Source organism: Cervus canadensis, chromosome 11 (genome assembly GCF_019320065.1).
Source record: "Cervus canadensis isolate Bull #8, Minnesota chromosome 11, ASM1932006v1, whole genome shotgun sequence".
Taxonomy (NCBI): domain Eukaryota; kingdom Metazoa; phylum Chordata; class Mammalia; order Artiodactyla; family Cervidae; genus Cervus; species Cervus canadensis.
In genome coordinates this window covers 41956837-42028925 of record NC_057396.1, presented here as the reverse complement: position 1 = coordinate 42028925, position 72089 = coordinate 41956837, and the positions used below count along the sequence as shown (strand labels likewise).

The following is a 72089-nucleotide window of genomic DNA, read 5'->3' as shown; positions in this document are numbered from 1 at the left end:
ATATAGGTTTTTATATATTAGTAACCCTGGAGAAGGGAACAGCTACCCACTCCAGTATTCTGGCCTTGAGAAATGCATGGGGTCACAAAGAGCCAGACACAACTGAGTGATTTTCACTTTCACTTTCAAATAAATAGTAAGAAAATATACCAAATAGTTAAATTGCATCCACAAATAAAATTTCAAAATGTATGAAGTAACAATTATCATAAGTTCAAGGAGATATATACACCATTGATGGTAATTATGGATATTAATGCACTCCTCTCAGAAAATGATAGATCAAGCAAAACCAAACTCAACAATATAAAGACTAGACAGTACAATTAATAAGCTAGTTATTTTTATCTGTGTTGAACTCTTTACTTCTGAAACACTAAAAACACATTTTCATGCACCTACAATACTATTACAAGATTGGCCATGTAGTGGTCCATTAAAGAAATCTAAATAAACTCCAAAGGATTAATATAATGCAAAATACATTCTTTACATAGAATGTAATAAAATTAGGAACTATTAACAATAAAAAACCAAGAATAGCCCTTAAACTTAAAAGGAAAATATAATGATAAGAAAAATTTGAATTTAATAATAATAATTACATATCAAACTTTTCAAGATCCAAATAAAAAAGTACTTAAAGGAAATAAGAATGGCTGCATATAATCAACCTAAGCATTCAACTCAGAAACTTAGAAAACAGAAACCCTCCTGCTTTAAAAAAAATAAACAAACTTCAGAAACTGAGAATAAAGCTGAGAGTCAAAGGTGCAATAAACAGATGGTGAGAAAATGCATAAAGTCAAAAGATACTCTTAAAAATTTAAGAAGTCAGTTCTCTTTGTCTGTTTCTCCACTGCTGCCTTGCTTTGTTACGGACATGGGGAGGGGAGGAGAGGGTGAGATGTATGGAGAGAGTAACATGGAAACTTACATCACCACATGTAAAATAGATAGCCAAAGGGGATTTGCTGTCTGGCTCTGGGAACTCAAACAGGGGCTCTGTATCAACCTAGAGGGGTGGGATGGTGGGGAGATGGGGGGAGGTTCACAAGGGAGGGGACATATGTATACCTATGGCTGATTCATGCTGAGGTTTGACAGAAAACAACAAAATTCTGTAAAGCAATTATCCTTCAATTAAATAAATTTTTAAAAACTTAAGAAGTCAGATCTCTGCAAGTCTGATTTTCTTAAAAAGATGATTACAGACAAAATATAAGACAAAATGAGGAAATAACCACAGATATAAGTTTTTAAATAAGACAAGGGCATTATGAACTGTCTACAAATACACTTGAACATCTATATAAAAGGACAAATTCCTAGTAAAGTACACAATGCCAATATAAAATGCCAAAATAGATTTTAAGAGTAATATAAAATTATAGACCAGTAAGTATTAAGGAAACTGAAATGGCAGCCAAGGTTCTTTCTCTCGTCCCCAAAATCACAGGCCCAAAGAGTTTTATAGTTGAGTTCTAGCAAATGTTTAAATAAACATTTGATCAAATATACGAAAGTATATTATAGCATGATGAAATGGTGGCTCATTCCAAAAAAGCAAAGGAAAGCTCATAAGAGGAAATCTGTTAGTTATAAGCCATAATGTCAAATAAGAAAAGCCATATAATTATTTAAATCAATGTCCAAAAGGTATCTCTTAAAGTTCAACATTGGTCCTTCATTTAAACCTACAAACAAAGCAAGTTACCAAAACAAAGACATGCAAAAACAGTTCAAATCCAAAGGTAAAACAATAAAGGCATTCCCATTAAAATTTGAAACAAATTCACTATTTTACAGCCATTAATATGAAAGCATTTGCTAGTGCAAGCAGATTATCTGTAGAGGGTGTGCTTGTTTTTTCTGGGAAGTCCAAGAAAATCAACTGAAAATTATGAGCAATTATAAGGGAGTTCAACATCCCAGAAATTCCACTACAAGGTTTGTAGCCTAAAGAAGCTTACATATGAATACCAGAGGATATGTGTAAGATCATTTAGAGTATGACTGCTATAGTAGCAAAAACACTGGAAATAATCCAGAAGGCACAATTTATGTTGGATAAATAAGCTGTTTTTTATACTGTGAAATAGTACACAGCAGTGAAAATAAATTACAGCTACATGAATCAACATGATTGCACTGTAAAAATCTAACGTTATGCTAAAGTAGCCATTCACAAAATATATACAGTGATTCCATTTAATGTTAAAAATAGGCAAAACTAAACAATTTTGTTTAGCGATACAGACATAGGTAGTTAAAACTACAGACACACACAAAAGCTAGGGAATGCCAAACACAGCATTTAAGGTATCAGTTGCCTCTCTAGGAGAAGGAAGAGTGAAGTTGCGGGCTTATCAAGGGGCTTTTAAAAGTATTTGCTGGTCTATATGGTGGGTACCCATGCTATCACTGTATTTTAAATTGCACATATATGTTTCCATATATTCTTTGTATTTTTTTCTCACACAAAAATAAATACCTGATAGGTTAAGAGTTAAATTTTAAAAATACTTGAAACCATAAGAAATAATTGAGGAAAATAAAAGTAATTATGTATGAGACTTGGGATGAAGAACTTTCAAAGCATAAAATTATACATATAAATAAAAAGAAATAAGATTCACTTTATGCAAATTTAAATTATATAAACAAAGTCCTTACAAGTAAAAGACAAATGATAACTTAGAGTAACGCTTATAGCATACAACAAATGGTTGCTGTATTTTACATACAAAGTATACCTTTTATCATATGGGAAAAAAAAATAGGAAAAAAGGTAATGTATGTCCAGTCATTTTATCAAAGAAGGAATGCAAATGATCACGAAGTATATGTTTAAAATGATCAATCTTAATAAAGACTGAAAAGATGCAATTCAAGGCTAAAATTTAAAAATAATATTCAATGCTGATAAAGGTTCAGCAACACAAGATCTTTCATTATATGGTTGTACCAGTTAGTTTATGCAATATTTCTAAAAACGAACTTAAGTTTTTCAAAAGCCTAAAACATGTTTGTATTCTTTGACTCTATTATCTTATGTCCTAGAACATATCTTGAGGAAATAGAAATATACTTAATAAATTATAAGAATATTTATTAGAAGTTGCTTATAATATCAAAATATTGAGAAATACTTAAGTTTTTCCCAATAAAAGAAAATTTAAATAAAGCATGGTATATGCTTGGAATGAAAGATTATATAGCCATTAAAACTCATGCTACCAAGACATACTTGGAAAAATGTCCACTTCATATGTTAAATGAAAAAATGAAACATATAACAGCCATTCACATATTCAACAGCTATTCATTGAGTGCTTACTATATGCCAGGCATTGTTCTAGATACTGGGAACATTCTCTGCCCTCATGGAGCCTATCTATCATGATTCGAATTTTTGTATATATACTAATCTTTCCGTGTGTGTGTGCTAAGTTGCTTCAGCTGTGTCTATTTGTGACCCTGTGGACTGAGCCCGCCAAACTCCTCTGTCCATGGGATTCTCCTGGCAAGAATACTGGAAAAGTTTGCCATTTACCCCTCCAGGGGATCATCCTGACCCAGGGATCAAAACTGCGGTTCCTGCAACTCCTGCATTTCAGGTGGATTCTTTACCGCTGAGCCACCAGGGAAGCCCCTCATATTCTGCCGGAGACTAAATGATGGTCTTCCTGCTGGAATGATATCTTCCAATTCATAATAATAATTCAAATTTGAGTACCTGCTCCTGTCTTTTACTTAAAATTGCCACTCATTGCAGCACTGTTTAACATACGGTAACTTTAGAAATTCTTGTTAACCTCATGTGATTTATTTGCCCAAGGTTAAGGAAATACATTCTGACATTTATTTATCTCAGTGTATCAAAGACAGTATGTATTATATAGTAGACTTGAATGACTGGTTGGCTGAATGAGTAAATGTCAAGAAAAGACCCTGGGCGGGAAGCAGGGGCTTGCTGCATAGGAGGCTTGAAAGCTTCCCAGGCAAATGAGGAACATGTTCTATTCAGTCTGGTCCATCCATCCCTGTTGCCACTTCTACTACTCCTGCTATCCATGAAGAAGTCAGGGGCATTTTGTAAATAAGAGACGATAATCCTACTCACCCAGGATCAGACTGTGAGGGAAAGAGTGACCATTCTTTCCTCCTTTGTGCTCCTTTTTTAGGGAAGGGTGGAGTGTTGAGAAGGCTGAGCTGAGAGAGAAGAGAGGAGGAATGAAAGACTGGCATGACTTGAAATTCCCAAACTCACTACAATCCCCATGCACTAAGATTTGAGTGTGACCCCCCAAAACTCCCAGAAAGATGTCAGAAAGAGCCCAAGAACATTTCTGTGCCCTTTCAAAGACCAGAAAGGAGACTTACATGAATTTGCACTCAGGACCTCATTTCTGAACATCTAGAAAAGTACAGTTCTAGCCTGGGCATGAAAACATAGAACTTGATCTCAAAGTTTAGTCTCTCCAGGAATACAGATGCTTTCCATGTAATTTAACCTCTCTGAGCATCAAAATTTTCCTAGTTTATAATTAACAAGAAAAATAAAAACAATTGGAATAACAGCAACACACTTAAAAAGCTTCTTTCTAAAAGCATTTTTTAAATTTTGTTCAGTCAGTAAAGTAGAAAGGTTAATTCCATCACCCTCTCCCACCCCACTTCTTACAACATAAATACTGGATTTATTATTAGATCAGAGTACAGAATCTTAGCAGAAGATCCCAGATCTAGGGTTTCCACTACGTGATCATAATCCCACCAACCACTTGTAGAACTCTGAAAAAGACCAAACTTCTAGACCTCCTAGGACCTCACTTTCCTCACCTGTAAAATGGGGGCATTAGTCTTTGCCACTCTGGTCCTCCCTTGCTGATCACAGGTCCCTGGAGAAAATGATAAACAATTAAGAGCCCTCTTTCTCTAGAAAGAAAACGGATTCATGGTGTTCCAGGAGCAGGACAGGTTTGCACTGCCCCCTACACACCAAGGGCCGCCAGAGTTTGTAAATCTGAAGCTCCGGGTTCAGACGTACAAAACTGTTCTCTCAGAGCAGGATCCATAGGGCCTCTGCTCCTGCGGCGGAGACACAGGCGGCCTCTGTTCCGCATCCAGACCTCCGTCCCAGCACCTCCCAGCCCCGAGCACCGCGGCCCGAGGATCCAAGTCGCCTCCGCCTCCTCTTTCCGTCCCCTTCAGTTTTAACGTGGGGAAGGCGGTTGGGAAGGACTCACCTACACTGGAGTCCGAGATTTCTAAGCCTGAGCGGCTTCTCGACACCTGGCCCTCTCTTCTGCCACAGCTCTTCTCGTCCTTGTCTGCTTCTGGTTTGGTGCTCCCGAGAGTCCGCGTCACTTACGGAGCCTCTGGAGAGGAACAGGGACCAACTCAAACACTCCGTCCAAACAACGTCTGCCACCCTGCTTGACCAAAACCAAAGCCTCAGGCCTCGGACAGGACACTCAGAGCGTTCCCATGGAGACGGGAGGGGGCGGGGCAGGAAAGGAGCGCGCCGGAGGACGTGGCTCCTGATTGGCCAGAAAGATCGGGGGTGGGGGGAGGCCTGGTCTTAAACCACCAGTGTTCTAGGGCGGGAGGACCGAGCACTACTGAATGAACTTTGAACCGAGGATGCGCTTGAGCCATCTAAGATATTACTAACGTTAATGGACAATTCTAGGTTTTTTTAGGACCCTTGGGAAGGGTGCTGGGCTGGGGATTCTGGGAAACAGTCACCCTGGAGGGCGAGGGGGTGGTAGCGCTTGCTGTCCGCGCATTCAGCGAAATGGGCACCCCACTAGCTCTGGCTGTAGCATCCTCCCCAAATTCGAGTCACAGAGCCGCGAAGAGGGCTTTTCAATTTTCGGTTTGTGGTTGCCGGGACCCCCTTCTTTCCTGTTAACTCGTTGGTCGGGTTGGGCTTTTCTCCCTCTTCTCTTCCTGCTGTCTTAGGCTTCTCTGGATTCATCGTGTTCTCTCACCTGGATTCAGTCATTTTAGTCCCTCAGTCGTGTCCGATTCTTTCCGACCCCATGGACTCCAGCACGCCAGGCTTCCCTGTCCATCACCAACTCCTGGAACCTGTTCAGACTCATGTCCTTCGACTCGGTGATGCCATCCATTCAACCATATCATCCTCTGTCCTCCGTTTTCCCTCCTGCCTTCAATCTTTCTCAGCATCATGGTCTTGTCCAGTGAGTCAGTTTTTTGCATCAGGTGGCCAAAGTATTGTAATTTCAGCTTCAGCATCAGTCCTTCCAATGAATATTCAGGACTGATTTCCTTTAGGATTGACTGGTTTGACCTCCTTGCATCCAAGGAACTCTCAAGAGTCTTCTCCAACAGTGTCGAGATTCCTTTAAAAACTGGAAATAGAACTGCCATAGGCCCCAGCAATCCCCCTGCTGGGCATACACACCGAGGAAACCAGAATTGAAAGAGACAGGTGTACCCCAATGTTCACTGCAGCACTGTTTACAATAGCTAAGAAATGGAAGCAACCTATTGGCAGATGAATGGATAAGAAAGCTGTGGTACATATACACAGTGGAATATTATTCAGCTATTAAAAAGAATGCATTTGAATCAGTTCTAATGAGGTGGATGAAACTGGAGCCTATCATACAGAGTGAAGTAAGTCAGAAAGAAAAACACCAATACAGTATATTAATGCATATATATGGAATTTAGAAAGATGGTAATGATGACCCTATATGCAAGACAGCAAAAGAGACACAGATACAAAGAACAGACTGTTGGACTCTGTGGACGAAGGCGAGGGTGGGATGATTTGAGAGAATAGCACTGAAACACGTTTATTACCATATGTGAAATAGATCACCAATCCATGATCAATGCATGAGTCAGGATGCTCAGGGCCAGTGTTCTGGGATGACCCTGAGGAATGGGATAGGAAGGGAGGTGGGAGGGGGGTTCAGGATGGGGGACACATGTACACCTGTGGCTGATTCGTGTCAGTATATGGCTAAAATCACTATAATATTGTAAAGTAATTAGCCTCCAATTAAAATAAATTAATAACTTAAAAAAAAAAAGAGTCTTCTCCAACACCACAGGTCAAAAGTATCAATTCCTTGGTGCTCAGCTTTCATTGCAGTCCAACTCTCACATCCATACATGACTACTGGAAAAACCATAGCTTTGACTAGACGGACTTTTGTTGGCAAAGTAATGTATCTGCTTTTTAATATGCTGTCTAGGTTGGTCATAACTTTTCTTCCAAGGAGCAAGTGTCTTTTAATTTCATGGCTGCAGTCACCATCTGCAGTGATTTTGGAGCCCCAAAAAATAAAGTATCTTGCTGTTTCCATTGTTTCCCCATTTATTTGCCATGAAGTGATGGAACTGGATGCCATGATCTTAGTTTTTATTGAATGTTGAGTTTTAAGCCAACTTTTTCACGCTCCTCTCTCACTTTCATCAAAAGCCTCTTTAGTTCTTCTTCACTTCCTGCCATAATGGTGGTGTTATCTGCATATCTGAGGTTATTGATATTTCTTGTGGCAATCTTGATTCCAGCTTGTGCTTCATCCAGTCCAGCATTTCTCATGATATACTCTGCATAGAAGTTAAATAAGCAGGGTGACAATATACAGCCTTGACATACTCCTTTCCCAATTTGGAACCAGTCTGTTGTTCCATGTCCAGTTTGAACTGTTGCTACTTGACCTGCATACAGATTTCTCAGGAGGCTGGTCAGGTGGTCTGGTATTCCCATCTCTTGACAAATTTTCCGCGGTTTGTTGTGATCCACACAGTCAAAGGCTTTGGCATAATCAATAAAGCAGAAGTAGATGTTTTTCTGGAACTCTCTTGCTTTTTCGAGGATCCAGCAGACATTGGCAATTTGATCTCTGGTTCCTCTGCCTTTTCCAAATCCAGCTTGACCATCTGGAAGTTCACAGTTCACATATTGTTGAAGCCTGGCTTGGAGAATTTTGAGCATTACTTTGCTAGTGTGTGAGATGAGTGCAATTGTGCATTCTTTGACATTGCCTTTCTTTGGGATTGGAATGAAAATTGACCTTTTCCAGTCCTGTGGCCACTGCTGAGTTTTCCAAATTACTGTGGGCAAGAATCCCTTAGAAGAAATGGAGTAGCCATCATAGTAAAAAAAAAAAAAAAAAAAAAAAATCTGAAATGCAGTACTTGGATGCAATCTCAAAAATGGCAGAATGATATCTGTTCTTTTCCAAGGCAAACCATTCAATATCACAGTAATCCAAGTCTATGTCCCAGCCAGTAATGCTGAAGAGCTGAAGTTGAACAGTTCTATAAATACCTACAAGAACTTCTAGAACTAACACCCAAAAAAGATGTCCTTTTCATTATAGGGGACTGGAATGCAAAAGTAGGAAGTCAAGAAATACCTGGAATAACAGGAAAATTTGGCCTTGGAGTACAGAATGAAGCAGGGCAAAGGCTAAGAGTTTTGCCAAGAGAATGCACTGGTCATAGCAAACACCTCTTCCAACAACACAAGAGAAGACTCTACACGTGGACATCACCAGATGGTCAACACCGAAATCTGATTGATTATACTCTTTGCAGTCAAAGATGGAGAAGCTCTATACAGTCAGCAAAAACAAAACTGGGAGCTGACTGTGGCTTAGATTATGAACTCCTTATTGCCAAATTCAGACTTAAACTGAAGAAAGTAGGGAAAACCACTAGACCTTCAGATATGACCTAAATCAAATCCCTTACGATTATACAGTGGAAGTGACAAATAGGTTCAAGGGATTAGATCTGATAGAGTGTCTGAAGAACTATGGATGGAGGTTTGTGATATTGTACAGGAGGCTGTGATCAAAACCATGCCCAAGAAAAAGAAATGCAAAAAGGCAAAATGTTTGTCTGAGGAGGTCTTACAAATAGCTGAGAAAAGAAGAGAAGAGAAAAGCAAAGGAGAAAACTAAAGATATACCCATTTGAATGCAGAGTTCCAGAGAATATCAAGGAGAAATAAGAAAGCCTTCCTCAGCAATCAATGCAAAGAAATAGAGGAAAACAACAGAATGGGAAAGGCTAGTGATTTCTTCAAGAAAGTTAAGAGATACCAACGGAACATTTCATGCAAAGATGGGCACAATAAAGGACAGAAATGGTATGGACCTAACAGAAGCAGAAGATATTAAGAAGAGGTGGCAAGAATACACAGAGGAACTATACAAAAAAGATCTTCATGACCCAGATAATTGCGATGGTGTGATCACTCACCTACAGCCAGGCATAAAGCTTGTGCATATATGTAAAATCAAATATGGCCAGATATTTGTAAATTAAGTAAAAATGCAGATGTCTAATTCATTTGTACTAATGTACAGTTCTGGGACCCTCAGTTTCTAAAACTTTGTTTCTTCAACAATTTCCTTTTTAAATTTTTCATGAAATAAATATTCTATTTCATTTTATGAGCATGTTAGAAATGGTTTCAGAACCAAAACTTCTAACATACATAGCTTCTCTTAAGATGTATGGACTTGCAAATATAATATTTAGCACATTACTTGGATAACTTTTATATAGCCAATACATATAGTAAGCTGGAGTCAAACCAAGAGAGTGTACTTTGTTTTCTCTCACCCTCACACTATTGGTTATCCTTTTGAATTAATTTTTATATGAATCTTTACAATCTAGGACTCTAATTTCTGAATGTGATTGAGTTTGTTGGATCCATCTTGCTAACCAGCATGGCTGAACCCTTAGTATCAATTGCCTAGAGTGTATATTTACTTAATGACAATGAATGCTGGCTCCTACTTTGCCAATAAGGTTTAAAACTCTCCATGCAGATTCCAGCTGGAGAAATACTACCTTAAATGAGGTTATGGACAATTCTAGAATCTCCCAAATCTTGCTGCTGTGTCAACCAGAAAAGGTCTTTAGAATAGTTAATCCTGAGAAAAAGGAAGCCATCCTAAAGGGACACACATTTGCCCTTTTGATCCAAGAATTAGACGATTCTAATTCCTGAAGCTGCTAGATTTATTAGGGTGGAAGTCAACTTTGAAGGACCAAGGCCATATTCATACAAGAGCAGTTCTAGTCATGTGGGATTTGGATGAAATTGCACTATCTATATATCAACATGGAGTCATGGTGACCATGATGTTTGATTTAACTCAAATGTTCCTCGTATCTATCAGCCAGGCTCTTCCTGGAGGGGCTCCCTAGCTGCTCCATCACCAGCATATCTTATCTGCATGGCCCATGCCCTCTCTGCAAACGTTACCTTAGTAGAGTGTCTTCCCTTTCTACCCTAAGAGAAATAGGACCCTCACTATCCACCCCCACCAGCACTAGGTCCCTTACCTCACTGTTTTTCTCCTTAGCAAAGACTACATATGATATATTACAATCCTGATATATCTCTACTTCTTCAATAGACTAAGCTCCATGGGAGGGGTGGGAGTCAGGGGGATGGGAGCAAAATTTGGATATTTTATTCCCCTCAAGAGAAGGACAAGAAAACTATGAGGCAGGAAACAGATGCTCAAAAATTACATGAATTATTGGATGGATGAATAAAGGGACGTGGTTTATTAGGAATCCGCCAGTCTAGGAAAGGTCAGATGAACTAGGGCCCAACTCCCAGACTCTCTCTTCCCCAGGTTATTGACTATCTGGAAGGAAAGGAGGCTGTGTATTCCAAGGTGTGCTGCACACAGAGGATCCTATAATGAACAATGTCTCTTTTCCTAGCAGCAGTGTGTGGTGAAGCTGTTCGGAGACTCAGGCGGGGAGCGGGAGGATGCGAGCAGCCCCTTGCTCAGCGAACTAATGCGAAGACTCTCTGGGCCGGCCTCGAGGGTCCAGCCGCCCCGGGCGGTCCACGCTGCCCTTCGGGCGCTTTTGCAACACTCGCAGCTCCGGAGGGAGTTTTAGTGTAAGGATCTAAGAATGAGTTTCCCTTTCGCATTAGAGGGTACTCGTTCTCTTTTTCCTTTCTCTCTTTGGTTCGCGGTTTTCAGCGCTGGAATTGAATCTTCGCCTCCAATATCCGCCGTGTGACGCAAGGTTATAGAATGATCCTCCTCTTCTCTGCGTGTGTTTTGCCCGCTCTAAAATACAAAGTTACATCCGTGAGAGTCTTGCCAGAACCCGCATTCTGTGCGGAAGACAAGGAAGGGCAGGCCGGCCCCAGCCCGAGGCCCAGGAGGGGAGCTGCTAGGACCCCCAGGGTGGAGAACGCAGCCGGCTGGAGGGCGCGGGAGACGGACGACCCGGCGGGAGAGGCCACTTCCCAGGTTCCAGTCCGCCGCACCTGGGGAGGCGGGGAGCCCGGGACCGGCGCGCACGTGGGTAAGGAGTCCAGTTCGGTCGAAGACGTAGTGTGGCCTTTAACTCGAGTGCAACGCCCGCTTCTTACCGCTCCTGAAGTCAGGTGGTATGGTTTTCCCCGCTTTCGTGCATCCTAATGGATTCAGGCACTCCTCTCGCCTCTCTGCCCCCGCAGGTGTTTATCCTTTAATCCCAGATTCTTCCCTCCACCTGGGCTCCGCCTTTATTCCTCCACCCCGTGCAGCCTCCCCCGACCCGCTCTCACCGCACTGAAGACAGAACTGTCAGCTCTGCAGTCTCTGGGCTCCTCGCTGAAGTTCTTTTCCCCCCGTAAGTAGCAAAGTTCTAAAAAGAACAGCGCGTATTTGCTCACTGCATCAGTCACCCGCTACCCCCATAGTACTGAGACGTTATCACTCGCACTCCTCCCCCAGCGGAGACCTAAAATTGCTTTCTTCACAGAGGTTTTCCTTGAACTCCCACTCGCCAAATTCAAGTACAGGTATTCATTTCTTTGTCTTTTTTAGCATTTGACAAATTGATATTTCCTCTCACCGTTTTTTTTTTTTTTTCACTTATTGAAGTAATGTAATCGGATTAAAGAAAGTTGTCACAAATTGTCCTAAGCCTAAAACACAACCGTGGTTGATACTTTGGTGTATTTGGTTTTTTTTTAATGCAGGGGTTTCAGTTCTTTGGTTGTAATCTTTATACTCCTACCATTTGCTTTTAACCATGCACGTGTTGCATATTGCTGTATGAAGAGATCATTTTCATAGCTGAAAAGGTGTTTCATTTTTTATGCATTCATTTCATTAATCATCTTTAAATTTTAATTAGTTGACAATTATTTATGTTGCATAGAATGCAACAGAAAATTGCACAGAAATTGCACAGAAAAATGCACAGAAAATTATTCTGTTATGCCCAGAACCTTCTTTTCTGTATTTGTAGCTCTTCTCATTGGTTAATTTCCCAGAGAAAGGTTACTGATTGAAAAGTCATGCATGTTTTTGAAGTTCTGCATAGTTGTTAAACATGCGGCTTTACAAGAGTGTAGCAAATAACATTCACACTAACAATGTTCCATCCCGTTCTCATTGTCAATTCGGTGTCGTTTTTAAATTTTATATTTGCCATTTTAATAAGTATGTAGTGGTATCACCTGGTTTGTATTAGTTTGGTATCTGCTTAAGTTTGACAATTTTCTGAAATATTTATTATCCATTTTCCCCTCTGTCTGAAGCAGTTATTTGCAATAATTTTATTTCAATTCTTTTCAAATATATTTGTCTTACTTCTTGTCATAAGAACTAAAATCACTATTTTAGAGGAGACTATAACTCATATAGAAGACAGTATTCAACATAAATGTGCATTTAGTGAGTGATAACTGAATGATTACCCATGTAAGCCATCACCAGATTAAGGAATAGAACATTACTATTACTATACTATACTATATTAACTTATTACCATTACTATAGAGTGTCCAAGAGCCCAGGGGATCTTTCCTGATTACAAATTCCTCCCTCCCTGCAGAGGTAACAATAAATCAGTTTTTACGGGGTAGCTACTTCCTTACCACTAGCCCATTTTTTAAATGTGGCTTTAACACTTATACATGTATCTGTAAACAGTATACCCGTTTAGTTTTTTTTTACTTTTTTAGTTATGATATTTTTTATAAGTTGAATTATATGGTATATAATCTTTTGGGATTTGACTTCTTTCATGGGTTGTGTTTGTGTGATTCATCCTAATGGCATGTAGCTACAGGTCATATATTTTCATTGCTGTCTAGGATTTTGTTGTATGAATTTATTGCAGTTTATTTATTGGTTCTTCTTATATGTTTAAAGGAAGGTTAAAAGATACTCGGGATCTTTTCCAGTGCTTAAGAATTGGCAAACAATGCTGATGTGGCTATTTTTTAATGTCTCTTGGCATATACTTGCACACACACATTTCTGTTAGGTATATTCTGAGGACCGTAATTGCTAAGCCATAGGGTATACATAAATCCAACTAAAAATAACCATTTTGTTTTAGAATAGTTTTAGATTTACAGAAAGAGTTTTCATGCACCCATCACCCCATTTCCCCTATTTTTAACATCCTGTATTACCATAGTATATTTGTAACAGCAAAGATATGAACTGAAACTATTAATTCACACTTAGTTCAGATTTCACTTTATTTTTCCTGGTACTCTTTCTGCTCTTGAATCCTTTCCAAGACACCATATTGCCTTTAGGCTTCTTGTCTCCTTAGTCTTCTCTGGTCTGTAACAGTTTCTCAGTCTTTCCTTTTTTTTTTTTTTAATTTTTGTGGATTTATTTTTTTGGGGGGGGGAGTACAAGTTACTTAATAAGGGTCTTTGTAAGAAGTTCAGAACACTACTTGGTGAGGATAAATTCCATTTGTGAGAGCAAACACAGAGTCAGGGTAGCCCTGGAGCTAAGGAACAGCTTTGATCCTTTGCAGAATTTGTGAGTCCACACCCTTTCTGATCAGCCTTGTGCTGCTCTGTAGTCTTATTTTTCTCTCTCTGTGGGTCAGAGATCTCACCTTCCTGTTGCCTAGGCTTACACAGCTTCTTCTTGAAGTAAGCATCAGTGAGATGTTCTGGGATTTTTCATTCCACTGATATCAATATTAGAGGAGGTGGTAATGACAAATTTCTGGTATGTTCTATGCAAAGTAACTTGATTGAGGGACAGAGGCCCAGTCACAAGTAACAAGCTACTGCTCGGCCTGCTTCAGGAAAGTGACCCTCTTGCCTCTGTGGCGCCCCGTGAGGATGGTCTTATGGCCCCTGGAGTGATGCTAGTGCCCTGCTTTCTCACAGGCTTACTGAAGGGTTTTCTGCCGTGACTCAGCAGCTTTCCAGGCACCTCTTCAGTACGATAATACCTAAGCATTTGCGCAGTTTGACCACTCAGGTACCATCATTTTTGTCACCACCAACTGGTTTTGTGACAGTAGCAAGAACCTGCATCTTCTTTTTCTTTTCAACCTTGGATTTAGCCACTGAGTACTTCCTCTTGTACAAGGCCTTTCTGTAACACGTAGCCGATTAGGAATATCTACCAATTCCTCTGATCTGGACAGGGTTTCAGCTGCAGTAGGGTTTCAGCTGCAGTGGGGTTTCCCCTTCTTAACCTTCTTCACTTTTTAAATTTTGTCACCAGCATCAGCCTTCTTGGCTTTAGGTTTTTTACCCTTAATATCTGGCTTCTCAGCCTTTTCACCTACCATCTTGCGAGATATTTTTGATCTCGATAGTTTTGAGAAGTACTGACCAGGTATTTTGTAGCATTTCATTTAAATTTGTCTAATGTTTTCCTCATGGTTAGACTGGGATTACAGATTTAGGAGAAGCATATCAAAGTGGTTATAAGCCTTTCTCATCAATCACATCAGTGGTACATACTGTCAGTGATGACTTATGGTTGATGATATTAACCTTAAACACCAGTGTTTTTCAGGTTTCTTCACTGTTCACACTCCTAGGTGGTAGTGGGCTGGGGGTGGGATCTACCTCCTGGAGGAGGAAACTGCTACATAAAGTATTTGGAATTCTTCTGTAAGAGTTGTCTCTCCCCACCCCATCCCCTTTAATTTATTTGGACTTATAGACATTTGTTTTATCCTTTAGGTTATAATCCAGTACAATGTTATTTACTTTTGCCACTGGGAGCTCTTTTAGGTTGGTTCTTGTGTATTTCTGATGTACCTAATCCTTTTCCTTTCTTTACTTTTTGACATAACAGGAAGCTCTAGACTCAGCTCATATATTCCCAGCCCTAGCTCTAGAATCAGCAGTTTCTCCAGGGAGCCCTCATTAGTAGTTAATGCCAACAGTTCTAAAGTGGTTTTACTAATTTAAACTTCAGCCCTTTATTTGTCAAATTTCCTATAAACATTAGCTGTTTTCAGTTTACTTTTTGCATTTGAATTCCTATGGACAAGAAGTTTTATTTTCAACATATTTGACAATGTATCTCCTGATAGTTATCCTGATTCTTGATCATTTCCCTTAAGTTGCCCAAGCTGGTAAGTTCCTGCTCTCCTGAGGTGTAATGAATATGCTCTGCTTTATCCCAGTCTGCTTTGAAGTGTTAACAATGGACTGATTTATGTATCTGAGATTTATTATGTGAGGATAATAATTTTTGTCTGAAGGATTTACAAGCTGTCCTAATAATCTTCACTGAATGAATGTTTCCCTTGCCAGTTATATTTCTTGTCTTATATGCTGCCTTTTCCTGAGCTGTCTACTCTGTTTGTTTGATTTATTATGATAATGACATGGAGAAGGGTTGATGAGTTGTATATATAGCAGTAGAGGTTGAGGCTTTGAAATTGGTTTCAAGTGGGGAAATATGTTCCCCTGGGGACATCTGGCAATGTCTGAAGACATATTGTCACAGCTGTGGGAGATTGAGGTTCTAATGGCACGTGGTGGGCAGAGTCCAGGAAGGTCACTGAACATCATATAGTGCATTTACAGTGTCCCCCAAATAAAAATCATCTGGTAAAAGATGTTAATGGTGGTGAGGTTGAGAAACCGTTATAGGAGATTCCAGTGGCCCTATATAGGAAGTCAGGCAGAAACACATGAAAAGGGTAGGAATATCCTTTTCTTAGATAGAATGCAACTTTTCCAAGACTTTGTCATCTCTACCCTCTTTGGAAAAGAATCCCTCCTTCCTTATGTTCTGCCATTATATATTTAGAGGTCTTACCTTTCCCCTAGCCCAGTGTTGAGCAAAAGTCAGGTATCAGAGTATAGTCACACAGATTTCATTAAACCAGAATTCCCAGTGCCTGAAAAATAAAGTAAAATTAAAGGCAAGTGGTTCATAGTAGAAAGAAAATGAGCTTTGTAGCCTGACAAGTTCCTTGTCAACTCTGTAACCTGGGCAAACTTGTTAAGTTCTGAGTCCATGGATCTGTAAAATGTAGATAAAACCAAGCTTTGGGGACTAGAGAACATTTTCATAAAGAAACTATCTCAGTAGGTTCTCAAGAAATATGATAATTATTAATACATGCTGAGAGAATAACTTATTTTGAGCAAATATTCTTTAATTATCATAGGTGGTAAAAATTTCCATCAATAAATTTGCAAATTGAAATAGATGCTCTTAGGCCATGGGTTCCCATTTTAGTTCAGAACATTTTGGAATTTATGAATGCCTCCTCAGAAAAGGAGTCACACCAAACAACATCTGCTTTTCTCTTCCCAAAAATATAAGCAAAGGAATATCACAAAAACAAAACAGGAAAAAAAAAAGCCCTTAAAGAACAACATAAAATCTTTGGAAAGGAGGCCAAGGCACATTGTACTCGATCAGAGTTGTAGATATCATTTTGTAGAAACCCAAGGGATTCAGAAGTTAACAAATCTTGGCTCAAAGGAACACCTAGAAAGATAGGAGGAAGATGAAGGAAGTATGAGGTATTATAAGAGCCAAAGAGAAAGAACATCAAGAATTAAGACTCTGTTAAAATTGTAATATTATATATATGGGACCCTATAAATTAGGGGCATGCATTATCTTCTAATCCTTGCAGAGGTAGGTACTGTTATTTTTCCTACTTAAAAATACAAAAATTGAATCCCCCAAATGCCTGCCTATTGGGTTTTACAACAGTGATCATTGGTATCAGTTTTCCCAGTGAAACTGGAGTAGCAAAAGTTAGATTACAATGAGGTAAAGTATAGAAGACTGAGGATGTTTTAAGATGAAGGAGATGTGGAGTAAAGGAAATATTTGTAAAAGACTAAGGTGAACTTGGGCATGTTTAAATGCTGGTGAGAAGGACCTAGAGGACAGGGAGAAGTTGAGGCTTGAGAAGGAAAGAGATTTTTGATGGACTAAGTCCCTTAATTCCTGATGCTGATGAGATTCAGATCACAGGTGAAGGAATGAGCTATGGAAAAGGAGCTAGCACTCACATCTTTTGTTACAGGAAAAGAAGGAACAGATAAGCCCCCGTGCAGTGATAACTGTACATTTCTGGGCAGGAAGTTGAGGGTGTGGTATTCTATATCACATTTTCTTTCACCTACCATATTTTGTATGTTCTGGAGAAATTTTAGTGTTCCTTTGAAGTTACCTCAAATTGACTCCTTTTTGCTTCTTTTAAAAAATTATTGAACCTGTTTTGGTTGGATTCTATCTATAATGTAGAGTATTTCTGCAGTGCCATTAAAGCAAACAAAAACAATCCTGAAACAGCTGATAACTCACCAATTACTATATAAGAAAGTCCTAATTTACCTTGTAATTTTGAGATAATTCACCTTCTGTTTAAGAAGTAAAATTTCCCTCTGTACATTTATTTCTTCCCCCATTCATCTTTTCCAGTCTCATTGGCAAGAGTAGCAGGTGGCATATGAAAGGCTGGAAAGGAGAGGAGGGCTTGAAGAAAGATCTAAGGTGAGTTCTAGGTGTATCACTTACTAGCTCTGTCTCTTTAGGCAAATCACTGAAGAGGTGATGGGGAACTTGAAGATAAAGTTCCTGTGCTAAATAAGAAATTGAATAAGGCTCTTAAGATGGCTAATAAATAAGGAAAACATAGGGCTGAAAAGACTAAGATTTAATAGCATTTGAAGAACTGTCATGGGAGTGAGTGGATGAAACTGTTCAGTTAACTAGAAAGTATTAGTTTAAGAGTTGAAAAGATTCTACAGAGTTTGAGTAGTTGTTGATGATGAAGTCTGAGTGAGAACATTGGAGTGAAGTGCTGGAGTGGAATGAAGCCATGAGAGTCGAGGTCAGGGATGGCCGAGAATGCTCTTTTGGAAGGGCTTTGCCTTTGAGCTCATCTATAGTAATTTTGGCATTGAATAGATGTGAAAGGCCCTTGTGAGCTAGGGAACACAGATCATCAGGAACTGGTATGGATTTGTGACTGGAGTTGACATGACCAGACTAGGAAAAAGGTGACATATGCCAATTGCATGCCCTGCTTTACGAGTAATGGTGGAGGTACAATAATAACATTTTATAGTTTGAGATGTATGTTGGGTGTTGGTAGGGGAGAGAGTGAATGAAGAAATTGGCCAGTACTTAGTAGGAGCCTGTTCTGAGCCAGGTGATACATGAACTCTACCTCATTTAATCCAGACCATAGTCCTCTGAGATTGGTTTTGATGTTCTCGCTTTGCAGAAGAGTAATGAGAGGTGGATTGCCTTCCTTGATTTCTTACAGCTCATTAACATGGGGCTGGGAGCAACTCTGGGGAAGGTGGAAGAAACATAATTAGAGAAATGCTTGTATGATAGAAAATATATTATAGTGGACAGGAGGTTAATACTGAGCCTGAAACAGTGGGCTTCAATAAGTTTGTTGAATTAGTCTGTGTTTTTAGAGGTATTTCATTCTCTAATCTTACTTTTCCACAGGTCCCAGTTATCCCATGTTCTTTGGATTATCTTTCCCCACTGAAGCTTGAATATTAATCCATAGACAAGATGACCCATTTGTCGTCTTCCTCCTTCTTTTCTGATTTTGGGCTGCTATTGTATTTAGAGGAGCTAAACAGAGAGGAATTAATTAGATTCAAGTCACTTTTAAAGAATGAGACCCTGCAACCCAGGTCCGGCAGGATACCCTGGTCTGAAGTGAAGAAGGCCAAGCGGAAGGATTTGGCTGACTTGATGAGCAAGTATTATCCAGGAGAGCAAGCCTGGGAGGTGGCTCTCAGTATCTTTGGCAAGATGAACCTAAAGGATCTGTGTGAGAGAGCAAAAGCAGAGATCAACTGTGAGTGATACCGGAGACATACCTGGGGGTGGGGAGAAGGTGGTGCTTCCTGAAGCCCATTGATTCTGTGAAAGAGACTTGGGAATGAAGTCCAGACCATTCTCTGGTACACAAGTTCCATGGTGCTCAGGTATATATGGGAGTTTGTGGGATCATTTGAGGAACACTAAAAGGCTAAAGAGTTTTGAGTACTGTTGTTCAGTATGGCTCCTTAGGATATGCTAATGCTAAGTCGCTTTAGTCGTGTCCAACTCTGTCAATCCCATGGACTGTAGCCTGCCAGGCTCCCCTGTCCATGGGGTTCTCCAGGCAAGAATTCTGGAGTGGGTTGCCATGCCCTTCTCCAGAGTATGGCTCCTTAATTGGCAGTAATTCGTCCATCTGGTACCGATTAGAATGATTAAAAGAACAGAGTGATTAGAAAGAATTGCCCCATCTAGTGTTCCTTTGCCTAAACTACAAATAAAGTAATTCAGTTCAGTTCATTTCAGTCGCTCAGTCACATCCGACTCTTTGCAACCCCAGGAATCGCAGCACGCCAGGCCTCCTCCATCACCAACTCCCGGAGTTTACTCAAACTCATGTCCATCGAGTCGGTGATGCCATACAGCCACCTCATCCTCTTCTCCTCCTGCCGCCAATCCCTCCTAGCATCAGGGTCTTTTCCAATGAATCAACTCTTCACATGAGGTGGCCAAAGTATTGGAGTTTCAGCTTCAGCATCAGTCCTTCCAATGAATACCCAGGACTGATCTCCTTTAGGATGAACTGGTTGGATCTCCTTGCAGTCCAAGGGACTCTCAAGAGTCTTCTCCAACACCGCAGTTCAAAAGCATCAATTCTTTGGTGCTCAGCTTTCTTTATAGTCCAACTCTCACATCCATACATGACCACTAGGTTAGCCTAAATTTTAAGATGGAGAAGGCAATGGCACCCCACTCCAGTACTCTTGCCTGGAAAATCCCATGGATGGAGGAACCTGGTAGGCTGCAGTCCATGGGGTCGCTAAGAGTCAGACACGATTGAGCTACTTCACTTTCACTTTTCACTTTCAAGCATTGGAGAAGGAAATGGCAACCCACTCCAGTGTTCTTGCCTGGAGAATCCCAGGAATGGGGGAGCCTGGTGGGCTGCCGTCTATGGTCGCACAGAGTCAGACACGACTGAAGCGAATATTCAAATATGACCTTAAATCTTTGCTGAAATATGAGGAATGGGCAAAAAAAAAATATTAAGGGACATAAAAACTATTTTTTGTCATTCCCAGGTGTGAAATACTGTAGACATCTAAAATTCCTTGCTCACATTTAAGGCTTTACAGCTCCAAAATGTATGTCCATTATTTCTTTTGAGCCTCACCACATCCCTATAAGGTCAGTACAGACAAGGAAACAGGCTTAGACTAGACCACTTGCCTCAGAGTGACAGGGTGGGAGGCATGTCAAGAAGTGTCCTGCTTCAGTGTTCACAGCACATCACTTTTCCGTCAGCTAAGCTGGTAGAGTCTGGGGCTCTGTTGGTTCTAGTATTTTAAATCCAGATGATCACAGAATTGGACCACTGAGGGAAATTCTGGCCCCTGTGTGGCCATCAGCAAATTCTTTTTTTTTGTAAATCTTATGTTCCTTTTGGAACCTGTTGCAGGGACAACCCAGACCGTGAGACCAGAGGACACCAAGGCCAGCGAGGTACAGGGTGATCAGGAAGCAGTGCTGGGTAAGTAGGTGAACTCTTTGTCGGATTTGGGAGGTTTGAGCTTTTGAAGCATAATGGGGGAAGATTATCTCTCAGGGGACTTTTGTTCAACTCTTGCTAATTTCTTACAATATACTACCTGCTCAGTGATTATCATTCAGAAAGAATTGACAAAACTAGCTCTCTGGACAAAATCAGACACTGGACCATGTTAATTCAGAGTCTCTAGAAATGACCTTGTCACAATTGATAGTCTGATGAACAAAGGTAGCTTAATATCTTGTTTTAAGCACTGAACAGTTCATAAGAGTTGGCAGGGACAATTTGGCTTGTTGCATCTCTTCTCTTCTGTTCAAAATGATGCTGTAATTGAGTTCCAGGATGGTGACCAACTAATCTACATAAAATATAATTTCAAGGACCAGGTTTTCTTAGTCCGAATTCAATATCACTTCCAGCCTCCCTGCTTTGTTTTGAATTCTATGTAAACTGAATCCCAGTTTCTATAAATTGAAGTATATTACAGAGAAAATGGGACCATCTGAGAAGCCTTTGTTCTTAACTCAGCTATGCTGCTTTTTAATGGGCTACATTATTTCATTCAAAAATAATTGAAAGCCTACTTTGTTCCAAGAACTAATAAATAAAAATTTCCTATTGTATTAAATGATTCTGAAGATAAGTTCCTGCTTGGGCTGTGATTTCTTATACAATATAAAGAAGTTTATTTTTGTGGTATAACGAGCTGTAAATTTAGGAAACCAAGATTCTACCTCCATAGATATTTACTTTTTAAAATTTGGAAGATAGATAAAGTATTACAAAGAAAGTAGATTATCCTTGTAACCCTGATTTTTAAAAAGTGCAGCAGTGTCTGAGAGGTTATACCATAAAAAGTATCTGACTTCTAATACCATACCTTCCCTTGAGGGAGAAATAAGGATAATTTAGTGGGATCTGAACTTTGTTAGATGTTTGTAGTGAAGACCTTAGTAGAACAAAGAAAAGAATGATATACTTTAAAAAATTAAAGTAATTCCAGCTTGAGATATGTGCTGTGAATGAGAAATATACTATGTTCTGAGAGAATGTATGGAGGAAGAAATCCCATTAGTATTCAGATTGAGATTGCATTGAATCTGTAGGTTGCCTTGGGTGATATAGTCATCTTCACTTTCTGGAGAGTTTTTATCCTAAATGGATATGAATTTTGTCAGAAGCTTTTTCGGCATCTATTTAAATGATTGTATGATTTTTATGATTTGTTAATGCAGTGTCTCACACTTATTGATTTGCAGATACTGATCTCTCCTTGGGGATAAATCCCACTTGATCATGGTGTATGATCCTTTTAATGTGTTGTTGAATTTGGATTGCTAGTGTTTTGTTGAGGGTTTTTACATCTATGCTCAATGGTGATATTGGCCTGTAATTTTCTGTGGGATCTTTGTCTGATTTTGGTATCAAGGTAATGGTGGCCTCATAGAATGAGTTTGGAAGTATTACTTCCTCTGAAATTTTTTGGAATTGTTTCAGAAGGGTGGATGTTAAGTCTTCTCTAAATGTTTGATGGAATTTACCTGTGAAGCCACGGTCCTGGACTTTTGTTATGATCCACAGTTTCAATTTCAGTACTTGTGATTGGTCTGTTCATGTTTTTTATTTATTCCTGGTTCAATCTTGAGAGATTGTTTCTTTCTAAGAATTTGTTCATTTCTTCCACATTGTCCATTTTATTGGTATGTAGTTTCTTGTGGTAGTCTCTTATTACCCTTTCTATTTCTGTGGTGTCCCTTGTAATTTCTTCTTTTTCATTTCTAATTTGATTTGAGCTCGCTCCCTTTTTTTTCTTGGCGAGTCTGTCTAAATGTTTATCAATTTTGTGTAATCTTTTCAAAGAGCCAGCTTTTAGTTTCACTGATCTTTGCTATAGTTTTCTTTATCTCTGTTTCGTTTATTTCTGCTCTAATCGTTATGATTTATTTCCTTCTTCTATTTTTAGACTTGTTTGTTTTTCTTTCTCTAGCTTTAGGTGTAAGGTTAGGTTGTTTATTTGTGATTTTTCTTGTTTCCTGAGGTAAGATTTTATTGCTGTCAACTTCCCTCTTAGAACTGCTTTTGCTGTAGCCCGTAGGATTTGGATCATTGTGGTTTCATTTTCATTTATTTCTAGGTATTTTTCGATTTCCTCTTTGATTTCTTCAGTGATCCATTGGTTGTTTAGTAGAACATTGTCTAGCCCCCTGTGTTTGTATCTGTTTCTATGTATTAGGTAGGTCTGTCCTACGAGGCCCAGCAGCACACCTCCCCCTGGTCAGCAGAGCCATATGCTCTGGGGGTGGCCCCTGTGTGGGTCCCATGGGCCCTTCTGTTGTGGCAGGGCTGGCTACTGTGGACACACTGGTAGGCACGGCTGGCCCCTGATCCAGTTGGTTGCTAGGCCCTGCCTAGTGCAGAGGCTACTGGCTGCTGGTGGAACTGATCTCAGAGGAGCTGGCTGCATGGCCTGGGGAATCCCTGTCCGGGTGCTGTCCCACTGGTGAGTGGGGCTGGGTTCAGGCCCAGGTTTGCCAGAGCTGATTGTTGACCTGCCATTGTGTGGGGTTGGGGCATGTTGTGACTGGTTACACAGTCTGGGATGACCTGGTGGTGGGTAGGGCCAGATCACCAGTGCCTGGCTTTGGGAGTACAGGGGTGCCAGGACTGGCTGGTCTGTTGTTGGGTGGAGCCAGATCCAGAGGTGACCAGCTGTGGAGCTCTGGGGGGTTCCAGGGCTAGTGCTGACCCACTGATGGGCAGATCCAGGTTTGGCTGTGGCCTGGGGGTCCTACAGCTGGTAGATGAGGCCAGATTCCAGGGCCACTGCTGGCCCACTGGTGGTTGGGCTGGATTCCGGGGAAGCTGACTGAGGAGCCTAAGATATCTTGGAGCTGGTGTCTCCCTGCTGGTAGGTAGGGCCCCAGGGACTAGTGCTGACTAGCTGGTGGACATGGCTGGGTCCTGGTGCTAATGAACTAGGGGAAGGATTCCAAAATGGCTCTTGACAGCACCCGTGTTTTCCTGGTAGAATCAACTCCCAAAGTGGCTGCTGTCAGTGTTGTGAGGATAAGTCCCAGGTGCCTTCTGCCTCTCTGGGAAGCTCTCCAAGATCAGCTACTTACTCAAGTTCCTTTCATATTACTGCTTCTACTCTGGGTCTCAACATGTGAGATTTTGTGTGTGCCCTTTAAGAGCAGAGTCTGTGTTTCTCACAGCCTTCCTGGCTCTCCTGAAAGTAAACCCTGCTGTCTTCAAAGCCAAATGTTCCATGGGCTCATGTTCCTAGGGCAGGATCCCAGGGCTGAGAAGCTCGGTGTGGGCCTCAACCCTCCTGCTCCTTGAGAAACATGTTTGCAACTGTTCATGCCCATTAATGTTTTATCTGTATAAAGCAGATCACTTTGATCTGTAGATTCAGGTCTGTCTTCAGATCCTCTCTGGCTGTTATTGTTAATTGTTGCCTATGTTCTCTTTTTATGTGGAGAATGGCTCTGTTCTCCATACATACCATTTTTTTTTCCCCTTGATAGAAGTACAAAGAAGAAAAAGTGCTTCTGGAATGAACCTAATTTTTATTTTCCATCATAAATTTCTGCATTGTCAATTCTTTTTTTTTTTTCACAATTTATAATGTGAGTTTTAAACCCACAGGAATATTTTTGTTTTATTTACATTCCTTTCTCATCTAAACCAGCTGTGCTTTGATTTCAGCCTATATCACTCCTACTCTATGTCCAATATTCTTAACATTGCAAATCATAGAATTAATTTTGATCATGTGTATCTTTTTTTTTTTTTTCAATCTCCCTTCTAACTGACTTAGGTGATGGAGCAGAATACAGAATTCAAATAAGGGAAAAATTTCGCATCATGTTAGATAAGAACCATTTGCTTGGGAAATGTGAAAATTTCTGTCATGAAATTGCTCAGGAAGGCCGAGAATTGTTGGAACGTTTGTTTGATGAAGATGTTGGAACTGAAGAGCAGCCACAGACGGTGGTCCTTCAAGGGGCTGCTGGAATAGGCAAAACAACTTTGGTGAGAATGATGATGTTAGATTGGGCACAGGGCAACCTCTACCAGCAGAAATTTACCTATGTTTTTTATCTCAATGCGAGAGAAATTAACCAGTTGAGAGAGAGAAGCTTTGTTCAGTTGCTGTCAAAGGACTGGCCCAGCACAGAAGGTCCCATTGAAAGGATTATGTCCCAGCCAAGTAGTCTTCTTTTTATTATTGATAGTTTTGATGAACTGAACTTTGCCTTTGAGGAACCTGAGTTTGTGCTGTGTGCAGACTGGACCCAAGTGCACCCTGTGTCCTTCCTCATGAGTAGTTTGCTGAGAAAAGTGATGCTCCCTGAGTCGTCCTTGTTGGTGACGACAAAACTCACAGCTTGGAAGAAACTAAAGCCTTTGTTGAAGAATCAGCATTCTATACAGTTACTAGGTATGTCTGAGGATGCAAGACAGGAATATATTTACCAGTTTTTTGAAGACCAGAGTTGGGCCTTGCAAGTATTCAGTTCCCTACGGAACAATGTGATGCTTTTTAACATGTGCAAAGTCCCTGCAGTGTGCTGGGTCGTTTGTAATTGTCTGGAGCAGCAAATGGAAAAGGGTGGTGATATCACGCTGACTTGCAAGACAACCACTTCTCTGTTTGCCTGCTATATCTCTAACTTGTTGACACAAGTAGATAGAAGCTTTCCTGGTTTGCCCAGCCAAACCCAACTGAGGAGCCTGTGCCACTTGGCTGCCAAAGGAGTATGGACTATGACATATGTATTTTACAAGGAAAATCTCAGAAGACATGGGCTAGTGAAATCTGATGTTTCAATTTTCCTAGACACAAATATTCTTCAAAAGGACACAGAGTATGAAAACTGCTATGTGTTCACCCACCTACACATTCAGGAGTTTTTTGCAGCAATGTTCTATATGTTGCCAGGCAGTTGGAACACCAGGGACGATTCCCTTCAGTCTTTTGACAATTTGGAGCTGGTGCTTGAAAGCAGCAGTTATAAAGATCCCCATTTGCTACAGATGAAATGCTTTTTGTTTGGCCTTTTGAATGAAGATCGAATGAAACAACTGGAGGAAACTTTTAACTGTACAATGTCACTGGAGGTGAAATGGGCAATACTTCAGTGGATGGAAACACTGGGAAACAGTGAACAGCTTCCATCACACTTGGTTTTTCTGGAGTTGTTTTTCCACTTGTATGAGACTCAAGATGATGTATTTGTAAGCCAGGCAATGAAATATTTCCAAAAGGTTGTCATTAATATTTATGAGGAAATCCATTTGCCTTTATCTTCATTCTGCCTGAAGCACTGCCAGTGTTTACGGACCATGAAGCTGATGGTAACTGAGGTATTTGAGAAGAAGATGTTAAACTCAAGCTTCCCACCTGAAACTTGGTAAGTGGGTTAGGTCAGTTCCCTGGAAGTGCCCTGCAAGGGAGTGAAGGACGTAGATGTTGTCAGAGGGAGGGGATGAGTTGTTTAACTGAGGTCCCAGAGCCAGGATAACCTTTCAGCATTGTCCCACCTTGAGACAAGGAGGCCAGGCACTGAAACCCCCTGTTGACCAGTCACAGCTACTGGTGAGGAATGGGCAAAAATGCGCCTGCAGTTGCTATCTTGGCCTGAGGGCGATCCCCAGAGAAGCACTGGGCTGAAAGCTCCCAGCAACTAGGGAATGAGTGTTTCAGTTCTCAGGGAGGCAGCACAGTGCTAATGTCCATCCACTGTAATATATTCTTTTTTAAAAAATAGGGACCAGGAATTTCTTGCTGAACCCACAGTACATAGGTCATTTGTCTGGGCTGTTTCACTTTACTGACCTCATTCACCTTCCCTATTACCTTGATATAGTTTGGCCTTTGCATGAAAGATTTAGACCTTTAACACCCATAACACTATAAGAAATAGTAGGTGCTGAAGGAATGTTTTGAAAGACTAAATGCACCTTTAGCATTTTATGCATATTATTTTACCCTCTCTCCTTTCTCAAGTTACTTTTTCTAACTCTCTTCAACTATGGTTGCAGTTCCAGATTTAATTGTTTGAGGGCTTACTATGTGATACACAGCTATATAATCACAGAATATTTAACATGTTGTCCAGGTTAATGCTGGTCAAAAACATATCTCAAATTATTTTTAAGATTATAAAACTGAGATTCAGAGAAGTTCACCCAGAAAGTTAGAGTACAGTTATCAGTTATTCAAGCGCAGATCAAATAATAGCTAACATTTGCTTAACACATACCCAATATGCCTCTAAGTCCCAGTCATTTAGTCTCCAACAATCCTACATAGATGCTATTATTTCCGTTTTACTTGTAAAAAACTAAGGTACCAAGAAGGAACATAACTTGATTGAGGTTACACATCTGATTATAAGTACTTGGTTTTCCAACTTTACCCAAGTTTTCTCGTTGCCATTACATACAAATGTATTCCTCTTATTAGAACATGCATTTCATTTCTCTTGGAACTGTGGGAGTAGGAATTGTAGGCTGGGATGCTATGGCCTTCCCTGTCCTTAGGGAGTTGTGAGTAATCACCTGCAGTCAGTTTTCTTAATGCTGACTTCATAGTTTTACTTATAGAAGACATGATTGAACCCAGAACATCAGAATGTATTTTATGCCTAATAATAAGTATTAGGAAGGAATTTTAGAAACTGTGTTGCTAGTCTTTGTGCTACTTTCCCCTCATCTATGTTATAGTGTTATCTGATTCTAGAGTTGCCACTGCTGTGAAAATAAGAGACGGAGAATCCCGTGTTTTTTTAAGAGACATTACAGATGACCTCAGCCTATTTTATGACATAACTACATTGTAAAGCGCACAAGAGTGGGATCTCTGTCTTGTTCACCATTTTATACATAGTATCCAGTAAGCACTTGAATGTCTGAATGAAGGATTTACCACCTCAATCTCAGTTTTAAGTTTTCTCAAATATAAGACCCCGAGTGATGTAGAGACCACCCCTCTGCGATGTCATTGATCCCAATTTAAGCAAGGCCTGGGGAAACCAATATTTATTGAGTAGTGAAGTGGATCACTGTATTGCATTTCCAAATATGCAGTTTTTACATAGGAATTATTTTGAATTGAAGGCATTTGAGTTCCCAGAATTCCTTACTTGCTTAAAAGCAGAGCCTTCCAAAAGATCTCAGCTTTTTAAATTAGCTTTTTAAATCCCCTCCCCAGAGTAACTCTAATCTTGTATTTGTGAAAACAGCAGTTGGAACCACACTCAGACATTATTATCACCATCATGTCTTCAGTCTCTCCTCCAAGGGGCCCATTTACCTTACCAAAAAGTCATTTGTTTTCCTATAAGTGCCCTTTCTCCCTCTGCCTTTCCTCTAGTAATTGAGGTATATAGACTCCACATTCCAACCACTCCTTTGAGTTACTCATAACTGAGTAGCAAAGGATGCTTGCTTTGACTCAGTACCATCTTCTGAGAGTTGCCTGAGCTGAAACAGATTTGTTGGTCTTTTCTTTTTCTAATCATTTAGGCAAAGGGCTGGCAGTCATGTTTTTCATTGGTGGCAAGACCTCTGTTCTGTGCTTCATACAAATGAACACTTGAGAGAAGTGATCTTGTGTCACAGCAACCTTGATGAATTAGCAATGAGGATTTTTAATCAAGAACTAAGACACCCAAACTGTAAACTACAAAAACTACTGTAAGTCTGGTGTGAGAAAATGTAATGGAGTTATTCTACTTTCTTTCTTTATCCCACCTCCCACTCCTACTTATTAGAGGGAACTAGTAGTAAACAGAAATTAAAATCTACTGCATAAAATACTCTAAGAACACCAACTATGGAAACATCTGGAGTTGTGGGAGCATAAGTAACTTTTTCTGGGGAAAACTGCACAGAGCGTAGAAGTGGTTGACCTGGGTTTTTGAGGCTTGATTAGGAATTTTCTAGATAAAGAGGAATATAGAACTAAGGCATTCTAGGCAGGTCAACAAAGCATTTTCAAAGACAAGTTCCAGAACGTACTATTTTTTCCCCATTCAGTATAACGCACAGATGTTAAGTGTTCAGTTCATTAGGTTTTGACAGTTGCATATGCCTTTGTAACAAATACCCAAAACAAGATAGAGTATAATTCCCTCACCTCGTGAAGTTTCCATGTAGTCTTTTCTCTATTTCTCTCACTCTGTCCTGTCCTAAAGGCAACCACTTTCTGACCTCTATGACTGTATATTAGCTTTGTCTGTTCTTGGAACTCATTTTAGATTGACTCATACAGTATGTGTTTCTTGTGTTCATCTTATTTTGTTCAACAAAATGTTTTTTGAAATTCATGTTATTGCATGTTTCAATCATTCATTTCTTTTAATTACTGATTAGCATTCCCTTGTAATGATATACTACAACTTGCTTACTCATTTTCTTGTTAATGGATCTCTGGATTGTTTCCAGTTTATGGCTGTTATGAATAAGGCTTCTATGAATATTTTGTATTAACCTTTTTTATGACATGTTCTTACCTCTTGGGCTAATACCTAGGGATGGAATTGTTAGCTCATAGATATATATTTAACTTTTTAAAAAATTCCCAGGTAGTTCTTCAAAGTGGTTTTACCATTTTATAATCTTGCCTACATCATGTATGCGTTCCAGCTGCTCCTCATCCTTGCTAACATTTGCTATTTGCTTTTCAAAATTTTTACATCTTCATTTGATTTTAGATACCTTACCACTTTTTTACATTTGCTTGTTCACATCTCACTCTCTTGTCTGTTGGCTCCACAGGAGCTGGAACTGATCCTATTTTTTTCTGTATTCAATGCCCATCAACGTGCCCAAGGCCTGATTGGTGCTCAGTAATATGTAGTGAATGCTGAACAAATAATTGAGACTTGTTGTTTCCATTAGCACTGGAGATAAGTTTTCTTTTTTCGGGAAACAGGCTTCCCTCTAAATATTTCCCTTAGAATCTTAAGTAAGTAGATGAAGTCTGGTCTTGCATATATTTATAAATGTTGTTGACATTTGCCCATATGTGATGATAGAGTAGTTTAGCCCTTTTCACTTACCTGCCCTCATCTCCCCCACAGTGTCCCTTCACTGGATGCCACCAACACAAATCTCAACATCAGCTAATACTGGGGCTTCCCAGTTGGTGCCAGTGGTAAAGAACCTGCCTGCCAAAGCAGGAGATATAAGAGCCCTGGGTTTGATCCCTGGGTCGGGAAGATCCCGTGAAGGAGGGCATGACAACCCATTCCAGTATTCTTGCCTGGAGAATCCCATGGACAGGGGAGCCTGCTAGGCTTCAGTCCAAGGGGTCGCAAAGAGTCAGACACAACTGAGGCAACACAGCATGCAATGTCTTCTCTGGGATTAAATGGCTTCCTCTTTTAGAATGTGAGAGTCTCTTACGGTGGACACCACCATGAAGACGGCTCTCAGTCTTTCTCACCTTAGTGTCATCTTACTTACTCAAATCCCTTTTTCCTGACAAGGGGATTATACTTTCAACTTACGTTTAATGAGTGCATTGGGCACCTTTACTATATGATGATACCTAGCACTCTAAATGGGTATAAAGCTTTATTCTTTTGGTGTGCTTGGCTGGATGGGGGGTGAGGGCGAAGGGTGAGTTATCTGCAAAAGGGAAGGGAGATGATATCACAGAGGTTTCTGAACGGTTAGTGAGAAGTGTGACCATACTGGGTATTTGGGGCCAGCAGTGGCACTAGAGGACCCAGTCTGAAGTCTCTGACAAAGTTAGGAGATGGAAATTTAAAAACTGGCTGATTTAACTTACTTCATATTTTGCTTTCAGCTGTCTCTCTTTCTACACCTAACAAAGCCCATGGGATGACAGGAAATATTTTGAAAAACTGTGTTTTGCTAATTATGCATATCAAAAAGTTGATATTAACTGTGAACTCACATTGGCTTATTTAAAGGATTAATGTTGTGAGTTAATGTTGTAACTGCAATATTTGGAATAGCCCCAATAATATTTGATCATTGTTCCTGAGACTAAAGAGTTAAAAAAAAAACAAAAAAACCCTCTTCTGCTTTCCTTAGGTTACACCTTCTTTTCCTTCAAGGTTAAAAAAAAATTGAGAGTATTGGTTGTCAGGATAGAATGGACATCTAAGTCATAACCTGGTGTTTTTCCTAGGCAGCATGCTGAATCCTGGGTGGATGATCTTGACCTGGAATATGAGAAACCTGGTGTCAGATAAGAGATGGCAGAAATAGTTAGACAGTACCTAAGAGCTGGGCTTGAAAAGAAAAGGATGTTGTAATCAGGGACAGAGATGATGATGTAATCTCTCCTGTGTATTTTTTCCTCTGAAGGTTGAGATTTACTTCTTTCCCTGACGTCTGTCAGGGTATCGCTAGTTCTTTGACTCACAATCAGAATCTGATACATCTTGACCTGAAGGGGAGTGATATAGGGGATAATGGAGCGAAGTCATTATGTGACGCCTTGAAACACCCAGACTGTAAACTACAGAATCTAAGGTAAGTCATGAGTTGTGTGTGTGTGTGTGTGTGTTTATAATTGAGACTTTTGTCTGTCCAAATAGACTCTTAACAGCTTGGACTTGCTATTCTTTGGGCTAACTTAAATTTACTTTCCTGATACGAAATAGCAGGGATTAACAGATTCAGGCTTCTTTCCTCCTGACAGGACTTACAACTCCTCCCACCTCCCCCACAGAAGAACTCCCTCATTGTATAGTTCTCTGTGTCTCCATCTTCTAAGTCTGGGGGGAAAAAAAAATGGGAGCAGACCCAGAATTTGTAAGTTTTTCGTATTTAAATGCAGGCATGCTCACTGTATCTTTGAACTCTCGCAGAAAAGAATGCACCAACAGTGGGGTGGGGTGTGCAATGCTGTGGTGGACTAAATTTTTTTAACTTAATTTTGGATAGTGAACCCCCCTTACCTTATAATTGCAACACCAGGTCAGAAAGTTGAGGAAGAACAGTGGAGCAGCTGTCAAGGTACTTGCTAGCTTTCACACACTACTGACAGGCCTGATTGCCTTTCTTTACAAAAGTGAGAAGGTTAGCAGTCATACTTGGTCTCCACATTGTGTAACACATTTCAAGAAAGATCTTATTTTCCAAGGAAAGGCACTTAAATCAACTTCTGACAAAGTAAAAACAACCAAAAAAGAAAAACAAAAAATCATTACAGTAAGTTTTACCTTAGAAGTTTTTGAAATCCCTAGGTTCAGTTCAGGGGAGCAAGACTGAACCTTGATACATGAGGGGCCAAGGTAAGGCTGTATTTGTGGGAAGCAAATTATAATCTCTATGTGGAAAAAAACAAGTGAAATCTGAAACAAGACCTTCTTTTTGACAACAGGCAAAAATATCATTGGGATTTTTTAAAGTCTCACCAGTTTTTACGGGATGAAATTCACAGGATATCTGGAAAGTTGTTGGTTAATTCTTGATCATGTATAGAGTTCAGCTGTCAGCAGGTCAGTAGGGTATTGGTTTTACCAACTACAAGGACATTTTAGGTCATTTTGAGGAAATTTCTCCTCTATCCAAGCATAAAACATATTAGCAGCAAAGAGTTGTTAAATGGAGAGAAAGATGTTTTCTTGTAGTGGGAGCCATGGATCCATGAAAAAGGCCTTGGCACTTGACAGATCAGCAGGACTTGATAAGATTCCTTTCATCAGTTGAGATTTGAATAAGGCATTCCACTGATTAACCTTGATGTAGGCCAATTACTAGACTTTCAAATAGAAAACCATTTCTTCAAGTCAACTATTATAGGGCTTTTGCACCAGTGCATAGAATGTTTGGAGGCAGAAGTCATCAGAGCTTTGTAAATTGTCTAACACTATATTCTGTAGGACTGGATGTTCTCCCAGTGTGGGTGGCCATTGGGGAGTAATCAGTCTCATAAACCTCCTAGGAGTTTCTAGGAACAACTCCAGTTCTGTGTTTGCTTTAGGCCTCCTGTTATGAGAGTTAGAAACAGCTTGAGTGGCCACGATTGTCTAGTTTAGGCATATATCATGCCGAGCTTAACATTTTAGAATTGCATTTTGATGTTTTACTCTGCCTGCTGAACGTAGATGATGTGGGCATCGAAAGTGTTGATAAATTAGTGGGTCTTTGCCAGTCTGTTTCACTAAATATGATCCCCAGATGCTACAGGGACTTAGCAAATTTAGAAATAGAGCGTTTTAAAACGATTTAAATTGTAAAGAGACTCATATCAGCCCTTGCAAATGAACATATTGGAAAGGTACACACAATCACTAATCTTCATGTGAATATTTCACTCTGATATTTGCCAAAGGTTTTCCCCCACAAGAGGAGAAAGATCTAGTCTCCTTGTCTTATTAACTTTTTCCACATTGTGATAACAGGGTAGCTCTTAAAATATGTTGAACACATGGGAGGGGGGATCTTGGACATGCATTAACTGCCTAATTGTGCCCAGAATCCTGTCTTAGTTTGCCTCTACTCTGCTGTTGTGGTTACAAGCAAGGTTAAGGGAGCAATCGTTGGTTCCACCAAACAGCCCCCTGAAGAATGCCAAAATGGCATAAATGCAAAACACCCCTTAGATCCTCAAAGGTTTTGAGTTAGTGGACTAACATTCTAGAAAGGGAGCATCTAAAATGGTTGCTGGAAGAAACTGACTAGTTGCCAAATATAAACAGAAGGTACTTGAGTCACATATCCACAGTCTTGGCTCTATTATTAAGTAGAATAGAATACTTTATAATATTAATAGGTAGAATGCATATGGTCCAGTAGAAATGTTTGCTTTTCCAGGATTGAGGAACTTGCAATTTATTACAATTGTTTACAGTCATTAAGTGCTCAAAGCATAATGAGTCATGATAAACATGCACAGACTTTGGCCAAGTGAGAGAATACACTTTAAAACTAGAAGTTCTGCCACCACTAGGTGATACAGCAGGCAGAGACTTGAAAACTGAACTACCGATCCTCTCTTCTCTCTTAGAAAAATCTCTTTCATTCATCAGTTTTAATAAACCTTCATACGTATGTTTATACAGCTTCATAATCACCCCAAATAAGGTTTAAATGAAGTATCATTTAAACATTTAAGCCCTAACTTTTAAAATGCAAATGAAATGGGATATAAAACAATTCATTGATCTGGGGGAATTATTTGATCTATAAGGGAACTGTAAGATTTTGCTACTATAATTTGAGTAATATGAACAAGAAATGGTAACAGATTATTGTAAGAGTGTAATTTATTTTCTGTCTTTGAAGTTTAATTTCTGTATATGTCTTTAGATAAGCACACATTACTAATTCTTAAAATGTTACACTACTCTGAGCCTCCAAAATCAATGAGTAGGTTTAGAAAATATATTTAATGTTAAGGATAGTATAATCACTGTTAGTAACTACAAATTTAGCAAAACAGTTTTATATCTCAAAGCTTGACCCAGATATCATGTTTATAATATTATCTGATTCCAAGATTTATAAAATTATAATTTATAAATATGTCATTTATTTAACTCATTTAAATTATACACACAGATTTGCATTTATATTCTTTTAAATATTAGCATAATAATTTGATCTGTAAGAGAACTGTAAGAGATTTAAGTTCTTTAATTTAGATTTATTGTTAAAGAAATGGAAAACCTTATGTGATCCAAAAAACCACGTGTGCATTTTTATTTTTCACTTTAGTAAAATCAGGGAGAAGTCCCATAGACATTTTAAGTCTCAAACTTTGGACCAGATTAACTTATCCCATGATTTACCTTGCTTTAGAACAGGCCCATGAAGCCTATCCCACTAATGTAAAGGTCCTTGTGAGCATCATTTCCCTGGCACCTGTGGTACATTCAGCCCCTATGTGGGTAACAGACAACTTCTGCAACCATTCTGCTTTAGCAACAACTCCATTCTGCTGTACCTTAATTTCTAGTTCATATCAGAAAACTCATCTCACACTCAGCAACAACAAGAAATAACCTGCAAATTAAACAACATGCATTTTTAGAAAAGAAAAATACACTCAGACAGCTGTTCTGAGCTCCCCAAGAGTTCACGCTCTAGGACAGCAGGTCCTCCTCACTGTGGAATGGTGGCTTTCTTGGGTGATGCCTTTCGAGTGGCAGTTTTCTTACCGTAATCCCATAGCACAGGAGAGCTTAACTCCACTGGGCCTCAACTCATGAATGAAGATGTAGCAGCTTCCATCAGATAAAATTCTACCCTGACTACCTCTTGAACTGAGACACTTATTCTAGGAGCGTGGATTCCTTCCTCTCAGTCCCATTGCCTAAGGACCACTTTATGGACCAGTGCCCCATGACAACTCAAAAGAGCCACAGACAGCAATCAATAAGAACAGCAAAAGAATAAAAATTATAATGTGCCTACTTTAAAGGGGCTTTGGAAGTTTTCAGCCAAGGGTCTCATTTTAGTGGCAACATTAAGAGACTGGTTCTCCAGCAAGACCTAAAAGTAAGTTAGTGCATCTTCCCTGTTTTTCTGGTTCATTATTTAGGGGTTAAATATGGAGTCACAAACCTCAGCTCTCACCTTCCCTTTTGAGTCACTGGTGATTGATATTACATATTAATAAGACAGGGCCTTCAAACTCTAGAAAAAATTATGTATTTTTGTTATCATACTGTGAGATGAGAGTACTGATAAATCTTTTTTCTGATTTAACAAAATTCTTTCAATAATTGTAACATTTAGGAATTCCAAAATATCAATTTGAGTATTGAAAGAAAGATACATTATTAAACAGGGCAATCAAAATTACAGACTGAAAAGCACTCAATGGTTGTTCTCACAAGACACAGCAACAATGTGTAAGGTCCAGGTACCCTATAAGATTCCCTTGTTATGATAAAACAATAAAACACAGCAAAAATGTTCTTACAAAATATTTTCTGATTTATGATACCATCTGCTTTTCTTTGCGGATGCAAGAGAAAGAGGGATCATTTTCTTTTTATGAGGCTGATATTTCATTCATCAAGCATTAGGTGGTCCATAGCTGAAATTCTATTAATTGGCACAAATAAAAAAGTTCAAGAAACTCAAACTTACAATATGGAAAAGATAAGAGCAAAATAGGTTATGAACAAAGGGACTCTGGGGCATGTACTGTTTATATATCTCCAGTCAGAAGCATTTTTTTTTTAACATTTCAGTACCACTTCTATTTCTTGATTCATAAATGAGCTACATTTTGTCTCATGTCCAGCAAGTTATAGTGTCTGTTTTTAACTGGTAATTATTAGTTATTACTCTTCAGGGTTCCCCCTCATATGTATGCTTGATCAAATTCAACAGGATTACAGCATTCAAAATACCCTATGTAAAGCAGTACAGTTAGTAACCTCTGTCATATAATTTCCAGTATGTTCATTTAATCCAGGATTACAAGGGCTAGATATTTTACCTTTTGAACTCTTCTAAAACTTTCTATCATGGCAACACACATGACTGCAGCAATTATTTAGACTTAATTCTATACATTTAGTTTTTAACCAGTGTGTACTGCCAGTTTTTTGGGTTTGTTTTCTTAAACTCACCTTTCTCACTGTATAAAATTTTAATTTTGATTCATTGCACCATTGGCTAGTACAATTTTAAACTAATGTTTTCATGCAGTGTGTGTGAACATTTGCCGACTTCCTTTATATCCTTGGATGGCCTTCATAGATGAATGACAGCATGTCTGGGTCTGAGGCCTCCACTCTATTCTGCACACTTTGACTTAGCTACATTACTTTCTAACATCTAGGTTTCTAAACAGAAGTCTGAGAATAATCTGCCACTTCAGCTGCACCTTCCCAGACTTTCTCACTAGTGGTCTCAGAATTTTTTAAAACTGGTTTTACATTTTGTTACTTTCGACCCTGATGCTAGGAAAGATTGAAGGCAGGAAGCGAAGGGGACGACAGTGGATGAGATGGTTGGATGGCATCACTGACTCAATGGACATGAGTTTGAGCAGGCTCCAGGAGTTGGTGATGGACAGGCAAGCCTGGCATGCTTTAGTCCATAGGGTTCTCAAAGAGTCGGTCACAACGGAGCGACTGAGCAACTGAACTGAACTTTTGAACTGCTGGAAATGTTTGTTTTTTCCCTGTCAGAAATTATTTCTTTAAATTAGTTTTTTAAAATGACTTCAGGGCTCACTCTGTTGTATGTGCTGTCTCTGTGTCTCCTTTTTCAGAGCATCTGATAGTCAATGGTTGTAGCTTTCTTCCTATATAATTCTTACTTTTGTAAGAATTACTTTTGTCCTCATAATCTTTTAACCTCTTCCTTCTAGGGGAGTTTCTTAGATTTATTTATGTTGATTTTGCTCTATTGTGTCAAATATAGATTTCAGTTCTCTGTTGTTTTTGTTTTTCCTTTGTTTTTGTTTTTTTTTTTTGGTTGATTGAACCCATGTGAAGCATTCTCACTTCTGATGTGCTATTCTTGTTTCACAGAATCTGCATTGTCCTATACATTTAAAATGTAAAAGAAGTCTTTCTAAACATTTTCTTCTGTTTCCTACTTTTGTTTTTTATACATGTGCTTATTTTCTGTCCCTTAGTATAATGTATCTTTTTCTGTTGAGCTTTAATATTTTATTCACAGATCCCATAATATTGGACTATCTTTTCTGTCTGGAAGAGCTCTATCCATACATAGTTTATAAGATTTCCCTTGTTTCCCTAACTGCCTGGTTGGCTGCTGATATAATATCTTTTTGCATTAATCTACTCAGGATCCCATAATAAAGTACCCAATATAGCACAGACTGGCGAGCTTAGAAAACACAAATTTATTTATTACAGTTCTGGAAGCTGGGAGGTCGAGATCAAATGCTGGCAGAGTTGGTTTCTGGTGAGGCCTCTCTCCCTTGCTTACAGATGGCTGCCTTCTTGTTTTGTCTTCACATGGCCTTTCTGGACATGTACTCACTCCTGGTGTCTCTTCCTCCTTTTATGAGGACACCGGTTCTATTGAATTAGCAAGTCTACTCCTATGACCTCATTAACCTTAATTACCTCCTTAGAGGCCCCATCACCAAATACTGTCACACTGGACAAGGAACATACAAATTTGGGGAGTGCAATTCAGTCCATAACAACTTTTCAGAACAAGCTGAGGTTTTTCAGCTTTAGGTCATGTTCTAGGTCATCCACTAAGGACTAATTCTTGACTGAGGGAGGGAGCTTCTCCTGTTCCTAACTTTCTGTACCCTGATTTTGATGTAGAGACCCAATTCTCAAGGGACTCAAGTTGATAAGTCCTTGATTAAAGGGAATAAGTGGAACAAGTTCAAGTTCCAGGAATGCTACTGCCTGACTCTGCTTACAAATAGCTGATATTACTCTCAGGCATGTTTAAAGCCCAAGTGGTATCTAAACATGAGTCTTTAAAAATAAGTGCTCTACATGCACTTCTTATTTTGTTATTATTTCCCTTCCTCTTTTATTTTAAGAAATACTTAATTTTATTTCTAATTTACTTCTTGTTTTAACTGTTAAGGACAGAGTTACTCAGAAAACACAGGTTGGCTACCATGAATAAATGAAATCTTGACAGTAGTTTATGGTTGTTTCAGCTTTCGCCCCTGGTTTCCTGCCCATCTCAGTTCTGTTTCAAAGGTCAAAGCGTGCAAGGATGCAACCATCCTTCAGTCCACCTTCTTAATGTTGTTGTTAAAAGAAATTCCTCCCAGATTAAAAAAAAAAAACAGATTATTATTTAAAAACACTTTTTTGAATGTTTTCATACATATTTTGTAGGGAATTGGGGAGGTAGGGATGGGAGAGACATACTTCCTACCCTCCCCTTCCCAACTGTCTGTCAGAGCCCTGTGCTTTAGATAAATCACTCATTCTGTGTAGGGAAGCTGGGTTTTCAGAACAAGTCCCAAAGACCGGTAAACCACACCTGAGTGAATTGGGATTATAATTCTTTTCTAAGGAGTGGTCATTTCTATTTTTCTGTATCGTTTTCCAGCTTGGAATCCTGCGACCTAACTACGGTTTGTTGTCTGAATATCTCTAAGGCTCTCGTGAGAAGCCAGAGCCTGTTATCTCTGAATCTGTCAACTAATAATCTATTGGATGATGGAGTGAAGCTGTTGTGCGAGGGCTTAATGCATCCAAACTGTAACCTGGAGAAACTGTCGTGAGTCTTTCTGTACTGTTTTCTACAGAGACATTTTGTTCAGTTTTTTTTGTAACTTATAATTATGAACTGAGTCGGAAAACTGGGTCTTGACATTAATTGGCTCATTTGTCAATCCTGGATGACCTCTTCTTCTACCTCCTTCCACCTTTCACTTTTAGACATTTGTTTATGATAGACATCTTATTTTCATTCTTTTTCAGGCTTCTTCTCTGTCCTCTTGTATTTTGTTTCATCATACCTTGTCCATGGCTGCAATGGAATTCATGATTTAAATCGATTTGATGAGGTTGCTTCTATAGTAGAGATGTAGGGGTTGTTAGTACCAGCTAACTTCTCTCTGAAAGGGGAGAGCAGCATGCACTTGGGGACTTGACTGACCCCTCCTCATCTGTGTTTCTGCTTCAGCTTAGAAAGCTGTGGCCTCACAGTAGCTGGTTGTGAGGATCTGTCTTTGGTTCTCATCAGCAACAAAAGGCTGACACATTTATGCTTGGCGGACAACATCTTGGGAGATGGTGGAGTAAAGCTTATGAGTGAGGCCTTGAAACATCCACAGTGCATTCTACAGAGCCTAGTGTAAGTGTCTACTAGTTTTAAAAATATATATATATTTATTGTTATTTACTTGGCCGTGCTGGGTCTTAGTTGTGACATTCAGGATCTTCGATCCTCTTTGCAGCATATGAACTCTTAGTTGCAGCTTGTGGGATCTAGTTCCCTGACCAGGGATCAAACCCAGGCTCCCTGCATTGGGAGTGCAGAGTCTTAGCCACTGGACCACTAGGGAAGTCCTACTGTCTACTAGTTTTCATCATTCCCATGTAATATACATTTTGAAATATATTTAAACTAGGAAAATATTATGGACATATTATGTCCCTTGCTTTTTCCCTGTTGTCTACAATGATGAAGATGATGAGGGTGATGATATTAATAATTGCCATTTATTGTGACCCTACTCTGTGCTGAGCCCTGTGCAAAATTTGTTTAACCTGCCCAGAAGTACCCGTTGGTGTCAAATTGGTCACCTGAGTTCTAAGTGCCTCACTGAATAGTGAGGATTGTGAGGCTTAGAAAGGTTATGCAACTTGCATAATGCTTACAAGAAAATGATGTATTTATAATTAAAGTCCACCCATCCAGCTCTATATTCTGGGCTCCAAACAGTTAAATATCTATCACTACCATTAAACAAAGACAGTATTCCATGGTATGGCTGGGTTATGATGTGACTATACTGTTCATTGCTGTTAGGTAATGTGAGAAGTATGTGAGTTCGTGTTGTTGCATAGGATGAGAAGACAACATTTCAAAACAATGATTTTGTTTGATTTTTGGTCAGCTCACAAGGCACCCACTTATCGAGCTTTTTCACCTTTCCAATTTGCTTCAAATGCTGCATGACCATAGAATGGTCGACATTGAGTTCTTGGGCAACTTCTCATGTAGTTGTAAGAGGATCAGCTTTGATGATTGCCAGCCACTATGCTCCTCATCTTCAAAGCTCTTGTCGCCTTTGCACAAACTTCTTGAACCACCACTGCACTGTACATTCATTAGCAGTTCCTGGACCAAAATGTGTTGTTGATGTTGTGAGTTGTCCCCATTGCTTTATGATCCATTTTGAACTTAAATAAGAAAATTGCTCGAATTTACTTTTTGTCTAACATCAATTCCATATTCTAAAATAAATATAAAATAACCAGCAATTAATAAGTCATTAGCAAAAAAACATAAAGTGAGAAATGCACATTAAAATGATGTGTAACATAATCACATTTATTTAAGAACATATTCCAATATCAAATGGCAAATTTCAACAATGCAAAACCCGCAATTACTTTTGCACCAACCTATACAAGATTCTTTATCAATATTAATTAGTTGAAAATAACTTTAAAAATGATTTGTGTTGAACATCTTTTCAAATTTTTTGGTTTTTACTATTCTAGAAATTTCCTCTTCCTAGGCTCAGCTTTCCCCTGATTTTTTTGTTATATTTATTATGGTTATTAATGTCACATATACATTATCACTATTATTTTTATATATTATAAATAACTTACCTGTTGTATTTCTAACTTTCTTTATGGTTATTTTTAGAATATAGAAGTTTAAAACTTTCGTGAAGTTGAATTATCTTCCCCTTCATGACTTAATAGAATTGTTTAATACATTAAAAAATAAACCACTTCTGTCATCTTTTTCATACTCATTATGGCTTGTGAAAGTCAGCCTGCCAGGCTCCTCTGTCCATGGAATTCTTCAGGCCAAAATGCTGGAGTGGGTAGCCATTCTCTTCGGGGAATCTTCCCAACCCAAGGATCGAACACAGGTCTCCCACATTGCAGGTGGATTCTTTACCATTTGAGCCACCATGGCTTAATTTTTAACATTTATTCCAAATTAATTTTGTCATAAGATTTAAATTTACTTTGCCTTACATATTAAGGGACATTAAATGTCCCCTACATAAAGTAAAGGACATTAAGTGTCCCTGAATCATTTATGGCATAATGTATCTTTTCCCTTCTGATTGGAAATGCCACATTTAATATGTACAGAAAGTCCTCATTTAATTATGATTCCTCCCATCTACTCCGTTTGCCTGCTCCTCTGCTCCACAGAGCTACTTCTGCAATAGGATACTATATTTATGCACAATGTAGGGAAGTTGGCATGGTCTTTTTAGTAAGAAAAATTCTGAAGAACAAGAATCCAGTTTGAAGCCAAATTTGCACAGACCTAAGGATCCCAAGTGAGACAGCCAAAGAGGCAATGAGGAAGGAGGGTATTTGATCTGAGATAGATGGAGGGTTGGCAAGAAGATAGGGGATTAGAAACCTCTTCAAAGATGTACAAATCTAAGCAGTAGAGAGCAGTGATTCCATCGTTCCTCACACTGTCCTTCCCGCAGGCTGAGGCGCTGCCATTTCACTTCACTCAGCAGTGAATCTCTCTCAACCTCTCTCCTGCACAACAAGAGCCTGACGCATCTGGATCTGGGGTCAAACTGCCTACAAGATGATGGAGTAAAGCTTCTGTGTGACGCCTTTCGGCATCCGAGTTGCAATCTTCAGAACCTGGAGTAGGTGTTCTGTGAGCTTACTTTTGTGTAGCTTTAAGTACTGTGAGGGCAGGGGAGATGGAAAAAGAAAGTCTGAGAGCAGAGTATCTGTCAGAGAAGAATGCACAGCTAATTCTCTCTCATTCTGCATGAGAAAAGCTGGGGGAGTCTCTTCATCAGATTTTTGTTAAACAATTACTGCAGTAATTACAGTCAACTTCCCTCATTCCCTCGGTTAAGGAGGGTCAGAGACATCAGGTTGAACTGCATGTAGCCATTTCATTTTTGCCTTGGTTGTGCTTCAGGGAGCCTGTTGTATGTCTCCTACCTAAATCCAGGAAGCTGAATTGTGCTTTACTAGATTTTCTTTCTTAAACTCGGGTTTATACTTAGGTCAACTTTGAAAGAAACTGGGAATGAAGTTTTTAAGAATATCCAAGAATCCAATCATTCTTAAGCAGCAACCATTTTTAATTCCATTATAGTCTGTCTTACTCTGGGAGTGGGTACACAAACATTTGCGTTGTATGTGTATGTATAATTGTGATTACATGACTTTGAGGTTGCCTTTTTACATGATAGTATTTCAGATAAATGTAGTATTTCATTTAAATACCTACATATAATTATCTATTTATTTTAATGGCTACATAATACATAGTATTTCATTAGGTAAATATTGTGGCTCAAGTGAAGCAAGATAAGAGATGTCACTTAGAAATCTCACTTTCCCACTAGGGCCTCCCATGGGACTAGTAGCCTGGGTGAGTCATTAAGGGTCTAAGCCCAACACTGTTTTCCTAGAACTATAAACTGAAGATCGATGGTATACCTAGAAGTGTTTGGCCAGATCGGATTGACTTATGATAACCAAATTTTCAAATGAGTTTAATAGTTAATTGTTATTTCTATAAACCCTGAGGTGATTGAACTCTTGGATTCAATAAGTACCTGTACTTGCTCTGAGAAAATGTATATGATATGGGTTACAGTGTGATTTTCTGGTTTCTTTGATTATTATTCACCTGGAAGACAGAAATTTACTTCATGGAGTTTATCATTAAATCCAGTGCCTTCATTTCAGCTACAGAGATATAATTTCTATGTGGCCTAGGCACACAAGATGTTTGCTTAGCCTGCTTTTTCTCCTAACATTGCTGGAAACACATGGACAAATTTGTGCCTTCTTAGCCACTTTCAAAGCCTCTGCAGGCATTCTTATTCTGTCAAGCAATATTTACAACAGATATGAGCTAGATGCTCAGGGAACTAAAGGCTATCTCTAAGGTTATGCTCTTGTCCTAAGGTAACTTACAAAGTGCTGACAGCAGGGAAATAAATATAAAGCCAACTATAATAGATTCCATATGTTGTTATAAGGATGTGGCAAAAGTCCCAAGGAGCAAGGAGTGGGACAGAGGAAACTTATTTAATTTAGGCTTGAAAGATAAAGAGGATTTTGTTATGTGCATATATTCTATGCAGAGAGAAAAGATGGGGAATGCAGATAGATGTGATATATTTGGGGTAGGGTAAATGGATGTGTATGGTTGGAAAATAGGGTTGGGACAAAATATGGAAAGAGAAAGGCCAGATTGTGAATGCTCTTGAATGTCCTACAAAGGACTTGAAGGAAATACCTTTTTGTATGTAGCTCGCTTCTTTCTTCTTTGGAAACAGTACTTTTAGATTCCTGAACCGCATTTTAATTTCAAAAATATATTAGAAACTGAAGGCATAGAGATCTGTGGATTCCTCAGGAAAGTTATATCCGATCCTTTTTTTTTTTGGCAGAGGTAGAAATAAGTGTTTATACCCTTGACTTGGGAAACTAGAAAACAACCTATTTGTGGGAGAAAGCAGTTTTACCTGTTGGTTTTTTCTTGCTTATTAAGCAATCCCATCTGCTTTTAGTGGTTTAACATTAGACCTTTCTGTGTGCATCCTAGGTTATAAATAGAAAAGGCTTAGGAAAAAAAGGCTCAACTACCTGGGCATCCCTTCCAGGAATAAACTAATAAAGCCTCACAACTGAAAATCTCACTTCTCTTTTTTATTTCTCACAGATTGATGGGCTGTGTCCTTACTAGTGCATGTTGCCTGGATCTGGCTTCTGCTATTGTGAACAACCCACACTTGCAGAGCCTGGACCTCGGGAACAATGACTTGCAGGATGATGGAGTGAAATTTCTGTTTGAGGCTTTGAGACATCCAAACTGCAATATTCAGAGGCTTGGGTGAGTTCTGTTTTCCTTAGGAAAATGGTACCTATTTGGTGGCTTGTATAACCTAGAAGAAATTTAGTATATGCAGAGAAGATGAAAAATTAATGGGGCTAGAGGTAAATTCTTCTCAAAAATGAAAGTCTGAATTTCATATATACAAATTGGTGTATTACATGTTATTAGTATAGAAGCCACACTTCACATTTCTTTCTGTCCCCCTTAGTGCTTTGGACATGGTATATATTAGGTAAATAATGCTTAATTTAGGTCTTCTATGTTCTATCATCCTTCAGATATTCCATGTGCCCTTGAATTAATTTTTCTTAGTAAATCAAAGGTTTTACTAATCATTTTCTACCTGGAAAAATGCTGTCTGTGGTCTCAAGGAGCTTGCAATCTAACAAAATCTCATCCTATGTTCTGAGTACTTTTTATGTTGAACAATGTTTAAATTTTTATTTTCTTTAAATCTTGAACAGATTGGTATTGGCTAGCACATTTTTACTTATACAGCATAAATTATTGTCCTCTGGGTCAAGAAATTAGCTCTACATGTGGAAAGCCTAGACACTATGATATATCTTCTTGGCTCTTCTAAGACAGTGTTGCTTTTTCTATGTTTCCACTGACAATTTACAAATATATATATATACATATATATATACACACACACACAAATACATATATATTATATATATATATTTCACAATAATTATGATATTACTTTTGGGTCTGACTTTTATTCTGCCTGTTTTAGCCAGTTACTGTTTAATGCATCCTGCCAGGAGAGTGGGATTCTATCAGAGACAGAGGACTTGATTACTCAGAGGATAGTCACATAAGCATTGGGCATGTTTGTTGGCAGTTTCCCTTGTGTCCCAGATCTCACAGGGTCAGTGTGTAGGACTCAGATGGATGCCGGCACAGGCAGTTGTTACGTTCCAGGAGAGGAACGTTGAGTTTGGGGGACCCATCATTTCATAGCAAGCAGTGAGCAAGCCTGCCCTTTGTCCTGGGGGGAGACATTTCTTCATCCCTCAAGGTTGCTCACTGCACACACATCCCAGGACACGATCAGGTAAAGTGTTGTCAGGACCTTGCATTTTTATCAGTAAAACATGTAGGAGGGTGACATAGCCATAGAAGAATGTCCCCCAACAACTTCCAACATGTTTTCTACACAACAGAAAAAGTTTTCTACAGAAGTCTTGGCTTCTGGTGAATTTTTGCACAGATATGCCACTCCACTGGCCACTCTGATTAGTCAGACCAACAAAGGCTGGGACCAAATTTGTTCAGTTTGTCTCTACGCCATTTAATTAAGGTCACTATCAACAGGACTCCAAGCACAGGATGAGGCCAATTTGCAGTATTGATTTAAAACATGCCCCAGGGCCCTGGGCTTTGCTAGCTGAGTAAGAATAAAAAGAACAATGTGTCCAATTTTCAATTATAATTCAAGAAAGGGAATTTAGAATGACCTGCTGTTCCTCATCTCATTGGCAATAAATAAAGGAGGCAAAAGATGGGCCAGAAGCAATGCTTTCGCCATTAAAGAGCCATTCAATGGTCTATACTTCCCCACCTGCAGACATATAACCTGAAGGTGCACAGGTGGCTCCAGGGTGGGGTTTGTTGTTATATTTGATTTGGGTCACCATTGCCTTGCTTTGGTTATATCAGGCAGGAAGTGCCAGTGAGGAGTTACAACTGCTTTGTTTGACGTATGTGGCATAACCCAGGCTGTTTCAGCATTAAAAGAATCAGTGAATTTGCATCGGACAGATTGAAACAAGTTCGTACCAGTTGCCCTGTGAAAGGGATCTTACATTTGGGGTCTGCCTTTGACGGCTGCAGGCATAACAGAATAGTTGAGGACCTGCCATGTCCATGTGAGGTTTTCTGTTTTCATAGTATGCAGACAGGCATGACAACTGGGCAGTGGGTCCGGGTGCCAGCTGCTGCTTGACTCAAGCAAACCACGCAATTATTTGTCAGGTGGCCGTGTTGGATCCAGGGTGACAGAGAGCCGTGGTGGTTCTTCCCCCTTCCTGAACCTCTCAGGTTCTAAGGTGTTCCTTCTCCAGCTGTTAATGTTGTTAGTCCTCCTCCCAGTCATGAAATCGGTGTGTCCCATCCCAGTGTCTATAACTTCCCCTTTTCTCTATAATCATCCCCCACCAGCACCAGGCCTTCAGTCCAGAGGGATCAGGCAGGAGAGGAACAAAAGCAATTTTTCAGTACTTATAGAAACCCATTATATCCCACATCTTGGCTTGTTGGGGAGTTGTCCAGCATTGTACTCAACCAAACGATTGTTATTTTCACGAGCTATGGCCTTGTCAGTCCAAAAGAGAATCCAGGTATCTGATCTGAATTAAGTTTGAATCCCAAAGTCCTTTTTTGGCTGACCTGCCACCTGGAAGGTGTACCAGTCAGGGTGGTCTGGAGTTGCTTTTAGGGAGGAAAAGCATCATGCCCAAGAATGACCAGAATACAATCCTGAAACTTCAAAGTAGTTTTTTATAGAAGCTTCCATCCCTTTCATCCTAATCATTACCCAGGAGGTAGCCAAAGAGAGATGAGCTTTCAGGGGATTGTCACATTTAGTGACTAAACTGCCCCTCTAAGGGATGTAGACCAGGAGTTAGTGAAGGATGTAGGGTCAGTAATCTTTCTTTTTTAATTTTGAGGGGCCAGTCCAGAGATATTTAACTTTTTTGCATATCTGAAAATATCTTAGTTTTCTGTGAACTTGAATGAGCACATTTGGTTGTCTTCATAATATTTTGGTTATCCTCTTAGAGTTCTGAAGAGTCCAGTGCCTGCTAGCATTGATTCTGGTTGTAGAAAAGTCTGAAACCAGTTGGTTCTTCCTTTTAATACCCTTACTGTTTTAAAAAAAATGGAGGAGGGGGGCTATATATGCAAATTTTTCCTTTGGCCTTTGTTGAATTTTCTTTAATAATATTTTTCTGGGGAAATGGTGTGCTATTTACCATTTAAGTATGAAGATTGTGCTTTTTTTTTTTTTTTAGGCTTTCCTATCTTTAGTTTCTGCTTATCTATTTGACCTAATTTTTTTTCGGGATTACTAATTATGCTTTTGTTGGATCTCTTTTGTTTTTCTGTAATTATGGATAATTCTTTATCTATATTCTTTGATCTTTTAAAACTCACTCTTCTTTTGCTGGATCTTTCTAACTCATGCTACATATTCCTAAGTGTATTTTTAGCAGTTGTGACTTCTTTTAATGTGGCCTTCATTCTGTAATTTTTTTCTTCTGTTACTTTTAAGCTCTGCTAAATCATGTTTTAAACACTTTATTTATAAAATAAAATATACAGAAAAGGAAATAAAACTAATGTTTTTTAAAAAGGAAATATGTAACAATCATGGTCAGGTTCAGAAATTGAATTTTCCCAGTGAACTAAACTCCCCTCAGTTATCCCTCCCAAATCATAACAACTTCTCTCCTGTTCAAGAAGTAAACATTATCTTGACTTTTATAGCAGTAATTTGTGTTTTCCTCTATAGATTTATATAATATATGTAATCATAAACAATATATTTGAATTTTGCTTGATTTTGAACTTTCTATACAGAGAATCATACTTTATTCTTTTGTGTTATGATTTTTTTGTTTTTTGCTTAATGTTATGATTGTAAAAGTCATCTAGTTGTTTCATATGGCTGTTTTTACTCATTTTTATTGCTATGAAAGCTTCCAATGAATGACCATACTACCAACTATTGCTAACCTGAAACAGACTGCCAGATATTTCTCTGGCAAAAATGGATTTATTCAGGATCCGCAGAGAATTGTAATTTGGGGTCTGTAACCATGATGAGCCACGTGCAAGTCTCTACATGGCAAGGAAAAGAGAACGTGTTTTTGGAGAGGAAAAGGAAGCTGGAGGGGCTACCGCAAACTAAAGAGTCTGGCTTTTCACTGGCTGAGTCCTTGCCAGGAAAGAAGTCCTTGTTGGGCTGTGCTCTTTGCAGGGTGTGAGAGCTCCCCCTTCTGGTCTCCCAACTCTATTTAAAGGAGGTTTGTGTTTATCATAGGTTTCTTCTGTGCTGGGCTGGGCTTAGTCGCGCAGTCTATTTTGTTGGTGGACTTTTGGATTGTTTTCTTTAATGATTAGCACTACTATGAGTATTTTAAAACATGAATTGTAAGACAGGTGTTTACACATTTATCTCCAGTAAATAATGTCCGACTCTTTGTGACCCCATGGACTGTAGCCCGCCAGGGTCCTCTCTCCATGGGATTCTCCAGTCAAGAATACTGGAATGGGTTGCCATTTCCTTCTCCACAGGATCTTCCTGACCCAGGGATCGAACTCGGGTCTCCTGCATTGCCAGGGGAGTTCAAAGGCTACCCACTCCAGTATTCTGGCCTGGAGAATTCCATGGACTATACAGTCCATGGGGTCTTAAGAGTCGGACACGACTGAGCAACTTTCAATTTCACTTTCTTTACCACTAGCACCACCTGGGAAGCCCATTTTAATATATGGATTGTAAGACAGGTGTGTACACATTTATCTACAGTAAATAATTAGGAGTGGAATTATTATATTCTCGGGAATATCTCCAAGGATTACACCCATTATGCTACCACTGGCAGTGTGTAAGAGTTCTTGTTACTCTATTCTTGTCAATTTTGTCAGACTTAATTTTTAAAATTTTAGCCAATCAAGTGTGGTTTTAGCATGTGACTGTGTAGAACTGGAATTATTTCTTCCTTGAACTTGGCAGAAATTTCTGGTGAACTTCTGGCAAGTGATGTTAGCCATTTCATCTGAAATTTAAAACTTACTGGCAAGTGTCTGTTATTATCTGCTTAATTTCTTAGTCATATCTAGTGTTTAGATAGTCATGTTTCATTAATTACTATATTTTTCTATTTTTGTTGAGTTTATTTCCCCATTATTTTTCTAAATTCTTGAGTTGGGTGTTTATCTCATAAATATTTCTTTTCCAACAGACTTCATTAAGTCATTAAGTTCATCCTACAAATTTTGATATTATATGTGGTATTTTTGTTACTTTTGAGTTTAAAATATTTAACTTATGATTTTTTTCTTCAACATATGCACTATTCTAAAGTGTACTACTTAATTTTCAAACATAAGGGTTTCTTATTATCTTCTTATATTTAACCTCTGGCACTGTAGTCTGAGAATATACTGTACATGATTTCAGTGTTTAAAAAGTTGTTGACACTTGTTTCATGGCCCTTATATAGTCAGCTTTTAATATGTGTTCCATAGTGCACTTGAAAAGATTATGAGAGTTGTGGGTTGCAGTATTTTGTATCAGTTAAGATTGTTAGTTCTGTTGTTTAAATCATCTGGTATTTTTAATGATTTTTTTCCAGATAATTCTATTATTGTGAAAAATATGTTAAAATCTCTGCTATAGTTACAGATCTGTGTATTTCACTTTGTAGCTCTGTTAGTTTTTATTTTCTATATTTGAGATTTTTATTAGTGACCACAAATCTAGAATGATTATTTCCTGATGAATTCTTGATAGTGTTTTATGTCTCATAATGCTTTTATTCTTATAATGCTTTTATGTCTTATGTCTTATATGCTTTTACCATAAGGTTTGTTTTGTGTGATATTTATGTACCTGTGTCATAATTATTGGGATTGTTGCCCCACCACATTTAATGTGTGTTTCATGTAGACAGTAACTGAAAAACATTATATACCCAGCACCTATATAGGCATTCAAATGTTGAATAGCTAGATGAACAGAAAGTGAAAATTAAAATTAGTTGGTAGGGGGTGATCATCAGTTCCAGAAGGTTGAGTTTAACATACTTCATCAGTTCATGGTATTATATATATTTTTTCTTTTTCTTTTAAAAATTTTTTATTGAAGTATAGTTGATTTACAGTGTTGTGTTAATTTCTGCAGTACAGCAAAATGACTCAGTTATACACATATATGTATTTCTTTTTATATTCTTTTCCATTATAGTTTATCCCAGAATATTGAATGTAGTTCCCTGTGCTATAGAGTGGGGGACCTTGTTTATCCATTCTATATGTAGTAATTTGTATCTACTAACCCCAAACTCCCAGTGCATCCCCTACATATAGCCTCCCCCGTGGTAACCACAAGTCTATTCTCTATGTCTGTGAGTCTGTTTCATAGACAGGTTCATTTGTGCCATATTTTAGATTCCACATATAAGTGATATCAGAAAGTATTTGTCATTCTCTTTGATTTACTTCACTTAGTATGATAATCTCTGGGTCTATCTATGTTGCTGCAAATGGCATTATTTCATTCTCTCTTATGACTGAGTAGTATTCCATTGTGTATATATACACCATCTCTTCTTTATCCATTCATCTGCTGTTGGACATCTAGGTTACTTCTATGTCTTGACTATTGTAAAAAGTGCTATTATGAATATAGGGGTGCATGTATCTTTTTCAAATTATAATTTTGTCTGTATATATGCCTGGGAGCAGGATTGCTGGATCATATGGTAATTCTATTTTTAGTTTTCTGAGGACCCTCTCTACTCTTTTCCATAGTGGCTGTACCAATTTACATTCCCACCAACAATGTAGGAGGGTTCTCTTTTCTTCACACTCTCTCCAGCATCTATTATCTGTAGAGTTTTAAATGATGGCCATTCTTCTGTTGTGAGGTGGTACCTCATTGTATTTTTGATTTGCATTTCTCTAACAATTAGCCATGTTGAGTATCTTTTCAGGTGCCTAGTGGCCATCTATCTGTCTTTGAAGAAACGCCCATTTAGGTCTTCTGCCATTTTTTGATTTTTTGTTTGGGTTGTCTTATTGTTGTTGAGTTGTATGAGCTGTCCGTATATTTTGGGAATTAAGTCCTTGTTGGTCATAGCATTGCAAATATTTTCTCCCATTCTGTAGCTTGTCCTTTTTAAATATATATATATAATATAAATATATAAACATATATATATATATCCTTTGCTGTGCAAGAGCTTGTAAGTTTGATTAAGTCCCATTTGTTTATTTTTATTTCTGTTGACTGAAGAGGTTGATCTAAAAAAACATTGGTACAATTTATGTCAAAGAACGTTTTGCCTATGATCTCTTCTAGGAGTTTTATGGTGTCTTGTTTTATATTTAAGTCTTTAAGCCATCTGAAGTTTATCTTTGAGTATAGTGTGAGGTTGCATTCTAATCTCATTGATTTACATGCAGCTGTCCAACTATCCCAGCATCACTTGCTGAAGAGACCATTTTTTTTTTCTATTTTATATTTTTGCCTCCTTTGTTGAAGATTAATTGGTCAAGGTGTGTGGATTTATTTCTGGGTTCTCTATTCTTTTCCATAGATCCACTTTGTGGTATTTTATTATCCTTGTTTTATGCAAGGGCCCTGGATGGTTGATTAGTTGGTTAATTTATCTCCATTAACTATGTCCATTAACTATGTCTCCTTTCCATTTATAGGCAATTTACCTAGTTTTTTTGAAATATGCCATAGAATTGTATTACTTTACAGAAGATGTAATGTTATTTTGGAGCTTCCCTGGTATAACTGGCATGGTGCCATTTATTTACCTTACCCATTTTCCATAATTTCTTTAACATACACATGACATTTTAAAAAATATTTAAAAAATTCTTTTTCATTATGGGTTATCACAGGATATTGAATATAGTTTTCTGTGCTATACAGTAGGTCCTTGCTGTGTATCCATTCTATATATAATAGTTTGCATCTGCTAGTCCCAAATTCCAAATCCAACCCTTCCCCACCTGTACTCCTCCTTGGCAATCACAAGATTGTTCTCTATGTCTGGACTCTGTTTTATAGATAAGTTCATTTGTATTATATTTTAGATTCCATTTATAAGTGATATCATATGGTGTTTGTCTGACTTCACTTAGTATGATAATCTCTAGGTCCATCCATATTGCTGCAAATGGCATTATTTCATTTCTTTTATGGCTGAATAATATTCCATTGTATATATGTACCACATCTTCTTTATCCATTCCTTTGTCCATGGACATTTAGTTTGTTTCCCTGTGTTGTATACTTTGACTTTTAACACTCAATATCATATTTCTAAAATCTATTTATGTTGCTGTGTTTTTAATTCTGTCTAAGGATTCAGTTGCTTCAGTTTTCCTTGGTGTGCTGCCACATTTTATTTATTCCTGGACCATAATTATGAACCTGTAATTCATGATTAAGGAAGGGATATATTCAACCCATAAACATCTAGAAATAATGAATATTATATACCTTGACTTTACCCTATTTGTGGTCATTTTTTAAGCTTCTGGAGTTACCACACTCCCAGATCACAGATCTCCTGTGATCATGCTCTATATCATGAGATAAAGTTCATTTATCTTTAGTCTCTCTTTCCTGCAGGTTGGAACACTGTGGTTTGACTTCTCTCTGTTGTCAGGATCTCTCTTCTACTCTTAGCAGCAACCAAGGCCTGAGAAAAATAAGCCTGACACTGAATACCTTAGAGCGTGAAGAAATTATGAAGTTAAGTGAAGTCTTGAGGTCTACTGAATGTAAACTACAGGTTCTAGGGTAAGTCTTCATTGGCTTCTCAGGGGAGAAGTTTCCTGGAATGAGGCACTTAGGGAGCCACTCATTAATGACAAACCTCAGCATCAACCTGATTGTGAATCCTTGGGTATTTTCCAGGCCCTTATTTGTTTTTCTCACATAGAAGAGTGAATTTCAAGAGTTGCAATGTAGCGTAGTAGTTAAGAGCCAAGAACTCTAGAGCCAGACTTTCTGAGTTTGAACTCTGGCCCTGCCACTTACTAGATATTTGAAGTAGTATTAGTCCCCAAATTCTCTGTGTTTTGGTTTCCTTTGTTTATAAAATTGATGAAATGACAATATTTACTCATAGGGTTACTGTGAGCATGGATCACCTGAGTCCATACAGGCAGTGTTTAGAACAGTGACTAGCACATAATAAACAGTGTATGTGTTGGCTGTTTTCATAATCATGAATAGAGCTATTTTGCTTGAATCGGAAAAGTCTCTTGACAGATCCTTTAAAAATCTTAATCTATTTTCCCTTTATTTTTTGTACTCTATTTTCCTTCAACCCCTATCTCTCTCAGTGTATCTCTTTTTCCTTACCTGCTGCCCAGCCATGTTAATATTCTCTCTCTACTAACAGGTTTTTTCTTCCCCTGAAATAAATTCTCCAGAGAAAGTAAAGGGCTATGGGAAAATTGAGAGGTGTTTTTGTGGCAAGAAGAGGTGTTCCCTTGTCTTCTCAGGTTGTGCAAAGAGGCACTTGATGAGGAAGCCCAGAAGCTGCTGGAAGCTGTGGGGAGTAGCAATCTACACCTAGCTGTTAAGCAGGACTGTAATGATCATGAGGAAGAAGATGGTTCCTGGTGGCAGTGTTTCTGATTTGAAAAACCTGATGTTCTTCAATGAAGTAAAATAAAGGCCTCAGAGTGACAAGGTGGGGTGGGAGGCTCTTAGCTTTAGGTACTCTGTGCCCAGACATATAGCATGTGATGTCTGTCAGATATGGGTTAGTCACTTCTCTGTAAAATGTCTGTTCTACTTCATATGGGAGTTAAGAGGCTATAATAAAATGGAAAACATAAAGCTCTGTGGAAAATATAACATGGTTTGAGTTGAATACAAAGTTTAAGGATTCAGATGTGAGAAGCCTGGAAATGAGACTGGAGAATGGGCCAGGGAAGATTCTGTTAAAGCCCCTTATTTTCCTTTTTCTCCATTCCTGCTGCCATGGCTCTTCACAGTCTCACCATCTGTGGCGCATTTTATTGAATGCTCCTCTGTGTGTTCTTGGGACCAGTCAGGGCAAAACCACTTGGTGTTTTCTTAAAATGCAGATTTCTGAGCTCCATACCAGATTTATTGAATTAGATTACTGGGTGAGATTCCCAGACACTGGCATATTTAATAACTTCCCAGGCAATTCTTTAACTTCCCTGGTAGCTCAGATGGTAAAGCGTCTGCCTACAATGCAGGAGACCTGGGTTCGATCCCTGGGTCGGGAAGATCCCCTGGAGAAGGAAATGGCAGCCCAATCCAGTATTCTTGCCTGGAGAATCCCATGGAGGGAGGAGCCTGGTAGGCTACAGTCCATGGGGTTACAAAGAGTCAGACACGACTGAGTGACTTCACTCACTCACTCAGGCAATTCTTTGGTACATTACTCTTAAAGAATCACAGGTCACAATAGAAATGGGAGTTGCCTTTTTACTGTGAAGATAAATGAAGATATAAAGATTATTGGAGTTTGTGGAGCTAAAAACAGATTCCTTCCTTTGGCAGAAACATGGTATACTAAAATTTTCAGTGGGAGAATGTTTTGCCATGCAATTTATTGCCAAGTAACAAACCATCCAAAAACATACTGGGTTAAAACAATAATCACTTTGTTATGTCTCATGACTGGATGAATTAGAATCCAGAAAGGGCTCAGTTGATCACTTCTTATGCTACACATGACATCACCTGGAGTCTTGTGATATTTAGTTGACAGTCATATTGCTCTGCTCTATAAGACTGAAGAGGACTTCAGTCACATGCCTGGTGCCTTGCAGAGGATGGCTGGCTGGCAGGCTGGGTTAGGCTGGGCCCCTCTTCCCTCCAGTCTTAGGGCCTCTCCAGCAGGGATGGAGTAATGAATGGAGGTTCAGGTCTTGACGAAGTCAAGGGGAAGTTGCCAGTTCTCTTAAAAGGTAGGCCCAGAACTGGTGTAAAGCCAATTCTTTCTTACTCCATTGATCTAAACAGTCCAAGCCAGTCTAGATTCAAGGGCAGTCACTGGTTGACGGGAATAGTGTTAGAGAATTTGTGGCCTTCTGTAGACTACCACAAACTCTTATCCTTTTTCTCCCTGTCTGTCTCTTTGCTGGTATAATAGCTCCCAAGTCAGCATAGCAGGGCTAGAGACAAGAGTGAACCATGTCAGTTAGAAGGGGGCAGATGGCAATCGGATGAGAATTTACAAGTAATGTTCCTGGAGCGGATACATGCACACAGAACAGTGATAACAGGAGACATTTGGCAGAGATGATACCTAGAGAAGGGTCAGTATGAAGTTAACCCCAAGTGATACAGTTGTGCTGGCTAGAGAAAGCTAGCCTCAGGCTGTTACAAACACAGAAAAGAAAGCATACATCAAAGAAGTGGCATTCCTTTCATAGGGCAGCCCTGAGCTGCAGTGAGCAGCATCTTATCCTTCATAAACAACAGGATTTCCAAGCTTCCCAAATAAAGTTCCAACCAAGGAGTGATAAATGCTGCTGCTTTTTTTTGTTGTTGGTTGCACTGTGAACCCTGACCCATGGCAGTGAAAGTGCCCAGTTCTAACCACTGGACCACCAGGAAATTCCCGAAAACTGCTTATAATCACGGTGATGTCTACCAAACTTTCAGATAAAGGAAAATTCTTTTGTCTTTTTAACTAAATTTCAGAGCATTACAGAGGAAGAAAACTTTCCCATTGCATTTTATAAAGTTAGAAAAACTTTGATAATAGAACTTATAAAGATAACACTAAAGAGAAATTTATAATTGTCACTTATGAATATATACTCAAAGACCAAATATATTTGAAAATTATTTCTAACAATTAAAATATATACCATGACTACTGTGATTTGTAACAGAAGTATGAGAGGACAAGTACTAGAAGTAATTTTATAATTTATGACATTAGTTGACTGATGGAGAAAGACCAAATAATCATCTTAATATATATTGAAAGGGCATTTAATAAAATTTAGTCTTTTTGGTCAGGTACTTACTTCCATAACACAAAGTCTGTTTACCCTGAGCTAACAGTATACTAGAAGTAATGCCATTTACATTTTGCACCATTTACATTTGCACCATTTACATTTTTATACCAGTGCCTGGTATCATTGCTATCAGGTAACCCATGGGCCAGGATCAGGGTGAGGCAAGTAAGGCACTTATTCTCCTGGTTGTGCAAGTTCCAGGTCAGACACCATTATTTAAATTTTTAATATTTGGTTATCATGGATATTTTTGCACTAATTTTTATTTTTAAAAATATTCCACTAAAATATGATTTATCTTCATTTCTGAGGGGCTTTTTGGCATCTCCTTAAATTTTGTGCATCAGGAAAACCACTTCCCTCATCCTAAATAGAGCTCTATGTTACGAATGGTTTGCAGTTTTAAATAGTATAGTTAAGGAGTCGAATATGATAGTGAAAGAATAAAATAGGGCAGTCAAAACAAATGTTATATTTGATTCTTTACATTTTGCCTGTTTTCTTTTTATAGATTTATAATGTAAATTCTTATTTTATTTTTATTATCTTTGAATTTGCTTTGTTAGTATGCTAACTTAAATTAGATTCTTACTGATTTAAAATCGTCTCTTTTATTATAATGAAGACTATAAATTTCCTTCTATTTGCATTTTAATTGAATTCCCATCATTGACCATGGAGTCTTTACTGAAGTAGAGAGGATTTACAATATTATATAAGTTTTAAGTGTACAACATAGTAATTCACCATTTTTAAAGTTTATATATTCATAGCTATTATAAAATATTGTCTATATTTCCTGTGTTGCACAGTATATCCTCGTAGCTTATTTATTTTATGCATAGTAGTTTGTATCTATTAATCCCCTGGCCCTATATTGCCCCTCCCTCTATTCTCTCCCTACTGGTAACCACTATTCTCTGTATCTGTGAGTCTCTTTCTTTTTTGTTATATTCACTAGTTTTATTTTCCAGATTTCATATATAAGTGATATCATATATATATATATAATATTTATCTTTCTCTTTCTGACTTCTTTCACTAAGCATAATACCCTTCAAGTCCATCCAGAATATGAACTATTTTCATTAGCATTCATATCCAAATATTTTTATTTACATGAATTAATTTTTCTGTAACCCACATGTCATATAGAAGTGTGCTTATAAATTTTCAAACTTAGGCATTTTTAAAGTTACCTTTTTGTTATTGTTTTTAAGCTAATAGAGTTCAGATAATGTGTTCTACATGAAAACATTTTTTGAAATTAGTTAAGACATAATTCAAGGCCTAGTATATAATCAGTTTTCTACATGTGCTTGAAGGATATGTGTTTTCCCATGACTGTCTATGTATGTATATATACCCCTTAAATCGTGCTTTTTAATTATTCAGTTCAAATAATCTTGTACTAATTTTTGCTGCTCAAACTAAATTATTGAGAATATTTTTTTAACTCTTTCAATGGAAAATTTTTCTTTTTTTCTTGGAATTCTTTAAAAATTTCCTTTGGATATTTTGAGGCTATGGCAATGGGTAAATATAGTAGAAATATGTCACAGGCAGCTTTGAGCTCACATGCTTTCAGTTTAGCAACCAAGGAGAAAAGATTTATTTCCCTGCTTTAGTTTTAAATGTCTTCCAAAGATTCTAATCGGTTCATTGAGAATCCAGTGATGTAGTAAAATAATTTTCAAGGATTTTAAATCATGGCTCTTATACAAATGCAAAATGAACTCTTATCAAAGAAATATTATCAATTCATTAGTAAGAGAACCAGTGAGATGCTGGTTAACAAAGCATTTGAGGAAGAACGGTTTATATATCCATCATGAAAAACATTAAAAAGATTTTTAATTTTTATATTGGAGTATAGTTGATTTATAATGTGTTAGTTTCAGGTGAACAGAAAGTGGTTCAGTTTTACATATACATATCTCTGTTCTTTTCAGATTCTTTTCTCATATAGGTTATTACAGAGTATTGAATAAAATTTCCTTCAGTAGGTTCTTGTTGATTACCTATTTTATATATAGTAGTGTGTATATGGTAATCCCAATCTCTCACAAAACAACTGTAATTTCTTCCCAATACCTTGAATGCTCCCAGTTTTTCACCACTGGTCCTTTATGCAGTTCATCCTCTCTGCCTACTCTGGTCTTCACTCTTCACTGTAGTTTACATATCACCTCTTCCTGCAGGTTGAACCCTATCTTAACTATCACCATCCTCTTCCATTTTCCTCACGCTGCATCATGTTTCTTTCCTACCACTAAGACAAAGATTTCCTTTTTTTTTTCCCTTCTATCTCACCCCAATGTAAGTTCAGTATTAATATTGCTAGCCTACAGCACTGTGTCTTTAATACGGTGGGTTCTCAATAAATGAATGTAAGCAAAAATACTCTATTCCTTCCCAACTTCCCAGCAACTCAGTAAAGTAGGTGATCTTGTTGGCAGGGGAATATCTGCTAACACCCATTGGGAGCGCACTGTCCTGAGGCTTCTGGAATCGTGGCCTTCCGTCGGTAGTGCCTAGATTCCATTCCTGAGGCCAGCACCCTGCGTTTCCAGTTGGCTTTTGAGAATGGTTACTTTAAGTGAGGCGAATCTGTCCGTAAGTCCTCTGAGGAAACCAGGAAGGAAGGCAGGGTCAGGACAGTGGTTCCGGGGCGCTTGTGGATCCTGCGCAGTGGGAGGGGAAGAAACAGCTCAGAGGAAAGCGTTGCGCTGCGCTGCTTGCGGACCTAGCTTTCACAGGGTCCTGGCCAGGACTGCAGGGAGCACAGGGTTTCTCAGGTCCAGGAACTCAGCGGCTGCCAGCCCTCGTCCCTAACTCTGGTGCTGTCAGAACTATTCACGGGGCGGGGCGCCTGGCAGGGGCATGCCTGAAAGCGACCCCAACTCTGGTCTTCATACCAGACAATGCAGAACCCTGGACAGCGCTTTGAGCTGGCGACCTCCTGCATTACCCCTTTTAGTTCCCAGATCTTTTGTTTGCTTGGTCCGTTTCACCACTCAAAATAAACGCTGAGGTCCCTGTCTGTGAAGCCATTTTCCTAAAGAAATGAAATCCTCCAAAGTGGACACTTGTTATCATTCATTGAAATAATATAAATGTAGATTAAAGGGAACATTAAAAGACAACCCTCCTCCAAATATTCACAGTCCCCCCAATTCTATAATTCATTAGTATGACTGACAGAACTAAGGAAAGTGCTATACTTAGGATTCCAGTGTATTATAAATGATAAAAGTGAACAGCCAGATGAAGAGATATAAAGAGCAAGTTTGAGGGAGGGAGGTGGTAGTGAATGCACAGAGATTTCCATGCCTCTTCCAAGTGCATGATCCTCCCAGCACATCCATGTGTTCACCAAACCAGAAGTTCCCTGAGCCCTTTTTAGGGTTTCTAGATGGGGTTTCACTACATAGGCAGGACTGACTAAACCATATAGTCATACTAGCATCCTCCTCCACCCCAGATCCACCAGGCAGGCGGGGAAGGGGAGACTCTAGTCAGGATACGCCCTTAGTCCTGTTCATGCTGAGTGTGAACACACACTCATGAAGTGTATAAACCAGCTCTTCATGCCTGTGTCTACCCCTCAGACAATGATGCTTTAATTCCGCATTACAATTCTCTATCAAACTGTTACTCTGAGCAGGATATCTCTGTCCATCTCTTTTCATTATGGACTATAAAGTACGTACTTTCGTCTGAAGCAATGTCACTCTGTGATCCAAACTGGTGTAATATTTTCTGTTACTGTTCTTTTATAGTACCCTGAGCATTTGCATCTACCACTGAGTAAACCAAGTCTGTGTCAGAATCAGGATCTATTCCCATTAAGACCCGTTGGATACCAGCATCTGACTCACTTGCCACTGTGTTCATGGTCTCTTCCCCTTTGAGGTATCTGCAACATATCCATCTGCAGGCTCTATTTTGTTGGCAAACAAAGCAGTTCTTAGTGGCATTTTGTGCTTCAGAGGTGCAAGAGGAATATGTCTAGACTGGGTCCATCTCTGTATTGCTGTCGCCCCTCAATGTCCATTCATTCCATGCACCCAGGTGTCGTCTCAAGCAAGCACACAAGGGTATCCACTGGTCAGTTCCAGCCACCTTGTGAACCTGCAAGTTGGTTCTTCCTATGGGCATCACCATATCTACTGTCATGCATCCCTTAAAGTCTCATAGTAATTTCAATACAGCATGCCTCATACAGGTGTCTCTCGTTTGTTTTTTTCATTTATTTTTATCGGTTGGAGGCTAATTACTTTACAATATTGTAGTGGTTTTTGCCATACATTGACATGAATCAGCCATGGATTTACATGTGTTCCCCATCCAGGTGTCTCTTTAATAGGCCAACTTTCCATTCACTTAAGACCAGGCCATTACCTAGGAGTCAGTAAAAGCTCAAACATAGGGACTTTGTATCACTGTTCATTTTTTCAGTCATTGCTAGGAAAACAGCATATAATTGAGCTCACCAAACTGTTTTTTTTTTCATTATTACATTGGACTCCTACTCAAAAGGAGGAGCAAGAAGTCCTATTGAACTGACTGGTTTTTACCTTCTATAAACACAGTGATAACCTTCCAAATAGGATGCTATCCATTCACCTTGGAACTGCCATCCATAAACCAAGCAACTCTTTGTTGATCAGTTGTAAAACTTTACAGGGCACTGTTCATAGAATAGATTCTGACAGCTCCTCATGCATTTTCAAAGTCAGTCCTGGGAGAAAGAGTCCACCTGCTTGTGAATCCACTGAGTAGCTCTCTGCATTTCCCTAACAGCATATTCCTATACAAGCATTTCCATTTTATTATGGAACTCTTCTAGGCACTGTCTTCCCCCTAGCATGCTTCTCTGACCTTACCCAAGACATCACTGATCCTTCAGGCTTTAATATTATTATAGTTTTTATTTACAAAATTTTTAGTTGTGGTTAAATACATGTAACATGATGCTTACCATCTTAATCATTTTTAAATGTACAGTTCAGTAGTGTTAAGTATATTCACATTGTTCTGCAACAAACCCCTAGATATGTTTCATCAGGCAGAACTGAAATTCTATACCAATTAAACAATAGCTCCTCATTTCTCTCTGTCCAGCCTCTGGCAACCTCTTCTCCACTTTGTTTCTATGAACTTGACCATTCTGGGATACCTTTTATAAGTGGAATCATCATACAGTATTTTTCTTTTTTGTAACTGGCTTATTTTTCTTGGCATAATGTCCTCCAGTTTCATACATATTGTAGCAGGTGTCTTCATTTTCTTCTAAGTCTGAATAATATTACACTGCACATATATACTACATTTTGTTTATCCATCTATCAATGGACACTTGAGTTGTTTCCACCATTTGGCACTGTGAATAATGTTGCTATGAACATGGGTATAAAATATCTGAGAGTCTGCTTTCAACTCTTTTTTATGCATATCTCAAATTAGATTGCTGGATCATATGGTAATTTTATTTTTAATTTTTTGAAAAGCCACCACACTGTTTCCCATAGTGGGTTGCACCATTTTACCTTCCCACCACTAGTGCACAGGTGTTCCAATTTTTCCACATCCTCCCCAATATTTTTTTTGTTTGTTTTTTTGATAGTAACCATACTAATGCATGCAAGGTGGTAAGATTAATTCATGTCCTTCAGTCATAAGGACAATTTCAATTAATGTCCAAGAACAAGCTAGTAACTGCCCCTCAAATGGAAATTTTCTAGTCCATAGTCCCAGTAGTCATTACTGTGGGGTGTTCACAGGCTTTTGCTCTAAGCCCCGGTTTACACTCCACATCAGTCTACGGTACAGAGAACTCACTTATACCAGCACACAAGGTTTTACTCTATACTGTGTGGGCAATCTTAAAAGCATTTTTTAACTGAAGTATAGTTAATTTACAGTGCTTTGTTAGTGTCAGGCATACAGCAAGGTGATGAACGCATAATATATTTTTTCAGATTCTTTCCCATTATAAGTTAGTACAAGATACTGAATATGGTTCCCTGACTATATAGTAGGTCCCTGTTATCTATCTACAGTATTTTATATATAGTAGTGTGTATATATTAATCCCAAATTCCAAATGTATCCCTACTCTATTCCTTCCCCTTTGATAACCATACATTTGTTTTCTATGTAAATAAGTTCACTTATATAATTTTTTTAGGTTTCACATAGATAACATGATATTTTTATTTCTCTGATTGACTTCACTTAGTATTATAATCCCTAGGTTCATTCATGTTGTTGCAAATGGCATTTCATTCTTTTTATGGCAGAGTAGTATTTCATTATATATATATTCATCAGTTGATGGACATTTAGATTGCCTCCATGTCTTGGCTATTGTAAATAGTGCTGCTGTGAATATTGGGGTCCATGTGTCTTTTCAAATTAGAGTTTTCTCTGGATATATGCCCAGGAGTGGGATGGCTGGATCATATGGTAACTCTGTTTTTAGTTTAGTAAGGAACCTTTATACTGTTCTCTGTAGTGGCTGTACCAGCTTATATTCCCACCAACAGGGTAAGTGTTCCCTTTTCTTCACACCCTCTCCAGCATTTATTATTTGTATAATTTTTGAAGATGGCCATTTTTCTGAGGTGAGGTGGGACCTCATGATACTTTTTATTTGCATTTCTCTAATAATTAGTGATGTTGAGCATCTTTTCATGTGCCTGTTGGACATCTTTATTTCTTCTTTGGAGAAATGTCTTTTTAGGTCTTCTGTGTGTGTATATTATATATATATATATATATATAGCTATTAAGCTGTATGAATTTGTATATTTTGGAACATAATCTCTTATTGGTCATATCACTTGGGCTCAGGCGATCTTGTTTGCTCCCATTTAGCATGTCTGACTGATACTTCTTGAAGGGCAATTTACAGTACTAGGTAGGGGAAACATTCCTCATTCAGATATAATTTCCATCCACATAATCCATTCAGATAAAAGAGACAAAGAGACCCAATCATTTAATGTAAAGCCTGTTTAAAAATTCCATTTCTCATCCAAACCTCCTCTTAAATTCTATCAACCCTACATTTCTATATTCTCTCAATATAATTGCAGCTCCAGTTATAGATCACCAGTGGGTTTTGATACTTGACAAGGAGCTTGAGGCTCTCTTGTGAAAGAGTCCCAGACAGACCCTTGGGACCACTGACATTTTAAAATGTCCAAAGGACCTAGGTAGTTTGTATGAAGGTGATAGAAGTGCATAAATAGTTAAGTAAATGGGTTCTGGATGTATTGTGGCATCAGGGACTGATCATATGCAGAAAGGGCATTGTGAGAATGGGAGAAAATAGGAATCACTCCCCACCAAGCCCCTATGTCAATCAACAGAAAAATAGAAAAAAATCAAATCAGTATAGTCATACAATGACTAAAAAAATCTAACAAAAGTGCAGACAACTACTAATGTGTGCAATACATGGATGAATCTCAAAAATATACTGAGTACCATAAGCCAGACACAGATGAGTTCATTCTATTTTTATTTCATTTATGTAAAATCTAAAAATAATCAAAACTAAATTATGGTTGATATGTCAGGAAACTGGTTATCTCTGAGAGGAAGGTATTGTTTTGAAAGGCAGGAGGGAACCATTAGGGGTGAACAACCATTATGGAGACAAATATATTATAAATCTTGACATACGTCATCCATGTTTACATGGATGTACACATAAATAAAATTAATCAAGCATTAAATTTAAGATTTTATAAGTAAACTTGTAAATTTTGTGTTTATAAGTTAGCCCTCAATAAAAACATTAAACATAATCATTCTAAGAATAGAAACAGAAGACATAACTTCTTTCATATTATTAGAGAAAAAAGAAAGGAATAAAATAAAATTGTGATACAAGAGAAGGCAAGAAGGATGGAACAAAGAGGCAATAAAGAAGTGGTTAAGAGACAACACACAATAAGCTGGCAGAAAAAAAAAGGAAAAATATTGGGCTACATTAAGTATCAGACAAAACAAATTAAGATAAAAGATATGAATAATGAGGATCATTACATAATGAAGTCATTCACTAGAAACACACAGCAATTCTCAATCTTCATGTATTCAAGAATATACCTTTAAATTACATGAGGCAAAGTAGACACAAACATAAAGAGAAATTAACAAATCCACAATTATGGGATTTTAAAACAATTCTCAGTGATTGACAATGCTATCAAATGAAAAGTAAGTTAGAATAAGTAAGACTTGAACATCACTATACAAGGAAAGAACTGGACCTTAATACTTAGAGAATATAATTTCCTCTCAAGCATATTAGACACACACAGGCACTCATGCAAGTTTCAGCCAACACCAATGTGTGGATATCATATACAACATGTTAAAAATAACACCAAAAATATCCATATGTTTGTAAATTTTAAAAACATATTCTTTATAATTCATGAGTCAAGAAATAATGAAAATGAGAAAATGTTAGGAACTGAACAACAATGAAAATACCATGTACCACAGCACAGGGCATGCTGCTAACTAGTAGTAGAGAATAAAATTTAAACTTAGATACAACAATTAGAAGAAATGTTTTTTTAAAACTCTTAATGCACTAAGTACCTTATCTAAAAATCCAGAATGAAAATAATACAGATTGCAAATCCAAAGAATATGGAAAGAAGGTAAAAAAGACAATAGCAGCAAATAAAATCAAAAGAGAGGGTGAGCAAAGAAAAAGGCTAGTTCTTGCAAAAGATAAACTTCTGGCAAGAGTGATCACATAAAAGAGAGAAAGCAAAACAGGACATGGCTATTGAAAAAATAAATTTTAAAGTTGAACAAAAATGGTAACTTTAGAAAAAAGTATATCTTACAAAAACTAAAGAAGAAATTTTTAAAAATCTAACTAGACTGAAAAACTAAGAGAAATCTGGGCAAAAATCTCAGCTATGTATGAGAGGGAAAATTATTGGCTAAGACCCTTTATGCTTGGAAATGTAAAATTTCTAAGTATGAACAAACAAAATTCGTTAATATATTTAAAAACAAATACATCCCAAACAGGTAAGTTTACTTCAGAAATATATTAATAGTGAATATACTAAAATTATATATTAATATTAAATAATAAACAATTGTTACTGTAAACTGTTGTGATGCATTTAAACTTTCACTTCCATTCATGAATGCTAAAAAAAATCTCAAAACCTTAGAAGAGCTCTTATTAAAATCAGAAGCATCATAAAAATGCCTTTTACTACCCTTTTCAAGATTAAATGCTATTGCAATAAACAAATGTAGCATTATTCATAGTCAATATAGTAAAAAAAAAAAAAAAGGTTTTAGACCATTTACTCAGGACAAGAGTGTTCACTAATTTACTCTTCACACTTACTTCCATTCAGAGAATATCATAAGGAACAAATTTGAATTGCGTAATTCATTTGAATGAACCCAGAATGTTTTGTTTTCCTGAGGTTTGCCTCTCCTATCAAGATTAAGAGGTGAAGCCTTTAGTGTTCTATGCTTGCTTAGGTGCTACTTTGACCGGTGTCTATGTGCTTTCATATTTGCCTTTACTTTGTCCCTGAGGTGACTTTCTGTTTAATACTTATCTGAAAAGACAATTTCAATACTACGCAACTACGAGTCCTTTGAAAGCTGAAAAACGGAAGAAAATGGAGAGGGGAAAGATGGTGCATCCAAAGAATGACTCCCTCTCCTTCCTGTTCTACCAGGGAACCTTCCACTTACCAAGTTCTCTCTTCCCCCTTGGCAATGCAAAATATCTTATTCTTAATACCTTTTACGTACAAAATTCATTTAAAAACTTTAAAATTGTTCTTATTCCATGTTTCGGTTAATTTTTCTGTTTGAATGTGGTATGGGGAACTTGGATCGGAATGTATTAAAATTCTTCTCTTTAAGAACAATGGGGAACATTTTTTTGTTTCAACCTAACGGCTTTTCATTTAACAGCCGAGCTTCCAGGAGTGAACCGAAAGAATTTAAGCCAAGGATAGGTTAATCAGCCGAAGTCTAACGACTGGAAAAAAAGTTACAAAACCGTCAACCTTCCTCGACGTCGGCGGGACTACGGCCCAGCACCACCAACCAATCACAACCAGCAAGAGCCGAGCAGGCTGCGGGAACCAGATCAGAGAGGCACAAACCGGAGCGTTCCGCCTGCGCAGTGGGGGGGCGAGAACTGCGGTTCCGGGGTTTCGCGACGACGCGCAGCCCGACCAGTAGGAGCCGCCCTGAACCAGCGGGCTCAGAAGGCACGACGACTGTCGCCTTCGCCACACACCGCCCCTGACCGACCACCCAACCGGCAGACATGGTGGAAGCGGATCGCCCGGGGAAGCTCTTCATTGGAGGGCTCAACCTCGAAACTGACGAGAAATCCCTCGAGGCTGCGTTTGGCAAGTATGGCCGCATCTCCGAGGTGCTGTTGATGAAAGATCGAGAAACCAACAAGTCCAGGGGCTTCGCGTTCATCACCTTCGAAAGTCCGGCAGACGCCAAGGCCGCCGTGAGAGACATGAACGGCAAGTCCCTGGATGGTAAGGCCATCAAGGTGGCCCAGGCCACCAAACCGGCTTTCGAAAGCGGCCGGCGGGGCCCACCCCTGTCCCGCAGCCGGGGCCGCTCGAGGGGCCTGCGCGGGGCCCGCGGCGGCGGTCCGCGGCGCCCCCCGTCCCGCGGAGGGCCTGCGGATGACGGCGGCTACGCGGGCGACTTCGACCTGCGGCCTTCCCGGGCCCCGCTACCCATGAAGCGCGGGCCGCCGCCACCGCGGAGGGCCGGCCCACCCCCCAAGAGGGCCGCGCCGTCGGGCCCGGCTCGCAGCGGCGGTGGCGGTGGAATGCGCGGGCGGGCCCCGGCCACGCGAGGGCGAGATGGCTATGAGGGCCCGCCGCGCCGGGAGCCGCCGCCCCCGCGCCGGGATCCCTACCTGGGTTCCCGGGAGGGGGGCTACTCTCCCCGAGACGGCTACTCCAGCCGCGACTACCCGAGCGCCCGCGACCCCCGGGATTTTGCCCCCTCGCCCAGAGAGTATACCTACCGTGACTACGGCCACTCCAGCGTCCGGGATGAGTGTCCATCGAGAGGCTACGGTGACCGAGACGGCTACGGGGGGCGCGACCGCGACTACGCGGATCACCCGAGCGGAGGCTCCTACCGAGACCCCTTCGAGAGCTACGGGGACCCGCGCAGCGCCGCCCCCGCGCGTGGGCCCCCGCCATCTTACGGTGGCGGCGGCGGCCGCTATGAGGAGTACCGCGGCTGCTCGCCCGACGCCTATGGCGGCGGCCGCGACGGTTATGCTGGGGGCAGGAGCGAGCGCTATTCTGGGGGCCGCGACCGTGTAGGCAGAGCGGATCGCGGGCTGCCGCAGTCCGTGGAGAGGGGGTGCCCGCCCCCGCGCGAGTCTTACAGCCGGTCGGGCCGCCGGGTCCCCCGAGGCGGAGGCCGCCTGGGGAGCCGCTCGGAGAGAGGAGGAGGCCGGAGCAGATACTAAGACCTTGGGACCAAAACCAGGTTTTCAAAGAAGCTCCCGTGAAGAAGAGCCTGTTCTGTGGTAACTACCCAAGGACTAGTGCAAGGAAGAATTGTTTTTCACTTTTAAGACTTTCCTGTTAACAACTTCTCCATGATTATTTTTGTGTGTGTGCATTTGAGAGGAAAAAGTTTAAACTCGTTTTGATTTCGTTCTGGAATTGTTAACGTTTCTTTTAACAAGCTCATTTAAAAGCATACGATTTGAACCTGCTTGCTAGTTTTCTTATATTTCCAACTAGAAATTCTCCTAAAGGCTTCCTTCCTTCTAATTTTTCCTGATAAATGAAGCCGAAAGTTCTAAGATCTTTTACAAAGATCTGCTCACCTAAGATGGAAAATTGGATGATTCTTTACATTCAATCCAACTAGATTGGGGGGTTGAGTGGGAGGGATTGCTGTGTGCTACTCCTGAGATTTCAAGGTGTCTTTCAAACTAAATCTCAGTGTTACCTGTATTAAAAAGCAAACAACTGACAGCAACAACAGAAACCGCTTAGATCAGTATATATAAAGAAAGAAAGTTCTATTCACAAGTAAGTCTTAAAGAAAATTGCTGGGCATATTTTGCCTTTTTTCATACTTTGAAATCTGCAGAATTTCCTATTCCCTTGCTCCCCAAAATACCACTCTTGTGTTGCACTAGGATGGAATACTATATTAAAGATTTGGCCAACCAACCACAAAGCTGCAAACCACCCCTCTTAAAATCAATACCATTCATTTTCACCACCAATTATTAAGAAACAAATAGAAAATATACCGTTGGTGGATTTGGAAATCCAAATGGCTTCTATTCTTAACTGCGAGCTACTGCCCTTTGGCTCTAGGAAATTGGAGAATTGGGCTTCTCCCCACTAGGGGTGGAAGAATCAAAAGTAAGCATCATTAGAGCTCAGAAACTCAAAGAGCCCCTGAGAGCTTGGCATTTCAACATCTGAGGAACTCAGTCTAGTAGGAGGCACTTGGGTCTTCTGTCCACAAAAGGCAAGGATATGAGTTGAGTGGTCCATACATTTATGGTGGGGAGAAGGGCTTGAACACAGATTTTAGAGGCTTCCTCTAAAGTGGCTCACGAAGGATGTGAGAGTCTCCTTTGTTTTGCCCCAAGTGCAGGGTAAGAAACATCTTTTCCATTCAGCTCCTGTGGAATTCTCTGTTTATCTGAAAGAAAGGTAATTTACAGTCAAAGGTCTGTAATGACCAAATGAAGAATCCAGTCAAAATATTAGGAGCCATGTTCAGTGTAATAATTGCTGGAAAAACAGATGAACACATGAACAACAACAAAAGTACTTAAAGAGATCTGAATATAACATATATGATTCTAAAAGTATGATTTTTTGATTAAATAATAAAGTGAGTTGAGTTAAAGGAAAGGCTGTGGTAGTGGCCCAGAAGATCAAAGGCAACTAATAGCTCAATAAAAAAGTAATCCAGGAATTAATCTGGCAAAAATGTGTAAGACCTTTATGGCAAAAAATGTTAATTTTTATTTAAGGACATGAAATCTAAATAGAGATTCATGCTATGTCATGGTTGGGAAGGCTTTATCATAACTATTCTCAACCTTGCCAAATTAATTTGGAAAATCAGTACAACTTCAAGTGAAATTAGAACATGATTTTTTTCCCCACACAGCTCCCCTCCCCTCTTTCCTAGTAATACCATATGTTTGTGTTGATCAGCGATGGAATGCTAAGTAAAAGATTTGGCCAATCAACCACAAAACTGAAAAAAAATAGCTCCTGTTCACTACCAACAAATTATCAAGAAACAGATTTTTTTAAAAGCACTAATGGGAGACTTAACTAATCCTAAAACTTACATGGTCAAATAAAGAGAAAAGCAAAACAAAAAGCAAAACAATTCTGAAAAAAAAATTAGAACTTACTCTATCAGATACCAAGACTTACTAGAAAATTCTAGTAATTTAAGCTGTGTGACATCTTTTGACAAATATAAGACAGATCAGTAGACCAAAATAGCCTAGAAAGAGGCCAAGCTGTATGTGAAAATATATGATAGCTCTAAAAGTTGGTGAAAGGATGGACTTTTTTTAAATGGCTCTCTTTGCAAAAAGATAAAGGTGAGATTCTCTTAACAGCATACACAAAAATACACTCTAGATGGTATGAAGATATAAATGTGATATGAAGAGGAAAAAAACACTTGAAGAAATATATCACACTGAGGTAGAGAGTTTCTTTAAGATAAAAAGCACAAACCTAGGAGGAAAATGTTGATACAGTTTTCCACATTAATATTTTAAAGTCACTGATAAAGTGAAATATTAAACCATAGATTGGAAGAATTGATTTGTGTTGAAATAATTTTGAAAAGAGTACTTAGAAAATGAAAAAAAAAAGTGGGCAAAAGAACTTAACCTTTCTGATAGATGTGTAAATTGATACATTCACTTTGGAAGTTATTTTGGCAATGCCTAGTACAGTTGGAGAATACATATCTACGACCCAGAAAATCTGCTTCAAGGAGAGGACCTAGAGAAATTTGCACATGTACACAAGGAGATATGTACAGGATTGGTCTTTACAACCCTTGAATGTTAAAAAGGTAGAAAGCCTATTGGAGAGGATCAACTGAGAGTCATCCTTACAGTGAAGTTCAATGTAGAAGCTAATGTGAATCAACCAGATCCACAAGTATCAACAGGTAAATATCAAAATATTTGTTGGGTGAAAAAGGCAAATTGCATAAATACAGGTATAGTAAAAACAACAAAAGATTGGAGTGATAACATAAAAATGATATTTAATGTCAGGAGGAAAGGATGGGATGAGGACTGAGCTTCAGGTGAATTGTAGTGTTTTATCTCTTTAAAAAGAGATGGATTTTAAGCAAAAATGACAATGTTATCTTAATTTCTATAGTCTATGCTTTGGCATCTATTATTGTAGTAATTTCAAAATGCTTTACAAATGTTAGTAAGAAAAGTAGAGCTTAGTAAGCACCAGAATATAATGACTACGTATATATTTTTTAAAAAGTTAGCTATTGAATATTATTCTGAAACTGTCTTGACAGTGATCCTCCCTCCCAGCTTTGTTCTTTCTTTGTGGGTGATGCCTTACTCTATTTGACTCAACTTACAGAACCTTCCTATATTATACTGTGTTTGTGGCCAGCTCATGATAAATACAAGGGTAGAACTTTTATATCTGAGAACCAAATCTTAGATGAAAATACAGTTTTCCCTTTCATATTCTTTTTAAAGTATAATAGCGGTGAAAACCTTTACCAGTTAGCAGAATAGTTACTTCTAAAGAGCAATGTTAATGGCTATTGAAACTGCTAGTAAATAGCTTTTTTAAAAGTGGGATGCAAACATTAGGAAATAAAGACTTAGCCAGAACTTAAATGAGCTCAAGAGATCATAGATTAAAAAGGCTGTGGGTTTCTCATGTATGTATATATTATAACAGATGCAATATTTCCTCAGTGCAAATTAATGTATTAAAACTAACTTTGTAGGAAAGTGTGCAAGAGAGCTAGTCAATTAAGATCTTGTTCTATCTCTCTCATGAGAGAGGGAGAAAGATGAGGGGGGAGCACATGAGTGCAAATCAGCTGTTTTGCAAGACCGATTCACTGGGTATAATTTAAGGAACGTGCATCTCATAACCAAAACTTTTTTATGTTCTCTGTCTTAAACTTGTCTCAGCCTGTTTCTGAGACCCTTTCTCCACATTCCTTCTGTCCAAAAGGGTTCCAGAGGCATCCAAACTGTCCATGTGACAGCTGACAGTATTGCTTACTATTTCCCTATCAGGTGAGGCCCAAACTCTTCCATCTCTGATTGCAACCTGAACCCTGGGGTTTTAGAGTTCTGGAGGGATACTTGTTTCCTGTAGATCAATAGCTCCCCTTTACACCTTGCCTCAGGACAGGTAAGATGGAGAATTTTCTGGCTGCATTTTTCCAACCTGGGACCTCTCTAACATTCTCAACCTTAAGTTTATGTGGGGTCCATGCTGCCTCCCTTTTTAGCCTTTACCTTAAATGTTATGTGATTATCCTTCTCTTTCTACAGAGAAGTTTCCTCTTGGGGGACAGTTAAACTCTGTTCTCCTCTTTGGATCATTTCTCAAGCTCAGCAAGTAGACTGTTGCTTTTGCTGTGCACACTTGAAATCCAGTGGTGGTGGAAATCCTTTCAGAATCTCAGTGTTCTGTTTGCATTGATGTTATTTCTGAAGTTAATTTATCTCATAATGTAGCACATCTAAGAACTCTTTAAAGATTATTATGAGTCCAGATATTTTGTGGGTGACATTGAACATGAATATCAAGTACAAAAGTAAGTTAACTCTAAAGGAGGTACAGAGCAATGATGACCATGTGGAATGTATTCCACTATCATATTTACAAAATAGTCAAGAA

General features: G+C 38.8%; 3 protein-coding genes and 1 pseudogene across 6 annotated transcripts in view; 2 read left to right on the top strand and 2 right to left on the bottom strand.

The window, feature by feature from the left end:
* ZNF214 (zinc finger protein 214) overlaps positions 1-5491 on the bottom strand; it is a 16315-nt gene extending 10824 nt beyond the window's left edge. For 2 of the 4 annotated variants that reach the window (XM_043482512.1, XM_043482511.1), the window contains exons 1-4: positions 5253-5491; positions 4846-4904; positions 4387-4539; positions 4127-4215 (exon numbers count right to left, since the gene is read on the bottom strand). The gene's annotated coding sequence lies outside the window, so the exon portion shown is untranslated. The remainder of the gene's footprint in view (positions 1-4126; positions 4216-4386; positions 4540-4845; positions 4905-5252) is intronic. The other 2 variants (XM_043482510.1, XM_043482509.1) reach the window with 1 other exon arrangement.
* Positions 5492-13716: 8225 nt separating this feature from the next.
* LOC122450154 lies at positions 13717-14249 on the bottom strand (annotated as a pseudogene).
* Positions 14250-18818: 4569 nt separating this feature from the next.
* NLRP14 (NLR family pyrin domain containing 14) lies at positions 18819-53746 on the top strand. The gene is made up of 11 exons (XM_043482347.1): positions 18819-19110; positions 20755-20826; positions 24668-26264; positions 28387-28551; positions 31198-31365; positions 38860-39030; positions 39439-39609; positions 41951-42121; positions 44167-44337; positions 52730-52900; positions 53611-53746. Exons 1-11 carry the CDS (start codon positions 18819-18821, stop codon positions 53744-53746), a joined length of 3285 nt encoding a protein of 1094 aa, XP_043338282.1.
* A 12503-nt stretch (positions 53747-66249) lies between these two features.
* RBMXL2 (RBMX like 2) lies at positions 66250-67902 on the top strand. Its single transcript, XM_043482009.1, has one exon. It carries the CDS (start codon positions 66467-66469, stop codon positions 67649-67651), a length of 1185 nt encoding a protein of 394 aa, XP_043337944.1. The 5' UTR covers positions 66250-66466; the 3' UTR covers positions 67652-67902.
* The last annotated feature ends 4187 nt before the right edge of the window (positions 67903-72089 follow it).

What these genes read in the sequence shown, in the direction of transcription:
- NLRP14 (XM_043482347.1), top strand. Translation starts at nt 18,819, where the DNA reads ATGACCCATTTGTCGTCTTCCTCCTTCTTTTCTGATTTTGGGCTGCTA. An exon ending in TGCATTCTACAGAGCCTAGT is followed by an intron (nt 39,610 to 41,950) that starts GTAAGTGTCTAC and finishes TCCTTCCCGCAG; the next exon opens with GCTGAGGCGCTGCCATTTCA. An exon ending in TGCAATATTCAGAGGCTTGG is followed by an intron (nt 44,338 to 52,729) that starts GTGAGTTCTGTT and finishes TCTTTCCTGCAG; the next exon opens with GTTGGAACACTGTGGTTTGA.
- RBMXL2 (XM_043482009.1), top strand. Translation starts at nt 66,467, where the DNA reads ATGGTGGAAGCGGATCGCCCGGGGAAGCTCTTCATTGGAGGGCTCAAC.